This window comes from Eublepharis macularius, chromosome 1 (genome assembly GCF_028583425.1).
Source record: "Eublepharis macularius isolate TG4126 chromosome 1, MPM_Emac_v1.0, whole genome shotgun sequence".
NCBI lineage: Eukaryota > Metazoa > Chordata > Lepidosauria > Squamata > Eublepharidae > Eublepharis > Eublepharis macularius.
The window spans coordinates 57,724,741-57,796,829 of record NC_072790.1 but is presented as its reverse complement, the minus strand read 5'-3'; the positions used below and the strand labels follow the sequence as shown (position 1 = coordinate 57,796,829).

Below are 72,089 nucleotides of genomic sequence, written 5' to 3'. Positions count from 1 at the left end.
GTGATAGATAAGATTAAGGAGTTTGGTGACTTGGCAGGTTTCTTCATTAATAAAAAGAAGTCAAAGATACTATGTAAAAACATGACTAAGCAGAAACAACAATTGTTAATGGAAACAACGGACTGTGAAGTAACTAGTAAGGTGAAATATTTGGGAGTTGAGCTGACTGCAAAAAATATAGATTTGTTCAAGAATAATTATGAAAAATTATGGACTCAGATAGAGAGAGACTTGATCAAATGGAATAGACTGAATTTGTCATGGTTGGGCAGGATTGCAGCAGTTAAGATGAATGTGTTACCAAGAGTAATGTTTTTGTTACAGACAATACCAATCATCAGAGACTCTAAACAATTTGAAAAATGGCAGAGGAAAATATCAGATTTTGTTTGGGCAGGCAAGAAGCCTCGAGTGAAAGTAAAAGTTCTACAAGATGCAAAGGAGAGAGGCGGAATGCAACTGCCCAATCTGAGACTTTACCATGATGCAATCTGCCTAGTTTGGCTAAAAGAGTGGATGACATTAAAGAATAAGAAACTATTAGCCCTAGAGGGATATAAAAAAATTTTTGGATGGCACGCATACCTATGGCATGACAAAGTAAAGGTCAACTCGATGTTCCTGCATCATTTTGTAAGGAGAAGTCTATATACAATCTGGAAGAAGTACAGAACTTACCTACAAGAAGGAACCCCCTTGTGGGTGGTTCCATATGAGGTGATAGATCCGAGAGCTGTGGATAATGAATAACAATGTTTAACGTACAAAGAAATAACTAAGATTGAAGTATCTAAACTTAGAATAAAGACGCAAGAGGAACTATCACCTAACTATGATTGGTTCCAGTATAGACAGATTAGAGACTTATACAACTCGGACTTTGCAAAAGGGGGCATACGAATAGAGAACTCGGAACTAGAGCAGACCCTTCTTAAAGAAGACAAGAAAAGAATATCCAAGGTATACCAAGTACTGTTGAAATGGTATACTGAGGATGAGATAGTTAAAACACAGATGGTGAAATGGGCTATAAATTTCAATAAAGAAATAACAATGGAGGCATGGGAATACTTGTGGAAAACTACAATGAAGACAACGATATGCATTAATATTAAAGAGAACATTTTCAAAATGATCTATCGTTGGTACATGACACCAAAGAAGATTGCGCTAGGGAACTTGAATACTTCTAATAAATGCTGGAAATGTAAGAAACATGAGGGCTCCCTCTATCATATGTGGTGGTCGTGTGAGGTAGCTAGGCAGTTCTGGGGGGAAATAATAAGAGAAATGAGTGAAATTTTACAGTTTCAAATAAATAAGAACCCAGAACTCCTGCTGCTAAATTTGGGAATGGAGGGAATTCCAGCCCACCATAGGACGTTGATTTTTTATATGACTGCAGCAGCTAGACTTTTGTACGCGCAGAAATGGAAAGTACAAGAAGTGCCAACTATTGAAGATTGGATTTACAAATTGCTGTATATGGCTGAAATGGACAAGATGACAAGAAAACTGAGAGATCTGGACTCAGGGCAGTTTAACACAGACTGGGAGAAGCTGAAACAATATCTGGAGAAGAAATGGGAGGTGGGAGGAAAACTGTGGCAGTTTGAGAACTACTGAAGTATAATAAAAGTATAAAAGAGAGGGGTGACTTTACCGGGGGAGGAAGAGAAATGTGAATTTATAAGCAGTTAGATTAATTGATTGAGATATATATAGATATGTATAGGTTAACTGATAGAACATTGATAGAGAATAATTAATGATAAGGTTTAAACATGAGGATTGAGTAAATAACAGTATTTTCTTTCTTTGATAAGATTTATATGCACCAAACTGAATGTACAGAAGAGTTAAATTGATTGATTATGCGAGGAGTTATATAGAATTACCATAAAAAGTTGAAATGAGTAATATATAGAGAACAAATCAAATTGTTTGATTTAAATGTGGGAAATTTTTATGGTTTATGATATATAGGTTTATATAGAAATATTCAAAACTGGAAAATGGGATAAATTGTTTATCTAAAGGCGTATAGTTTGGGTGTATAATAAGTAAAGGAGTTAAAGATGTACTGCTTAATATAATGGAGAATGTATATCTGTTTTAGACAGAGGAATTTAATAGAAGTAAGGGAAAAGGGACAGAGGGTGGGAAAGCTGTTGGAAGTCAACAAAAGGGGGGGAAAGGGAGGGGGTTAGAAACGAAAAATTAGGGGAAAATTGACTGTAATGTAAAAATAAAAATGTTCTAACCCAATAAAAAATTTTTCTAAAAAAAAAATAGATTATATTTTGGCACTATGATTCTTTTAGTTTCTCTTCAGCTTTATTCTAATTTTTGATATTAACAGTTTGTGGTCTGTACCACAATCAGCTCCTGCTCTTGTTTTAGCAGAGAAAATAGAAGCTCTCTGTCTTCTGCTTCTGATTATGTAATCTATTTGATTTCTGTATTGGCCATCTGCTAACATCCACATATACAATAGTCTGTTTGGTTGCCTGAAGCACATGTTTGCAATCAATAAATAGTTGGCTTCTCAAAATTCTATGAGTCATTCTCCTGTTTCATTTTGTATTCCTAGTCCAAATTTGCCAGCAGTATTTGATTCTGCTCTGCTTCCTACATTTGCATTCCAGTCACTTATTATTTCCAGCACAAAAATCTTAGGCCACACTAAATAGTTAATCTTAAAGTGCCACTAAGCTCTTTTTATTGCAATAGACTAACATGGCTACCCTTCTGAACTTTGTATTTATGTACTAAAAAGTTGTTCCTTAAAAGATAGCCAATTTTTCCTGCAGTTATGACAGAGTTATGCGTCCCCATGCTCTCAGGTAGCTCTCAGCAGGCACATGGGAAAGAGTGGAGATTCTTGCAGTGTAATAGCTGAGTCCACGCGTTTAGTGTTTCAAACATTACGGAACATGGGAAATCTCTAAACATGGGAGAGTGTATGAAGCGGCATTCCTGTGGTAGTGATAGTGCACACTGCAATTCTAAACCTCCTTTTTGAGATGCATATCATAAATTATGCATAGCTACTGATGGACAAAAAACTGACAGTTCTCAGTTTTGTGAGATGATCGGTCAACTGTCTCAGGTATTTTCACATTCAGAGGGATGTTAGCACAATTCATGTACATGAACACATGCATATGGGCACTCGTCCCTTCCCATCAGTTTCCTTCCACTTGTCAGTTTCCCCCTGTCCTAAGCCAAAAACCTAACCATTCCAAAGGAGTTAACTGTTGTAGGGGATACTCTATAAATACAGAATCGCAACTAGGACCAATCTTTACTGTAACTCACTCTTCTCAAGCATGACTGCTTGCCAGGGTTGAGGGGAATACTTAACGGTCTCCTAAACTGAATGGCCATCAACCCCACAATTCAGCAGCACCTATTGAATTACTGCCCAGAAGCAAATTTTAAGTTTTTAATTTTATTTATTTAAATAGGTATTGATATTCAAGAATTAGCTTCCTACATTGAGGAAAACAACCAATTACAAAATAAATAAAAATTATGGTTAGGTGCCAGAGGTTCTCCTGTACTGGTTTAGCAGCACTTCTGTTGGTGGAGGGAATTTTTGCTGATCTTTCCTGTCTCTTTGTATTCCTCCCCCCACTGCCCAATGTAAGGGTGATCCTCACCCCTCGAAGAAAATCTCAAAAGGACTCAGTGGCTCCAGCAGGGAGGCAAGAAAGCCTCACACTCAAGCTTTGCAGTACTTTGGAGACAGCCTATGAAAAATAAGTCATAAAACAACACTCCCAAGACTCAAGGCAAGCCCACCTCAGATAAAATGCACTCGAACTACTACATGTTTTAAGTGGCGTGTGCGTGTGAGTGCTTGACTGGACACAAAATGGATATTGGGAGCAGGGTATGTTTAATTTTTTTACAAGTTGCTCTTTTCTCATGATGATCTGGATACTGCAGAATGTAATGGCTACGTACATCATTTTCTCCACACATTTACCTTTTGTAACCATTCTGGCAGAATTATTTGGAGGTGACTTCCAAACTGAGACTGCAGCTGTGTGATACAGTCACATACTAAAGCATTTCCATAATCATGTACTCAGGAACATTCATAAAGGGGGAAGATATTACAAGGGATCCTGCAAATAAATGCCTATGAAATAGTGCTTAGTAACCTCTCTCTGCAACTCATTTTAAATGGATAATGATGAAGACTGTTTAAAAATGGCTAACTTGGGCTTCCAGTATTGATCAAAGACCTCTACTCTTCCCATTCTCCTCTAATGTGTTTCTGTTTAAAAGGTAAACAGAATCATGACAATAACTTGGCAATACAGTGTAAGGCAGTGGCAAAAGGAAAACAAATCAAGGCTTCACTTCCCATTCGGATATAAACTATTGTTTGATACCATCTGCAAACTTATGCCCATCAGAGTGAACTGTAAAAGCATAAGGCAGAATTTTACAGCACAGTGATTAACATTCTTAATGTAAACTATTTTACATAAAAAAGATAATTCCAAGAAAATGTAAAAACTATTAAGAGTCTCCAGTAGTGCCAAGCATGCATCTTAGATTTCAGCCCTGCAAATAGCGCCCACCTTACTTTATATCCACAGCTGTGCATTGGATTTGGGCCAGGTCAGCCCTCGGAGATGTATACGAACTTCCTTCCATTTATTATCAAAGATCTTGGCTGTATCACACCAAAAATTATCACTGACTGAAGGATTTCTGATTTTCATGACTCTGCTCTTCAGTTACACTCCCAAATGCCCCCTGAAATTTTGCTGATGGAGGAAGGGGGACCACCAGTAATAGAAGGGGGAAATCAGCAAAAACCACTCCCTTCTGTTAGATTGGGGAATTCAGGCCCTGGTCCTTGAGACTCTACAAGAAAGGCAATGCTATGCTCAGTCAGACCAATTGTCATTTTAGTTCAGTTTTCTATCCTTAACCATAACCAATCAGAATCCCATAAGAAGTTTCACTTACAAAGCAAGGCTCTTATTCCTACAGAGCATTAAAGGCAGATGGAAGGGCATGCTTGCCCATGCTCCTTCCCTTCATAAGCTGTTTGTAAAGGTAAAGGCCTTATTTGGTGGTGGCGAGTACCGTCAAGTCATAGCTGACTTACGGCAAGTCCCTGCTGGGCTTTTCAAGGCAAGAGACTAAGAGAGGTGTATTTCCATTGCCTGTTTCTGCATAACAACCCTGGTCTTCCCATTAACCAAGGTTGTTATGCAGACCCTGGTTAATGGCGGACCCTGCTGTGTTTCCAAGATCAGATGAGATCAGGCTTGCTTGGGCTATCCAGGTCAAACGACCACTTTACCAGAGGGAAAAAGTAACCAGGCAGTATCCCTCTCTCAGGCTTAGAACATATACTTAAACCCTACCCATTCCCCCATAGCAGATCTAATTCAGACATGTGGTTCTCCTATCACATCTAGTTTGGCATTTCCAAAGTGGAAAATCTGTACCACTTCACACATGGAAGGGCAGGTGGGGGGGGGGGAACGGGTCCTATTATTGTTTTTAAGAAGTATTTTCTGCATATACACTAGCAAACCAGTAATCAGGCAGTAGGTTAACTACGACCTTTCTGCTGATACCTTGATCGCTATGTGAAGGCAACTTTTTATATGGAAAAGCACTCAATCATGTAAGAATCACACATGTAGCCTGAGTTGTGCAACTCAGCACAGTAAGAATTAGGCCTTAGTTTCACTCTGAATGTGTAGAGTTTAATCATACATAACACCACCATCACCTGTCAAATGCCTCCTTTTTCTCAACTAGACAAGGAGAGATCTTAGACCTGCTCACAGGAGATGAGCAATTGGTTCTGTTTTTGCAACTGGTTCTTTCTACATGCTGATGACTCATCAGCTTGACAAGAGTTCCTTAATTTATAGCTGTAAAAGATAGTGTCAACCTTAATTGGAAAGAGAGATTGCTATGTGAAAAGCCTTTATTCAGATTTCTCCCAGGGTTTCTTAATATGATTTACAAAATTCAGTCTTTTGAGGTACTCTTGTAGGCTTTGGATGGATCCTATGTCTCCTGTCCATAGCTGAAGCAAGAGGCAGGAGGGACAATTTTGAACACTTCCTCCTCCTCGCTATAGTCTACTGTTTTGCATGGTCTGCAGAGGTCTTCCAACCTCAAGCATTGCTTTTTTGGTGTATCACAAGTGGCTGCTAGGGACCAGAAAGGTAGGAAAGCTCTACCTCCATTGGTGACTTCTGCAGAAGCTGCATGAACATCCCTGTATTGTTTTGAACTCCACAAACCAGATTGGGTACTCTGGATACCTCTACTCTGCACATTAATTGGCCAATAGCACTAGGAAAAGGCAAATTCAGATTAGGAGGTCAAGTTTCCTAATACAATGCCAGAAGAATGCAATTTCCTCTAGGGCTAACAAAGGGAGGAAAACAACATAAGAGAACGCTGCATTTTATCCTTATTCTGGTTCAGCCAGACAGTATACATCAATAGTTCTAAAAGATATACCGTTAACTCTTGAATAGAGTTTCCACTGAAAATGTTGGGACTGCTCCAATTTAAACTATCTGTGGTCTTGCCAGTTAACACACAGCAATCAAAGTCCCTTTGGAACTATAAATTGTTCACACACAGGTTATTATAATACATTTAAAAAAAAGAAACTTCCAGCTATTGTGCCAGAGTCATCTGACCTCTGTTCATTCACATGTGCACATTCCTTCCCCTCAGGGGTGTGCAATAATAGTATTTTTAAAAAATGTCTAAAAACTGCTTTTACATTCTTATTAACTTAGGAGGGCCGCACTGCTACACTGACAGTGAAAAATCTTTTTTCTGTTAAAAATGTTTTTAGAGTGTTAAAAACTTGCTTTCCCCCTCTTTATTATCTGGTAACTCAGTTTTCTCCCTTCCTCACTCCCTCTCTTCCACTGTCGATTCCTCTGAACTGTTTGTCCTCCCTCAATAGAATCAGAATCTAAAACTAGACGGATACAGAAAAGATAATTCTCTTTACTTTCTGCTCTCCTAGCATTCATCTCTCTCTCTCTCTCTCAGCCTCTCCCCCACCATTTGTTACTTCCAGTTTTTCCACATGCAGGTTTCCTGCAGCCCCATCTGTTAACCTCTCCTTTTTTGTTTTCTCATCTTTCTGCATCCACACATCATAGCTCTTCCCCTTTTCTTCCTCTCTCTCTCTTGCTCTGCTTCGGAGCCCTCCCAATCTCTACTTCTAAACTAGCAGCAGGCTTTCCCTGCTGGCTGCGCACGCTGAGAAAAACCATCTCCAACTCCAGCTCAGTTGCAGACCTTTATTCTCTACACACCAAGGTCTAAGGTCCAGTCTCTCCCTAGTATCTCTCATTAAAAATCCCAAAGATTGGGAAACAATGCCTGTAAATTTTCCCTGGCCCAAGGGTGGTGATAGTGGCAGCGGTATTAAATTGGTAAAAAGGCATGGGTTGGATATCACTTTCTGCCACTGTCACTTCTCTGACCCAATTTCTTCCTCCTCTTCACAGCTATTTTGATCTAAAACAAAACCCACAATAGATTCTAATCACAGAGCTTCCTGATGACAACTAGTTTGGCTCTTTAAAGAACACATAGTTGGGAATTTTCCAAAAAGCCATAAATAGTCAAATAGGAAACGGTAATTGAGCTTCTGTTGTGCATAGGGTTGCCAGCTCCGAGTCAGGAAATTCCTGGAGATCTGGGAGGTGAAACCTGGAGAAACCTGGAGAAAGTGGGGTTTGGGGAGGGAAAGGACCTTGGCATGGCATAATTTCATAGAGTCCACCCCCCAAATTAGCGATTTTCTCCAGGTGAACTGATCTCTGTGGCCTGGAGACCAGTTGTAATTCCGGGAGATCTCCAGCCACTACCTGGAGGCTGGCAACCCTAGTTGTGCACCACATGCTAAACCAGGCCAAGAAGGCTTGCCCCAGTCCCTGTGCTGCTAACAGGTTTCCTAAGCAGGTGAGAGTTTCTTTGGTTTAAGCAGCTGAGACTTGACACAACTGAGGATAGGGTTGCCAGCCTCCAGGTAGTGGCTGGAGATCTCCTGGAATTACAACTGGTCTCGAGGCCAGAGATCAGTTCACCTGGAGAAAATGGCAACTTTTGGGGGTGAACTCTATGGCATTATGTCATGCCAAGGTCCTTTCCCTCCCCAAATCCCACTTTTTCCAGGTTTTACCCCCCAGATCTCCAGGAATTTCCAAACTTGGAGCTGGCAACCCTAACTGAGCAACACCAGCATACTCTAACAAAATACCCAGCATATTGTCAAAATCAGAATCAGAGACCTTGCATAGAAACCAGGCTTTTCATTCTACCAGACACCAGCAAATACCACTTAATAGAATCCCACTTAATATTTAATATGGTGAAATAGGCAGCTGAAGCTTTTCATTGCATAGAAGTAAATATCACCTGGTAAATACCATCTCACCAAGCGTCTATCAAAAGGGACAGGATGTTTTTTTTTCTCCAGGCAGTTGGCAACTGTACCTTCAATCCCTCTCCCTAGAGGAACTAGATTGCAAGCTAGAGTGGAGGGGCTACCTCTTTGATTTCATGTGCAGCACCAATGTTATAGATGTGCTTTAGAAACCTCACCCACACTTGTGTCCTTGTGCAACACATGTGAATTGAATTGCTTTTGATTTGGTTGCAACACTGATGTGCTTAATCATAAAGGAATACTCGAATACCATGCTGAGTGAAACTGCTTAAACAATCGCTCAAGCGGTTTCTGCCGCGACACAAAGGAAGCTACACTGGGAGCCAAAGCTGCTCTTTCAGAAAGAGCCTGGGGTTGGTCATCAGAAATTCTCTGCAGGGCTCTTCTTGACACTTCCAGATGTAGACATTTGTGGTGTGACTAGTCCCTTCCAAATGGATTGCACTCAACACTTTGCTTCCAGGGATGGGAAAGCCACTGTCACAAAGGGGGGGGGGGATAAACCAGAACATGCCACAGGCACAACTGAGCTGAGTTCCTATCAAAGTTTGCTGGCATTAGGGAGAAGACTCAAGGATTAAGGTCTGGTGCAACAGTGCATTTCAATGAAGATGTTGCTGCTTCGGCATTCCCTGTAGGACCTTCACATAATGCTGGGCATTCTGCTCCCAGCATTGTTTTCTGTGAAAACCACACAGGAGGAGATGAGTGAGAATCCTATAATGACAGTGGCCTGAAGAATAAGGGAAGGGTGAGCCTTCCCCTAGTATTCACAGCATAAAACAGTCCCAAGCAGCTCTTAGTTGTCTTGCTGAGGGAAACACACAGTAAGAGGTATTTGCATCAATGGGGCAATAGGATTTCCCAGAGGCTATTTCAGATCAAGCAAATGGCGCTGTGTTGGGGAGGCATACCCTTCATGCCGTAATCTCAGTTGGAGCCTCCCCCACCCGGCACAACTTTAAAGGGGAAAAATGCAGAGACCCCTGTGCATGAAACTCCTGGTGCCACATGTAGATCTTCTACCACACACCGAAGGGATGCAAGCAGAGGTGATTTTTTTTTTGCGTTGAAAATGCTTTTTGTTAGAGACCCCCAATTTGGATCAGGATAGTGGCAAATAAGGAGCTTTCCTCCTTCTATGGGCAAACAGATAGTCCAGGGGCCATTTAAGGTCAGATGAAATGTTGAAGGATAGGGAGAATTATCCCCCCTCCCATCCTGTATCAATCCCCAGTCTGAATCTACTGCTTTGTGGCTATTCACCATTAAAATGAACTGGAGATCTCGTAGTTTCTTCTATCTAGTCTCATCTAGTTTGACTTTCAGGTGATCAGTGTTGGTGCTCAAACCACACTCACGGACAGTAAGGGCTTCATGTGATCCTCTCTATACATGCAGATACATTTATGTGTAAGTGGGGCAACGTGTATTTTCAATGCACTCAGCTTAGTAGACATGAATAGCCACCTCAGACATTTGAGGGAGTGCACTCATGCACACCAGGGCATGTTACCCCATTCACAAAACGACAACCATGCCTGTCAGGATGATTGTGCACAGTGCTTGCTCCCGCGACACACAGCTGGAGGGCCAAAACTGAAAGCCTGGAACTGTTTCTAGCAACTAAAGAGAGCAGTAGGAGGTCACTGTGGTGCAGTGATTGTAACATTATAGTAAGAACATGTAGATCCTGCTGGGAAAGAGTAGCAGGCCGTTTAGTCCAGCATCCTCTTTCACACAGCGACCTACTATAGATCTCAGGAGGTCCCAGCAGGTTTAAATCCCTACTAAGGCTTGGCATTCTTAGAGCTGACTTCCACAAAGCATCACATGTAGGGTTGCCAGGTGCCTGCTTACAGTAGAAGGGATCCTGCTGATGGGCATGCCCTTGCTCTCTGGACCAGCGGGAGCTTTCAGACCCTGGCCCTGGGTTTTTGGGACACCTGATGCACTTAATGGCTCATCTGGGTTTTTGGCTAGACATATCACATATCACATGACATCATTTCCACCTCTGGTCCTGTCTCTGAAGGTCCTGGGGATGCTGGCAGCCTGGATCACATGCCACATGGTGCCATTTACACAGGAAAGTAAGTGCCATCATAAATAATTCTGTTGTTTTCTTACTTGCATGAAACGCAATTTAGGTGCCTCTCTGATCAAATGTTGGACGGAGAAGGGAAGGGGAGCAGAAGAGCCCCAATAACTAGAGTTTAAACATCTTCCCTTATAGCATGAAACTAACTGGCCAGAGGTTACAGAATATGTAGAATGGCATGACTGTACTATTTGTGTGCAAGATGTTGGCAATATAAGCAGCATGCTCCTGGAGGAGAGAGGCAGACAAACATAAAAGTCACCATTTTGTCTCAGGAGTGCTTGTTCTGGAACAGGTCCAACCTACAATTCAGGTCGTTGCTCCTCACTGAGATGCGCATTTTTTTCTGGTGAAACAGTAGTTGGACATTGGACTTGAGACTTGCGTTTCGGATAACCTGCTAAGACGATGTACTTTTGGTGCAAGGAATTTAGGAGGCATAAGAGATTATACTCCCTTTGCCAAATGTAAGGAAGTCTGTTCGAAGTCACACTTGAGCCACAATAAATTCAACAGATGACCTTAGAACCCAAACACTACCTGCATGTGATAACAACAAACCCCCAATGGCTTTGTTTTATTTTGAAAGAGGGCTATTTGGAAGAGAAATGTGGCTCAGATTGCTTAGCCCTTTTCCTGCTCTCTCTCTGTTCCAAAGTAGCGCTCACTTTTCTGAAGAACGACCAGCAACCAGATGTATGTTCTGTCCCTTTCTATGTTAATGTTTAGTTAATTCCTTTGGCAAGCCCCTTTCCCTGAGCCTCAGCAAACAACTGCAATGTTAAGGTACCAATCTGGCCTACCTTCCAGGGCCATTGCGAGGCTAACAAGATAACACAGATGCAAGTGCTTGGAACACTCGAATTACATTTATGCTATTCCATTCAAGCTAGGAGCCTGCAAAGCATCCACAGGAAAGGAGGACAGAACTTTGGGGTTCTCTTTGACCTTTATCCAGCAAAATTTCCTCTTCAGGATTCTATATTCTCAAGGGCTTGAGCAGGCTAATATTTTTTCCTCTAACTCAAGTGCTTTCAACATTTCAGGCCTCCAGGAACAAGCTCATTTCTCATCAAGATGGGGATGTGGAACAGTGGAGGAATTCTCCTTTTATTTGGTTTATTTTTCTGCATAACCAGGGCTTTTTTTCAGCAGGAACGCAGTGTAACAGAGTTCCGGCACCTCTTGAAAATGGTCACATGGCTGGTGGCCCCGCCCCCTGCTCTCCAGACAGCGGGGAGTTTAGATTGCCCTCCACGCCACTGGAGCAGTGCAGAGGGCAATCTAAACTCCCCTCTGTCTGGAGAGCAGGGGGCAGGGCCACCAGCCATGTGACTATTTTCGCCAAGGGCGATTTAAACTTTAAAAAACTTCCCTTGTTCCAGCTGACCCAAAGTGATGTCATTGTGCGGTCCTGGGAGCACACACGCAATTTGCACACATGAATGTGCTACCAGGGGTACTACCTCCCGCCAAGAGTTGCCCCCTGTGCTGGCAACCCACCGAGTTCCACCACCTCTTTTCCCAGAAAAAAAGCCCTGTGCATAACCATGTAGAATTTTAGGTGCTTTACTCCACTTTTCTCCCCAATGGGGAACCAGATAGCCTACCTCATCATTCTCTTTTTATTTTTATCAGCACAACTAGGTGACACAACCTTCCATGGCAAAATGCACATTCATACCCAAGTTCCCCAGATCCTAGTCTGGCACATTAACTGCTACAACACACTGACTCACAAAATCCCTTCTTTGTCTGTAAAGGGCCTGGTTTTAATGTTTTCATGACTGGTACGTGGGCTAGGTACTTCACCATTAGGTTGAGCCACTGGAAAACCAATTCAACAACCTTACTGTGTAATGAATGGCCACAAAATGGCAAATACAAATTACAGTCACACATATCTGGATAAATATTCATATTCATAAACATGCAGAACTGGCATCAACAACATTTCCTTCATTCTAGCATGATTATGGTCAGAGTGTGTGAGAGTATCAATAAGACACTGGTCAAAAGGCAGAAACATGATTTATTCGTGTACAAAACTAGATTCAAAACACATTGTGCCATATAACTTAAGGCCTGTATTCATCCATAGACTACATTAGGTTGAAATGATTAAGACTTCCATAACACACTGCAAATCACTTTAAATTTTCCATACATTAACTTCATCTGCCACTCTTTTCCATACCCACAGCAGCCAAGAGAATTCTTGCCATAATCACCACTGGTTGTAGGAGATGCTTCACACCAACAAGTTGGCCAGAAGTCTTCGCAATAGAACCTTAAGTAGTACCACATCAGAACAGTCTACTAACATGCCACTTTACTTCTTTGTTAAAGCTCAGTTAGCCCCCGCCCCAGTCCTGATGGCAGTAAGACTAACAGTAGGAAAACCAGAAGATTAAAGAAAAACAAATGGGAGACCATGACCAGAAAAAAATTCCATTACAATCCAGCAATCGGCAACCCACATTGACATGTTTGCCATCATTTAATAAAATACTTTTTAAGAAAAATAAATATTCTGCATAATGTATTTACAAAACGGGGCTGTGCTTCTTTCACCATGGGCTTCATGACTATGTTTTAACCAACATGCAATACTTAACAGTTGACAGGACAGGTACAAAGAAGCCCCGGAGAGAGTCCTCTGGAAGATTCACAGGCTGCTGTGCAAATTGTGCACATCTGGAATGTGACGTGGAAAGGAAATGAAGCCCAGGAAGGAAGTCAACAAGTTGCTTTTGGTTACCTCATGAAACTACCTGCACTTCCTGACTCAAAAGTCAATAGAGTCTTAATGAAGTGTCAACAGCCACTCATGACTTTTCGAAATTTGACTAAATTCCCAGTGAATCCAAGTAACCGTCTGTGGATCCTATTTCATGGTGCGTAAGGTTTACTGTCCTTCTATAAAAAGAAGAACTGTTCTGGTCCATATTTTCTCCACCTGACTCAATTACATCCCTTTTTAACTACAAAGCACATTCAGAGAAATATTGCACAAAAAAAACATTATACATATACGGCACAACTATGAAAAAATGAGAAGAAAAAAAATGCAAAAAGGAGAGATATGATTGCATTTAGAATTTGAAGAGATCTATGAAGTGCTGGGGCGACACTGGCATGAAGCAACTGTCCGGATCACTGGCTGTGCAAGGATGTCCTGTATCCTAAAAGAAGTGAAGGGCATGGTTATTTTCTTTTAAAATATCACCTCTTTATACACAGAGAGCTGTTTACCAATCATAAAGAAGCATCTTGTTCAGTATCTTCTGGTTCTAGTTTTAAAAATTAAAACCAAGGCAGGACCAGTATCCCGAAAAGTACCCAGGTGACCACACCTATAGTGCCTCCTGATTTCCCCTTCTTGCTGCACCACCCTCCCCCACTGCATCCCACTCTGTCCCCAAAAGGCTCCCTGACATTCTGGAGCAGCTGGTGTGTGTGTGTGTGTGTGTGTGTGGACGAGAGCCGAGAGATCAAATTCATTCAAGGTTCAAAGGATCTCCACTGAGAGTCTGCATCTCAGGAGAGATCATCTCTGTCCTTTAATTTACAACGTCCCATCTTCTGAATATTTTAAAATTTAATTAATGCTGGCTAAATCACCACCCCACAGCAATTAAGGTCTTTATAAAGCAAAATGGCACCCTATTCAAAGACGACAAACAGAAGTGGAGAGGAAGAACCTGTTCCCTATAAAGATCATCACAGAATTATAGGGTTAGAAGGTACCTCCAGGGTCATCTAGTCCAACCCCCTGCATAGTGCAGGAAATTCACAACTACCCCCCCCACACACACACAGTGACCCCTGCTCCATACCTGGAAGGTGGCAAAATTTATTTATTTAAAATCACTACTGTTATTGTTGTATTCATTTAAAACTTTCCCCAACTTGTCCCAAGGCAGTTAATAATATAAGTCATTCACTGTTTGTTTAAAAAGGGAATTAAACAAGCCTGCCATAGAATCAACAGAAAGCTAGCTGAAACAGGAAACGCAAGAAAAGCCCTGCCGCATTAGACCACCAGTTCATCTAGACCAGCAGCGTATTTATCACAGCGCCCAACCAGATTTTCCAGGAAGTGCTATTTTTTTTTAAAAAATGCAGAGAACAGTGCCTCCTCCTTGCTCTTGCTCTCTTGCAAAATGGAGCTGTTGACAAATTGATCTTCCATTAATTTGTCTCTTCAATGGCCATTATTATACAGTGAGTTCCATAAGCCACTAATACAGTTCACGATGCATCGCTTCCTTACATCTGTCCTGAATCAGCAGCCCATAGTCTTGATTGAGCTTTGCAGGAAAGTTTTTCAGCCTTTTTCAAAATTCAGTAAGATGACCTCCTAACCTTCCACAGTAAAGCACTGTAGAGCCTTGGGGATGCATTGGTAAAGGCCCTGTGCTTCTAACTACCACTGCCCTGAATTATTGCAGAGCTGGAATAGTACCTGCTGATCCAAGCTGCAATTGGTAAAGGGCTGAGCATAGGGAAAGGCAAGGCTTTTTTTCTGGGAAAAGAGGTGGTGGAACTCAGTGGGTTGCCCTTGGAGAAAATGGTCACATGGCTGGTGGCCCCGCCCCCTGATCTCCAGACAGAGGGGAGTTGAGATTGCCCTCCACGCCGCTGAGCGGCGCAGAGGGCAATCTCAACTCCCCTCTGTCTGGAGATCAGGGGGTGGGGCCACCAGCCATGTGACCATTTTCAAGAGGTTCCAGAACTCTGTTCCACCGCGTTCCTGCTGAAAAAAAGCCCTGGGGAAAGGAGATCTTTAAGGTATGCAGACTGAGGCCTTTCATGGCTTTAGAAGTTAAAGCCAACATACTAAACCAGGCACAGAAGATACAAATTTGCTGCTGAAAATGAAACGTAATTGGGAAACATCCCCCGCTAACAACAGAAGGCTTAAAACATGTCAAATATGAGCTGTGTTATGCATATGTATTACAGCCTTCAATCGTCAGCTTCTTCACTTAGGACTGCAAAGTACAATTTGACAGTCTAGCAAAGAATCTGAATGTGGAATGCTTTATTTCCCAGTCCATTAAGTCTCTACTTGTGTTACATACTGTTGAGATCAGACTGAATTCCCCTGGCCTATTTCCTCCTGCAATCATCATACAATATTTTGTTTTCTATACATTCGATAATCTTTCCGGCATTTTAAATGCCGTTCACCTCTCCTTCACTAGTTTTCACGCCACTCTTCAAGCACTATGGTTGCCTTACTAATATTTCAGTCATCCAGGGAGTCCATTATAGTTCCAAACACTCAATAATTTAAGGTAAAGACACATTTGGATAAATACATGCAAATTTTATTCTGGTGTATCAGCTGTGGCCTGCTGGGTGTCAGGGTGAGAGTCCTTTCCCCTCCACCTTGCTGAGGCCCACCACACATAGAAGCATGATTCTAGTCCTGTGACCTTTCAGCCGCCATTTTGTTGGCATTAATCTCCACCTCTTGGCCTTTTACCAGGCCTCCACTTCTACCAAACTGAGCAATTCCGCCAAGAGTTTGTCTAAAGATTGCTGGAAAATCTTGTTGTGACCCTCAATCTGGGTATTCACAGGACTATGGAGGTAAGACTGGTCAGAAGAAAAGGCAGACCACTTAACATGATTTTTATCCATGGAAATACAATGGCTAGCTTACCTGACATGGGCAAACTCTTAAAAGGTAAAGCCTGGCACAGAGAAAAAGCACAGAGAAGAACAACCCCATCAGGCACAACCAGTCCTGTGACATTTTCAATGAGTTTCAATCCAATCAAGGTGCTATTAGGCACAATACTATGTACCATGCTAGATGGACTTAGTATTTCCTAAGAAACGAGCTGGTGATCTCAGCCTATAACCTTATGAACACTGCTTTCAAAGCGGACACTTCTCTTGTCTCTCTTTCAAGTTCTCCTTATATGGAAATCTTGCCATTGTAGAAGCCCTTGCTGGTTGCACTTCTTCTTTGTCCCAAAGTCTTCCTTCTTCCTTAGTGTGAAAATGTTTCCAACAGCTGGGAATGCCTCTGCCTCCTCCCCTAAGCTATCCAGAACCCTGCCTCTGACTTTCCCTTGTGTCTTCCCACCTCTCTAAGCTCAGGACATCCAAACTGTGGCGCTTTTCTTCTTCCTACCATTATGCCAACTCCTACCCTCTTCTGGTTTTTGAGCTGTGCCTAAGGTGTACTCTGCCCAGTTCTGCTCTACACTCCTTTGGGTGACTGCACCTACCTCCCCTCAGACATTACAAAACAAAAAAGGATAGGTAAAATCCTTTTCCTTACTGCCTCTTTTTTTCTTCTCTCTCTCCCTGCTACTCTGAGTTGCATGCTTCATAACTATTTTGTGGACATTAGAACAGCTACACATATTTGTGGGTTTCTTAGTTAGCGGGCACTGAAACACGAGTATTGCTTTGACTGCATATCATTTCTTCTCCTCACACAAACTCACTCTGAAAATTGGACACAATTTCACCTTCTGTTTTCATTTCACAGGTCTACTGTGGCGCTTTTTGCCTGTGTTTTATAGATACCTAAGGAGAATATGCATGCCATTTCCCCTTATGCTGAGGGCTAACACCTAAACCTACAGCTCTTTTAGAATGGCAGTGAGAGGCAAAGGAATAGAACTTTGTTCTCTTACTTTTGGCTTTCCCAGAGTAAAAAATAGCCTTCATTCATACAGACATATATTTTATTTGCTTCATTTATACCCTGTCTTTCTCCCCAATGGGAACCCAGAGTAGCTTATAATGTTCTCCTCCAGTTCTCCAGTTTAGGCTGACAGTGTGTGATTGGCCCAAAGTCATCCAGAAAGCTTCCATGGCAGAGTAAGGATTTGAACGTGGGATTCCCAGATGGTTGTCTGACACCAGGGCTTTTTTTCTGGGAAAAGAGGTTGTGGAACTCAGTGGGTTGCCCTCAGAGAAAATGGTCACATGGCTGGTGGCCCCGCCCCCTGATCTCCAGACAGAGGGGAGTTTAGATTGCCTTCCGCTCCGCCGAGCGGCGCTGAGGGCAATCTAAACTCCCCTCTGTCTGGAGATCAGGGGGCGGGGCCACCAGCCATGTGACCATTTTCAAGAGGTTCCGGAACTCCGTTCCACCGCATCCCAGCTGAAAAAAAGCCCTGTCTGACACACTAACCACTATACCATGGTGGCTCTATGTCTTGCACGTATAGTAACAAGATGCTGGGTGTTGTTTAGTTTTCTTCACCTAACAGAGAGTTAACTGGAAACTGCATCTTCTGACATCAAGCAACAAATATGCTCTGTGTTCCAAGTACTTAAATTCCAAGTACTTAAAAATCAGCATCTTGTGGTCAAAGACCACTATTTTATTCAGTAAAATCAAGAACTGTGAGAGCAGTATGCTCAAGGTTGTAGACATTGCATTTACAAAGGAACATCTTATTTGATACAGAGGAAAGCGAGGAAGAAAAGCACGTGAAGTACCTTCAGTAACAAAGCAAGGTGGTAGTCCTTTTGAGGTCAGGAGGGAAGAAACAGGAAGGAGGGCAGTAAAGCAAAAGAGAGGAAGATTTTATTGGACTGAATGACAGAGTACAAAGTATAGTACATGGTTTATAACAGATTTCTGAAGACTGCTTAAAAATTTCACTGGTTGAAGAAACAATTTCCTTTAGAATGATTTAACAGGCATCTCATTTGTGAAACAGATTCACTGTGGTACTGAATGCCTGATAAGTAGTGAAGGTCCTGATTAAGAAAGAATAGCACAATTGGGCTGGATCCAGTGCAAAGTTTCCACTTGTATTAGAGCTCTTGCACAAGTGCAAATGCAAGAAAACGATTGTGGTAGCCTCTTGGGCTAAGTCATACTTATTGTTATCCCCATTTGCATTTCTGTTTGCACATATTATTGTGCAACCAATTTCTGGGCACTATAATATATAGAGGGAAGTGCTGATTTTCTATTTGTGCATTGCTGAATCCAAGCCATGATTTACATTGCCTTGCTGAACTAAGCAAAATATCTACTGACATCTGTCAGCCATTTTTAGTTTCTCTTAGACACTACAGCCACTTCTTCAACATATTCTTTGAAAACAAGTTCTACCAAGTCAACAGAACGTGCTTCCCGTGATATGTCATTATAAATAATTTTAAAATGCAACTAGTAGAATATTATGGGAAACAGGCCAGTGATCACTGGCCATGAAATCAGCTATTTTTCTCCTATATTTTCTTCAGCATTCTGCCATCATTGTCACATGTCATGCTTAATAATTTCTGAGCTTCTGTTTCAATAACTAGAATCACTATTCGTACCCAAGAGAAACATTTGCATATCCTCATTACAACTCTGATGGAAGCAAAAACAGCGTTATGCCTTCTGTATGAAGCTACCCTTCAAATGGCTTTGTATGTTCCTAGCTGTGCCAACCAGAGGATGCAAGAATGCTTCTATTAAAAAAACCCAACAAATTACACTCACTGTGAGATCCAAAGGGAAACTCATATAGAGGGGATACTCAGTCCCCAGGTGCATGCAGGGTTGGCACATCTCCCCCGAACGTGTACACAGCCAGTTGCCCACTCTCTCTTCCTTTTAAGCCACAAATGATTAAGAAGAGGTATGCCTGAGCAAGCAAGCTAGTAAGCCTTTTTTTAACGGGCTAGAAATTTTTTAAACTGTATGCAAAACTGATTTTTGAATTTTATAGAAACTCCACATACACATACAGAAAAGGTGGAAGCATGAGGCACCCATGTATCTGCTGGCTGGCACATTCTCTAGCAACCACAAATGTTTTTTCTGTAAGCACCCACTGGAAATTAACATTTATGCTCCCCAAATCATTTTTTTTAACCATTTACTACTAAAATCTTTTATAGGGATGAACTTTTAAATCTGACTGGAATGCTATTAATATTTTGAAACAGTGACCATTACAGTTTATATGAAAAAGGTACTAGCATCTATAAGAGTAGTGCCCCCTCCTTTAGCAATAATTTCCACAACTGGCTACTTTTGAACCTGAAGTTCTATACATTTTCTTACCTTCCAGAAGAGAATACTGCAGTGACGACAGAAATGCAAAGTATCTCCATATTGCTCCTTTATGGGGTAATATTTCTTAAGTGCAAAGTACATCAGTTTCCAATCAATAAGACCTTTTTCTGACAGAATAAGATGCCTACAGAACTGAACACAAAGGTAATACTTGAAGGGTAACATGTTGTTTCAACCCAGATTCCCATCAGACAAATATCACCGTAGAACCAAAGCATGAAAATCATACCTCTCTGCTTATTTGTAAAATATTTTAGGAGATTCTGGATATAATATCTTTAGATTGTTATGCTCCACTAATTTGAGCTGATCCAAGCTGGCTGTAACACTAAATAGAGATAGGCACAAACAGAAAAAAAAACCCAAACATGATGTTTGTTGTTTGTTGCCATCCATGAACAGGGACTCACGAACACTTACAACCATGACCTGTTCACAAACATGTTCATGGTTGGCTGTTCGTGGGGGCCAGCAGGCTCTCCTCCAGCCATCATCCAAGTCAAGATCCCTACTGCACCACTCCCAGAAACCTGACCTGAGCAGACACCAGTAAAGGTACTAATAATAAATAATAGCTTGGCCCCAGGGCCTGGCAGCAGCCCTGGAACTTGAAGGGTTAAATCCCTACCGCACCACTCCCAGAAACCCTACCTGATCAGACAGCAGGAAAGATACCAATAGTAAATAATAGCTTGGCCCCAAAGCCTGGCAGCAGCCTTAGAACCTGAAGGGGTAGATCCATATCCCACCACACACAAAGAAAATTCAAGCTCCAATGCACTCTCCCTGTCTCTCTATCAAAATGCCAATGGCAGCCGTCTCTCCCTCACCACTGTCTGCAAAGATTAGCCAGAGCTGGGAGCCCCCCCTCCCCCACGGTCTTTGCTCTCTTGAAACAAATCTGGAGCCCCACACTTGGAAGGAAGACCTGCCTATCAAGCTAAATTGGGCTCAGATTGGGGTTTCCAGGGCAACAGCAGGAGTTCAGACAATCCCTGCCTACGTTGCCAAGGGAATTGATTGCAGGTGCCAGGCTGTCTGGTTTGACGGACAGCAACGAGGATTGCAACGACCACCTGTTCGTTTAGAACGGGGCCTCATGAACAGCTTGTTCTCGAACAGCAGATTGGGTTGTTCATGGCTTTTTTGTTGTTGTTTGTATTGCTGTTCATGCCCTTCTCTAAACACGAATAGTGCAACCCTATAAAAGAATTACTCCAGTCTAAGTCTACTAACATTTACATTTGCATAGGACTGAATCCAGGTAGACTTTCTTACATGTAGACATATTTCAGATTGTACAATACTATATCCTTAAGTACACTTAGCTGACATCTAGTTCTGTTAAAACAGTTCCTATTTCCCACAGGTCTAAGACATACATGTGAGAGCAAAAGGCATTCCTCCATTTTAGTTCTACGCCTTTGCGGGTGAGTATGACCTTTACAGATTTTAAACCACTCAGGTGGGAAGTTGCTGGGTCTTCCATCACAGTTTCAGAATTTCCATCTGGAGAAGCACATGAGTAATACGAGTTCCTCTTACCTGCTTTTCAGTAAAGTGGTACTGGCAGAGCTTTTTCCATAACTGCCGGTCTTCACTGAGCATATACAACGTAGGAGTCACCTGGCCTAAGGTAATAATGTCCCAGCCATCTGAGAATCTATATAAGATGTTATTCAGCATGTGTAAAGGAAGATCACTGAGTGTAAGTCCATTGTTGACTTGCTAGAAAAAAAATTAACAGTGGTTGATTTTAGATTAATAAGAAAACCAGGTCATGAGCTCAGTTCCTACTTTTATCCCCTTCCCCAGCAAAAAAAGTCCACACATCCCTTCCGCAACCAAACACAAAAAAAGGCTAAACAGTTGTACTCGTTTGGGGATTAATTAACTTTAAAATAAATAGGTTAATTTCCCCATTTGCTATTCAAAATATATGGAGATTGTTAAAATTAATGACACTATCACTCATGGGGATGCTTTTGTTGCTGTTGTCATTGCTTGACTATGTGCTTTGAAATTTAAAAAAAACTGGACACTTACTGAAAACTTGGTTTATCGGTGAAATATTTTAAATCTGGTGTTTTCCACATCTTCTATATATATAGACAAGTGTCTTGACTGACTTATTAACGCCCAGTCCAAACCCCTGGACCTAGAAACATGACATTTGGGGAGAACGTTCCTTTTGTGATGTAGAGGCTCACTAAGAAGGGATTTTAAGAAATCCGCCCCCTAAGGGGGTAAAAAGGGATAAAATTTGTTTTCCAATAGGGATACAGCTTCCCTGTGTGGCTAGAAGGCTGCTCATCCCTCTTCTCGTGCCAACTGCCTACTCAGCCACTCTGCCCTGAGGTCATTTGCATATGCGGCCTTGATTGGTCATCATCCCAACATTCTAAACAGTATGCAGGACACATGCAGTACTCAGGACACATTCAATGACTCCCAGTTATTGAACCTGTCCTGAGGTAAAAATACACCTCCCCTCTAGGGTTGCCAATCTCCCTGTGGGGCCTGGCTTTCCTGTGTGGCTGGCAGGCTGATGGGTCAGCTGTGGAACTATGTTCTGAGACAAAAATTAGGTCAAGGAAACCGTAGATAGTTGAAGAAAGAAAGTACAAGACTCCTGAAAAGGGATTTTATATAAAAGTCAGTATGGCAACTGAGTTTTTAAATGTTCATGGGGAGATGGTGCAAGACCTTTCTAGGGGCCATTTCAGTGCGAACCTCTCACATGAACCTGCCGAACCTGCCACACCACCCCTCCCTCAGTCCAACTCCACCTCACACCTCTTGCAGCCATCACCTCTTACTTCCCCCAAGAAGCCTCCTGGCAGACATTATATAAGATACACCAATGCTAAAAGGAGGGAAAAGGAGGAAGCAACTTAGAGATGCGGCAAAGAAATATGCACATCTTACTCCTGCTGTGCACTGAACAGCAGTGGCCAAGTACCAGCAAGTCCTGAGTCCCAGAGAAAGGTGACCATCCCTGCAGTCCTGGGCACAGTAATGATGACCTTAGCAGACCTAACAGCAACAATATATACCCTGATATCGTCACTATCACGGAGTAGTCCATGGACGGGCTGTACAAGCATGCCATTCTGACCCCCAAGAACAACAAGGCTCCCATCATTAATGAAACACAACTTAACTCCCTCGAAGGGGCAGAAATGGAGTACAGATCTGTGGACTCAGGGTTGCAAATGGATGATGTGGTCCACTACCCTCTGGAGTTCAACATGCTCAACCCTCCTGGCTTCCCAGCCCACAAGCTTCTCCTCAAAGTGGGGGCTCCAAAGTGGGGGGAAACCAACAATGAGGTCTATAAAGAGGTCCTTCAGTAGAAAAAAAAAGGTTGTATGTATTTTTCACTTTATTTATTGCACTACACTCTTTTCCTTTTAAAATTCTCTTCAATAAATGTTACATTCTGAAATTCACTTCATCAGTTTTAGGCATCAACATGCTGTGCTTTATTCAAACACTTTTGTGAAGCGTGGGAACTATGCTATTATACTACAAAACCAACTCAACCCCCTCCCCCAACCAAAAAATGTTACATACCCATAAATATTATAACTGTATAAATACTGTAGCGAAGCATGGGCATCAAGCTAATCAAACATAAAGGAAAGCCTTACTGCTAAAAATACTCGACAAATATTTATAGATTTCTAAACCCCACTAATCTGACATGATCACAGCTATCTTAATACTAAGGCTTATTAAGGAGTAATATTAAGAAGTTATGAAACAACAATGGAGATCCAAACACTTGCAAACATCACATGGAAAGAAGGGGCTGTCTAAGGCCCCCATTCCTTTTACAAAGCAGCATAGGAAACCCATGTTTGTGTATCCACAAACATTCCTGGGAGACAGCACCACTGAATGGAAAATAGGCTTCTGAGTTGAGGCTTAGGACTGCTCTCTTAAATTACAATATTTTCAAAGGCTTAAAGAGATCACCAGCTCCTCTCGAAAAACAAACTAATACAGAACAGCACTTTAAGGAGAAAACACCAAAATTTAAAAGTTTTAGGTATGCGGCTATCTTAGTTTCTTCACCAAGACAGCTAAATATTTTATAAAGCCTTCTAATCGCTCTGCAAGAAAAAAAGCAAGATCCTAAAGACATCCTTTGAGAAATGGATTTCTCAGCATTTGTTTGAAAAGGGCATTTATACAATCCTTTCACATTTATGACATAAAAGCTTAATATACCTTGGTCATCTGAAGATTACTGAGCTGCTGTTGCCACAGAAGGATAGTTTCCAGTCTACAAATCCAAATATTGATATTCCCTACCAACACGGACTTCCCAACGCCCCTTATTAAGCTGCACAGTGTAGAACTCAGATCCTGAAGAAGGTCTTTGATGAGACGTGGGTTGTATTGGTCTTCCAACACTTGAAAGGAGATAAAAAAACCAACCACACACGCATGGATATTTTTGATTTCTACTAGACTTCATCAGCTTTTTGTTTCCTCAGCTAATTAAAGCCATAAAATGCATCAGACCAACAAATAAGGGCTTATGTAGGAACAATCATTTGGTGCACTAACATAATGTTACAGAATGGCACTGCAAGCAGATATAGACAAATATGTAGTATTAAAGTAGAATTAAATTAGAATAGATAAGCTGGGGACATACAAGATTCACAGGAGGGAAATTCTATCCCCCAATATCTCACTTCTCTTCCCAGCCTTCTCTGTCTTCTTTCCTCCACCTCATTTCCCACTCCCCCTTAAGGCTTTCAGATGTCTGGTTTACCCCTAGACAGTCCTTTTTTTGCCAGACTGTCCAGAGAAAACAAAGTTTAAAAACCTGATGCCTGTATGCAGGTACGCCTGGGGAGGCAAGCAGGCTGCCTTGCTGCATGCCCAGGGAGCAGCCAACCCCACTTGTCTGCCTGGCTTGTTGCACACCCGGGGAGCAGCTGGCCCACATGCCCAACTGCCTGACCTGCCACACACCTGGGGATCGAACAGCTGCGCACCTGAATGTCCACCCTGCCACATGCCCAAGGAACAGCTGGCCCATGCACCCAAACACCCTGCCTGCTGTGCAGCATGTGCCTGGCCTGTTCCCCTGAACACCCAGCCTGCCATGTATCCAGGCAGCAGCTGGCCAGTCTGCCCTGGCTCTTACACTCCAGTAATGACATCAGAGAAGTGACATCATCATACTGGGGATTGGAGCGCATGCACATTTTGCACCTGGACAAAAAAAAGGGGTCCAGGGACCTCGTCCAGTTGTGGGGGAGAAACATCTAGCAACTCTACTCCCCCTGCTCTGCTGCTGCTTTCCAGTAACTTACAGTTATACTGGATCGTTTGACCCAGGGTCCACTGCCTTCACTGCTAGGCAACAACACGCCATACATGATCTCACAAGATACTGATAATCTCCATTTTTGGATAGGTTTAAAAAAACCCTCCCCTTTTTTTATTTGTGTTTCTCTCTGCAAACCTGGGGATTCCCCTGGGAATGTAAAAATAACTCCCTGTATTTGTATATAACCGGTTATGTTCAGGTATAGGATCTTTTATAACGTCAAAACCGATCCCTGATTCACCTTTCCATAATCAAGCAAGGGAGGCAGGAAGACAGGGCAATTAAACTGCCATTTACTTCCCTTCACACCTCTCTTCAGACATTGGAGAAAGTGGCAAGCTTGGAATACATTTATTGTGTGTTGTTTAAGCCTTTTGCCTTGGCCATAAAGAGCCGAGACATGCGAGGCAGATCCTATGAGAGACGTGTGACAGGACGGCCACCTAGCCATGACGGCCAAGAGAAGAGGCTGGTTTCAGAGGAGGGGACTCCCTCCCACCCCTGGGGAGAGAGGGTACAAAAAGAGCAAGCAGCCATTTAGCTATTGCCACTCCAGTGAATCCTAGGACAGAGGACAGGGAGCCGTGGATGGCAGGCCTCCTCCTCCTTCCTCAGCACTGGGCTGTCCATCTCAAGCAACTCTTACTGTAAAAGTCAGACCAACACTACTGTTGTTCTTTTCTTCTGAATAGCTATGGAAACCTTGGTGAACACTCTATTCTCCCTTGCCTGTGTCGTCTCTCTGTTTTGGTTCTTTGCCATAGTTAAATAAAGATCTTTCTTGGGTAAAATAAAGTTGTGTCAGTTCTTACTCACATGTCTGCTGCCTGGTCACCTAACCAGAACTTTGTGTATGCTCAGAGACTAACTAGCTCTCCCTGGCAGTTGGTAAGGGAAAAGGTTGGTTCCCAGCTGGGGCAATGACATAATACTGGAGAACAAAAATCAGAGGGAGGAAACCCTGTCCCTAGACCCATAACACCCCCATTGTGTAGATGATGCCATTGTTCATAATTTGATATAAAGATGTCAAAGATTCCACAAATGAACTCATCTCTACTCAACGCTTCTTTCAACTGGCAAGAGCACACAATCAGAGAAAGTCCCTGCCTTTCTCTTAAGCCTAGAAAAGAGTAGGTCATTTCCTTTCCTGTGAAATGACTTTCAAAGTTCTCTGAAAAGTAACAAGAAGTCTTCCTGCATTCCAATTGTTTCCACAGGTAGCAATGCATCAGGAAGAGGAGGCCCCCTCCCCACCCACTCTCTTCTAGGCTTGACAGATGCTGACGTGCAGAGCCATTTGGAAAGGGGGAAGACTTTTTTCTGAATGAGCCTCTTTCACCTAGCTCAGACAGATAAAGAAAGCAGGAATCTCAAGCTTACACAGTCACAGTGGAACTCAAGCTTAGTATACAATACTGTATCTATCACTGCTCCCCGTTAAATTTTCACAGATTTCCATATGCACATGTATGCAGGGAAAATAGGGACCTATAAATATAGGTGACATTTTAGCCATTTTTTACTTATCAAGTATATAGTTTAAAAGATTTTTTTTCCATTGCCAAGTCACAACGAATACTGATTTTGGCTAGCAATGAAGAATAGCTCTAATTTCAGAACCCCTGCCTCACTAGAAAAATCTGCTCAAGAAGAAGTTTTAATGATGTACACCAAGAAAAGTTGTTGTTGTTTTCCTTAAGCCAACTTGTGTGTTTGAAAGATAATGAATAACAAAAGTGCTTTTAGTTTCTAGATCAGTAATTCTAATGTGCATGCACAAAGGGGACCTACAGAACATTCAGAGGGCAGTAAAGGGGAGGGTAGAAAGGAGATTTTCCTTCTTTTAAGCTTCCCACTTCACTCTCGTCCAAATTTCCGCAGCTCCAAGGAACCAGCTCCAGGAATAGCTACTGCCCTTTGTTCAAGCTGGGAAATACAGAGCAAAAAGTTACTATACGCAGTACACAGACCGGCAGAGTTACAGCCTTACCCTTTCGGACAATTTTATCCAAGATGTTGAAATAGTTCTTCTGAGCTGCGCCACTCAATGAAGTCAACTGGGATTTTGCAATTAACTGTAAAAGCTAAGTGAAAACAGTCTGTATTAAAAGATGCATAAAGAGATGTGAGCCATGATTAACTATGCTCTTTATTTATTAATATTTTTTAGAACAAAATACAAAGTGGGAGGGGGGAGCTGAGAAGCGTGAACCTGAGTGGCTGAATAGCTAAGGGGAAAAAGAGAGATATGAACAGAGTCTTTAGATATGCACTGGAATCATACTTATGGTAAATTATTTAACTAAACTATTAGTCTATTGAATGAAAATGAAATATACGATGGAGAGATGTGTAAATTAAATCTGAATCTTGGGGATGATTTATGCAAGCTTATGCATCTCTTTTGATCTACGGCAGAAAGGCAAGTCACTCGTCCACCCCCGTGTCAGTGCTTGCTGTTAACATCATGTGTTACTCTACATGATGCACACACGTGCCCCTCAAACCTAACCCCAACAAGGCTCAAGTCCAGAATGTTTACAGAGCTTCCTTCAATGGCTCAGGCATAATCCAGATATAACTGAGCACTTTTACGCAGTAATAATAAATAATAACAACATTCAATTTATATATCACCCTTCAGGACAACTTAATGCCCACTCAGAGTGGTTTACAAAGTGTGTAATTACTATCCTCACAACAATCACTCGGTGAGGTGGGTGGGGCTGAGAGAGTTCTGAGAGAGCTGTGACTGACCCAAGATCATCCAGCTGGCTTCAAGTGGAGGAGTGGGGAGTCGAACCTGGTTCTCCAGATTAGAGTCCTGCCACTCTTAACCTCTACACCAGGGGTCCCCAACCCCCGGGCTGCAGACTGGTATCGGTCCGTGGCCTGTCAGCAACTGGGCCGCACAGGAGGAGAGTGGTGGGTGAGCGCAGAGCGCCTGGCCGGCCCTGCACTTTTCATTAGAAATATCACCTCGCCTGGCCAGCTGACCACATGATGACCACAGCCACACCAACCACAGCACGAGGCAGCAACTGCGCGTGTGCCGGCTGGGAGCGGTAGGAGAGACCCAGAGGCATGATGGGAGTCAGCCGGCCAGGCAAGGTGATATTTCTAATGAAAAGTGCAGGGCCAGCAAGGCGAGGCGCCGCCACCCATCCCCCCCCCCTCCATGGAAACATTGTCTTCCACGAAACTGTTCCCTGGTGCCAAAAAGGTTGAGGACCGCTGCTCTACACCAAATTGGTTCCATGTACTGATTTCAGCAGGAGGTTGAGACACAGGACCAGCATCAGACCCTGGGCTCATGTAGCCCAGCATCCTATTTCCAACACTGGCTGGGCAGAAAACAGCCCTCACCTGCTGAGTGCTCCCCACCCCCAATTTGGCTGTCACAGCTAATAGAGAATGATGGCTATCCTCCGTAAATCTGTCTTAGCAGCCTTTTAATACCATATGGGCATCCCCACCTGACAGGTGCTCCAAAAAGCCAATTCCCTTTTGTGCAAAGCTGTTTTTCTGTCTTAAACTTACTTCCAATCAGTTTTATAAGGGTAAATCTGAATTGTAGTATTACAGAAGGGGAAAAGATTCTATCCGATTTCTTTACACTGTGCATAATTTTATGGACCTCTATTGTGTCATCTCTGAGTCACCTTTTTTCTAAACTATGCCCCCCCCTTGACTAACAGGTCGGGTAGCCTAGCCCCATGATCAATCTGGTTGCCCTTTTTGCATTTCCCCCCAGCTTTTCAGTATCGTTTCAGAGATGCTACAACTCAAAATGAACACAGTATTCCAAATGTAGCCATACCAGGGACTTAATATACAGACAGTTTTATTCTCAGTCTTTTTCCAGATGATCCCTTTTTACATCTCGGCTTTACACGGCTGCAATTGTACTGGACAACAGTTTTAGAACTTTATTTCAAAAACTAAGCTTGTGACAAGAATAGATTTTGATCACGGACTGACTTATTAGCTCAGTTTTCATGGTAACATGAAACAAAATAGAAACAAAACTCAAAACCATCCTAAATACTTAACTGGTAAAAAAGGAATAGGCACTACAATGCAGAACTCCACTATTACGTAATAATATTTGTTTGCAGAATGGAGATAAGGAAAATATTGGCCAAGATCTAAAGATCTACTTTAGGAATGTTCAAATTGTTGCACCCAGAAAGATTTTCGACTCTTTACACAGCAGGCCCCTGAACTAGTCTTGGATGCCCTCTCAGTTTCACAAGCAATTTGCCCTACCGTGCAGAGCATTCTCTTGGAGAACAAAATCTAAATATCTTACTGGACATACAAAGAACAGCGCAGTGCTTTGATTCTTGTAAACCCAAAGTAAACCCACCTTTGAGACACCTTTGGGGGTGCTCAGCAAAGAAACCTCATGCTCCCCATAAAATAACTTCCCTTATGTTTAAATGCTGCTGCTTTACATAGAATCATGTACTAATTTTTATTAAATGGTTTCTCCCAATTGAGATGAACTACCTCAAACAGGTTGCTAATGCATTGCAAGCTTATTTTTATATCAAAATGAATCTATCTGGTGTGGTGGGTTAGTATCAGAGTATGTCCAGGAAACCTAGATTCAAATCTCCCCATCTCTTGGGAAGCTTGCTAGGTAACAACAACAACAACAACAACAACATTCGATTTATATACCGCCCTTCAGGATGACTTAACACCCACTCAGAGTGATTTACAAAGTATGCTATTATTATCCCCACAACAACAAACACCCTGTGAAGTAGGCAGGGCTGAGAGAGATCTTAGAAGCTCTGATTGACCCAAGGTCACCCAGCTGGCTTCAAGGGGAGAAGTGGGGAATCAAACCTGGTTCTCCATATTAGAGTCCCACGCTCTTAACCACTTCAGCAAACTAGCTCCAGGTAAACAGGATCCAGTCACTCTCTCAGCCTAAGCTGCTTCACAGGGTTGTTATAAGAATAAAATGGAGGCGGGATAACAATGTATGCTGCCCTTAGTTCCAATGAGGTAGAGAGAGATTAACAAAATACACTTAATATAGGCAAAATGGACTTACTTTAACCACATAATTGAATCTTCTGATGTCCTGAATTGCACTTGAAAAATCTAAGCGATTAAAAGCTTCTCCCAATGTGCAATAGCCATGCCTCTTGAGAAGAAAAATGAAAAGCCCTGTTAGATGTGCACCTGAAGGCTTTCTAGAGGGACTGCAGTACATAGGGACTACTGAGCTCTAAAGAACACCACCCACCCAGTGATCCTACCATACAGCTTTCAGTGTACTAGCGCTTCTATGCAAGCTGCCCTTTTAAGGACAGCTCAAGCTTGTAACTCATTTTTACCTTCCATGCTTCCAAAACTGTAATGCTTACAATGCCTGTTCTCAGGGTTGTCACTTATACATTTTGATGGGCATTCTCCCACTGCTGTCCTCCAAACAGCAGAAAGGAAATGGGGGGGGGGGCATCATATGTACCGCAACATCTCTTCCTGTGAAATCCCAGAACTGACATCCATCACGCTCACAACATGACACTCTAGGAATTCCTCACATTCCTAAGAGATTTGGGGAATTTCTAGAGCACTGTGCTGCTGCCATGACGTTGCTTCCGGGTTTTTGCAGGATATTAATAACTTCCTGATAACTGCTCCACCGCTTGTGAAGGGTTCGGCCCCACTAAGGCTTCTGCTAGTTGCACAAGCCAGAATGGCAATCTTACCTACTCTCCATCTGTCTAGGCAGGGAAGGCATGTATGGCATGACTTTCTACATATATTTAGGAAGAAAGCCTGAAAAAAAATTCTCAAGAGCCTGAAGTGGAGAAATTTAAATTATTTTTTCAAACAGAGTTCAAAACTGATACATAACAAAACCAGCAAAAAGCCCCTCTCTCGCCAGTAGAAAGCTTATTTAAATGGGATAATTACCCAGACCACACAAATCAGGCTCACTACACATCACACTTACCTCTTTGGTACTCTCTTTATGAACATAGATCCATTTTTCACGATAGAAGCCTGAAAACAAAAAGTTGCGTTTTAAATTTTCTTTGGCTATACAGTGACCTTATTGTATAGTGGAAAACAGGAAGGCTCCCAACAATAAAAAATCTAAAAGTAGGCAACACAGTAACATCACCATGTAGCAAGTGTAATTTTAACATTAGAAAACTTTTGTATGTATTATCTCTCTTTTGGACCCACGTACTGTAACATGCTTCAAAAAAACCCCACAGAGTAAAAATACACCGAGGAGGGAAAGGGTGTTTGATACTGTTCTTTAAAAAAGCAAACGACTTCCCTAATCTACTTTGTAGAATCACACATTTGAAACAGGGCTGTCACCCCCCCTGGTGCTGGCAGGAATCCCCCGTTGCCAATGGGTAAGGCTTGCAGCCACTCAGCTGGCCTACAGGGGAGAAATGGGCAGGAAACTCCAGGGAATCCAATGCTGACATCACTTCCTGTGCATCCAGAACTGGCATCAGTGGTTGGAAACAGAAGTTGGAAATAGTTCCTTCCTCTGTTCCAATACTGGAGCAGTACGCACAAAACCCTTTTAAGAGAGCTAAAATTCTGTCCATCAGTCATTTGGGAAGGGGAAGCAAGGACTGGATTTAGTTCTATCTTCCTTTATGTTTTTACTGCTAAAAAACAACAGGCAAAATTTTAACCACTTAAGGGTTCTACACATGTTTCTTCGAATATGGGGTGTATGGTTATACCTTACATATGATTTCATAGTTTCGGTTAAAATAAAATACATGTGACCTGGTACAATCGCTCCTGATGCAGTTGAATATTTATAGATGATTTAAAAAATGTAATTTTTCAACTATGCACCCTCAGAAATATAGGGTTTGAGAAAAAATAAACAAGGTATTTATCATAGCCAGTGAGTACAATTTTACAAGAAAGCCTTCTGTTTTAATCAGTACATGGGAAAATAATGGCACTATTTATCCTCCATGGAGCTAGTCTATGACATTATATGTTTGAGTACATCAGAATCCAAAAACTATCCTAAGCAGAAAAACAGCGTAACACGCATGAATCCCCTCTGTAAACCTATACAGACTTTGGGTCAAGATGCCAATTTCACAAAAGGCAGTAGGAAGGCAAAGAAAATGGAAAAGTCTAACACTTTGGCACAGCGCTAAATGTCAACTGCAGCACACAGGGTAACTTAAACCAGACAAAATTCTATCCTATTACCTAGTGGTTGACAGTCACGATGAGGAATCCTTGTCTTGACGTGCCATCTCTCAAGGGTTGTTGTGTTTGAATGCAGCTGGCTTTTTGATGGTTTCTTCCCAATATTTTCCTCCAGGTCTATTAGCTTTTACAGAGTTTGGTAAGTCAACTCAAGACCTAACTTGAGCTCCTCACCTCAGGCCACAACAGAATTTAATTAAGCAGCTAGAGGCTGTTCAATTTTCTTGTGCTTCTTCTGAATACTCAGTGTTGGAACAGAAATTCTGTTCAGCTAAAAACGTGTGTCGCATCTGTAAACTACAGGCTGGCCCAATAAAAGCTCATCTTATCAACAATTTTGTGTCTCTGTTTCTGCAGAGCTAGCCTGGCTACTAATGTACTGATCTACATATTGATCAGACACAAACGCAAGATGCCCAGGGAAATAATCCCAAAAGCCATTATGTGAACGCAGAGAATTATGCCAGAAATGAACCCATCTCAATGAATCAAGTTTCCAAATTAATATCTATATGCCTTGGGTATCTGAAAAAAAAACGTTGGCTTATGTCTTATACAATAGTACTTCTCCTGCAACTGAAACCAAGTATGTGATTTTACTACAACAAGCTTTTCATATAAAACAATCTGGCACACGAGAACATAGGGATAACAAGATATTTTTAAAGACCAGTCATTCTTGAGCAAGAGACAACTGCTCTGATCCGCTCCTACGTAAAACTTCAGCATGCAAGGCACACATTTATAGTCTCATAAAAGAAGTCGAACCTATTCCCGTGCTTCTTATACACTAAAGCATTTTATGAGAATGGAGAATTAGTGGGATAAGTCGAAACAAAATAAACCTGTTACATTTTCTATTAGTTTCACTGATATATTATGTTTTGGAGCCAGTGGTAAATTTCCACTAATGGAAAGGGGCTGATTTTCATCTCACTGCTGATCTTCCTCTCATCAAGCTCCTGGGGGTCTCCAGGCTCCTGGGAGCAGCAGTTGGGGAGACACTTGGGGCTGCAGAAGAGGGGGGGCAAGGAAATCTCTGATGGGAATGCTTGTTAGGGGAAATTAACCCATTATTTTAAAACTGTCCACTCTGAAATGCTTCCAAAATTGAAAGGTGATTCAGTCTTACACTGAGATTTTGCAGTATTCCTAAAATGGTCCTTTTTCCTTTTCTTGCTGGCAAATTCACAATCTTCGGCACTATATATATCTTCGTCATTGTTCAAGATGCTGAAAGAAAAATAAATTGCAAAGAATCAATCCTTTAGGATGCATTTAAACCATACTGAAACCCTTGTACTGAAATGTAATTTAATTTTATTCCATTTTATAGAAATGTAATGTAATCCTGTCAATCAACCATAAAAGTGGGCATATTGCTTGCATGTGCTATGCTGTGCTACATGGTGATGCCATGGAACTATCTTCTGTTACGTAAAAGCTTCCTCAACTCTGGCCCTTTCTGTACACAAGGCTTGTCTTTCCTGCCTTCTACATTATGTGGCACGGATTCGATGTAGTAATGGGCTTTCCGGGCTTTGTGCATTGTAACTTTGCAATGTTGCAACAACAGGTGCCTGTGCATTCTCCTCTCCTTACAAGTTCTACTGTTGGCTGATTGGACAGAATTTTGGCACCCAGCAATGAAGCTCTGCTATTTAATGCATTCAGTTACGTGATCATGGCTGGCGGGGGGGGGGGGCATATCTACTGAGCAGCCCTCCACTGCTGCAGCATCCACCATTTTATTAGCCCTCACAGAATAGAACCTGGAAAATCTTTGAATTATAAAAGTAATAAATAAATAAAATAAATGAAATCTTCAACCGAACATGCACGAGTATGGGGGTCTATGCAATTCTAAATGTATTTTTATTGCATGGGCTGGTGGCAGCGTCGCAGCACTGCAACCCTTTAAAAATGCTTCAGCATTGTGACACTTGAAAAACTAAAAAGAAAACACTGGGGTGGTGGTGGTGGTAAGACTTCTTATGGTGCTCAGAAGGTATTAACAGGCTACCTGTGACTGTGGTGTGCTTAGACAGTACTAAAAAGTAAACCCACGATAGAAGGAATATTAATGCAGTAATGTTTCAGCATTAGTACCCTTTTTTAAATTTAAAAAAATGGTGGAAAAGGAGTACGGAGAGCTGAGGAGGGTGGGAGTGGTTACTGGCAGGCAGCCAACCAATCAGCTTCTGAGGAAAGGAAAGGATGGCGGGAGAGGAGAAACAAAACAGGAATAAAAGTTCTGCACATACATAAGATGCAACAGCAGCAACTTCACAATGGCTTCAAAAAAAGTTGTAGTATGTCCGCAGGGAAAAGACTCGGGCGGGGGGGGTGGGGAGATGGAGAAAATTTGATCCTGCATCTCATGCCTCCCTTACAGGTGCAGAACTCTGGAGATCATGAGAAGCAGAATGGAATCTGAACTGCTGCAATCTGATCGTGCTGAAGAGGCCTCTTCTGAGAGATTCATAACTCAGCTTTACTTAGAAGTACCACGTTTATTTGTTTACTCCATTTATACCCTGCTGCCTGCTCCAACGGAGACACACCATTTCCCTCTCCTACTTTTATCCTCACCACAACCCTGTGAGGTAGGTGAGGCTGACAGTATGTGAGTGGCACAAGGCCACCTAGCCAGCTTTCAGGGCAGAGTGAGTATTCGAACCTGAGTCTACAGATTCTATTCCAACTCCACTACACCACACTGGCGCTCTCTCATATTCACATTTCCTAAATCTTGGTGACAAAATCTGTACATTATGCAAATTGTTTGGCAACTGTACAAATCAAACACATTAACTGCTGCATTATCTACCATTTGCTTTGCATCTCTTCCTGTTAACCACCACAAAAAAGTTCTGGAAAGATCATGGAAAACACCTCGTTACCCAATCCTCTGCTCGGGCCAGAATTTGCTCAGGCTTTCTCAAGTTTCTCAGAAAACTGACAGAGCACAGCATTGTGTCCCCTGATCTCCAAATGTGTTGCTCAGGCAGAGTGCAGCAGTACTCTGCCTCCATTCTATGCACCCATGTAAGTAGAAGTTCCCAAGGAAGAGTCTGGTTGTTTCCCCCCACTTGTGTATCAGACCCTTGGCACAGATACTAAACACACACACACACACACTTCAGATTACAGTGTGAGCAAAAAAGGGAAAGCTATTAGAATCAGTTGATCTGAGCTGAGGCAAATAGGATCACAGCCAGAGTAGACAGGTTCCCCTCAGCAACTGGCAGGGGGACAATGGGGTGTGTGGGGGTGGACATCTGACAGCTGCCCCATGCACTTGCCAGCAATGTTATGACATCACTTCTGGAAGTGATGTCATCACATCACTAGCCTGCCAGAACAGTTCTAGGCAAAAACCATGGCTTTACCAGTGACATGATGATGTCACTTCCAAGAAACAAGGAAAGTGACGTCAGTGTGTCTGCTGGCAACATCATTTCATTGCTGATGAGTCCTTCACTTCCCTCTTTACTTTCCCCCTGACAGCTAGCTGAGCGGAGGAGGGGGAGTGGCAGCTGGAGGTGGGGAATCCTCCACTCTGACTATAACCTGAATACCTAATCCTAATTTACTCTGAAATAAATCCTATATATAAAAAGGGAGCTAACTTCCAAACTCGGGCTCGCAGCTCTAGCTTGGGAAATTCCTGTAGATTTGCCTGGGGGCGATGGAGTTTGGGGAAATGATGAAGCTCAACAGGTATGTGATACTACTGAGTCTGCCCTGTGAATGTGCCATTCCCTCCTGGGAATCTGATCTCTATAATCTGAAGATCAACTGCAACTCCAGAGGAACTTCAGGGCCAATCTGGAGTTTGGAATAGGGTTGCCAACACACTGTGTACAGTACAGCAGCCTTTATCATTTCCCCCAACAATACTCAGTAACGTTGTCCGAGTTTCTCCACATAAACATTTACAAAACAGATTACAAAAACAAAATTAATATTTGTCTATCACTATCATAGATTCCATGTCAACAGCAGTCAATAATGCAACTCAAGCCCAGTACATGGGCTTGAGTTGCAGCTGGGGGGGGGCACACCTGGCACTCCCCTTTTTTGATTTCTTCATGTGTGCACTTTGCATGTGGAAGCTACTGGGGTGGCTCAATGATGTCGCTTTTGGGAAGTGATGTCATCACACCACCCTGGGAACATGCCCAGGAGGCCTATTCCCCCGCCTTCCCCCCCAACTGGCCAGGTCACCCACCCCACAGAGGGGGGACCTGCGATCCCTAAACAGTAAGTCTAGCCACGGGGCTTAGCATGTTGAATTTCTGAGGTTCAATCCTGGAATCTCCCATTCAAGGAGCTAATTAACATATCGGGAAAAGTTTCAGGTCTAAAACCTTGGCATGCCAGTGTTAGAATAACCAGTGCTAAAGTAGATAAATCGGTGGATCTGTGAAGCAACTTCAATTTATACTAGGTTTGCACGCTTCAAGTTGGGAAATTCCTGGAGATTTGAGGGGTGAAACCTGGAGAAGGCAGGGTTTGGGGAGGGAAAGGACCTCAGCATGGTATAATTCCGTAGAATCCATCCTCCAAAGCAGCCATTTCCTCCACGGGAACTGATCTCTGTGGCCTGGAGACGAGTTGCAATTCTGGGATATCTCCAGCCACCACCTGGAGGCTGGCAACCCTATATCATTGTATCAAAATGTAGGCCCTGCCAGAGAAAACTAAGTGGGGCCTACTTAGAAGCTTGATTAAAGGTGGGAGGAAGGGAGTAGTATGCCCAGGGGTGGCTTATTTGTAAGTCTTGCCTTGCTTTCAGACTTGACGTTTCCTGCCAATCGATAAAAGACCTTTACAGTTTGTAAAGCCCTCCTAAAGCAGGTGACAGTAATGATAAGCTTTTAATCAGCGTGTTTTTTGCGCTGCTATTATTATTGCTGGCCTAGCGTTTCAATTTTACTGCTTAGTGTTTTCATTGTTATTTTATTGGCTGTTGGGTTAGTGGCCGTGAACATTTTTAAACAGACAAACATTACAAACAGGCATAAGCAAAACTTTTAGAATGTCTGTTTAGAATGTTTGTATATTCACAGGGTATTTTTGGATATCGTTTTTATTACTATGTATCCTTCTGTCAAGCATTCTTTATTTTTTTAAAAAATTAGTTTGATGCAAAAAGTTACCCTAAGATTTACAAGAGCTGCTAAATTAATCTTTTGAGTCTTTCACCAAAAAAAACCCTTAAAGAAACAAAAGAAATAAGACAAAGGTTCCACTTTTCCAAAATTCTGATAACTTGGAGATTACCTTTTTTTCAAAGCAGTTAGTGTAACAGAGATAAAGCCAAACTGCTGAAGCTCTACAGCACAAAGCACACAACAATAAGAAAGTCAAATTACTTTATCTTCCCATCGTCATTCTCTGACAGGAAAATTGTACGCAGGCATTTTCCCCACTCGCCAGCATTCACTTTTAATAAAAAAGCTGAGTTTGTCAAATGAAAGTATTTATCACTGTCAGTTCAAGTTTTAAAAAGCACCTAAAATACAGTCCGGATGTTGTAAATCACTAGGACAACAGCATAAAGAGCATGGGGGGCGGGGGGGGGGGGGCGGGGAGAACCACACACACTTGTATGGGCTAAACAGTACCATTCCTTCAAAACTGAATTATGTTTGTACACCTACTACTAAATTCCTCTTTTTAAAAAATGATCTACTTTTCTCTGCTTCCTTTTAATACTTCATTATCTTTAATATCTTCATTATCACAGCAGTCATCTGAATTTGGTCTAGCTCATTTGTGACCCATATCATAAAATTAATGTTTATTATTATTATAGTATTAACAGTACTAAAATCAGTAAAAATTAATATAAAAAGATTAAAATCCCAATATCACCTCCCTGCTGTATAACAACAGTATTAACACAATCTCACGCTGAATGCAAAGATTCCAAAATTGTAGGTAAGAAAAACAGGGAAGCATAGGAAGAAAAATTCTATGTCAGCAGGAAAGAACGCAACGGCAACGGAATGATCAAAGTTCCAAAGTCCAAAGTTATCTTACAACACTACTTCCAGCATATCTTCTCCAGCTAAACAGCAAGTACTGGAAAGGTGTAAGAAGTACACCCTTATCTCACATTTCCAAAAAAAAAGTTACAGCAGTCTAACGCTATGGTGCTCAACGGCTTGCGGCCTTCAACAATTCTATACATAAAGCCATATTTAGTTTGTAAGTGATTGGCCATACAGCAATCTGAGTCGAACACATAAGGAATAAGAATCCTTAATACCTGTAACCTGTGGAATACCGAATCCCATACAGTGAGCAAAACTAGATATTGGAATAAGTTCCAAGGACACCAAATGATGCTAGAGAGCTGCATTTAATAAAATAGAATTTATTCCAAACCAAAGTGCCTACAGCCCAACATTTCTTAACTTGGGCTGACCATGGAAGAATCATTTCCCCCCAAGTTAAGAATGTCAAAGGCCCCTATTCCCACAAGAAGTCTTTGGGGACAGGTCCAGAGCAAAACATTGACTACTGGGGAGTGAATCCTTGCTTCCCAGGATAACAGGAGCCACCACCAGTCTCTCTAACTAGCCCTCAGCTAGTCTGCACAGCCTGATCTTGACTGAGCAATCAGGGGTGCTGCTATTACTTGACCATGTACCTCTGCAGCTGGCACATACTCACAGCCAAAGCAACTTACCCAGGGTTCCTTGAACTAATGAAAAGTCAGTGCAAAAATTCGCTCCTGGATTGACCTTAGGGTTGCCAGCCCCCCGCTGGGGGCAGAGGATCCCCCACTCCCATCCTGTACCACCCACCCCCTAGGGTTGCCAAGTCCCTGTCCTCCTGGCGAGAGGTGGAGGCCCTGGCACCTACCTGCTTTGCTGACAGAATTGTGCATGCGCACTCCCAGGCATGTGTGATGACATCACTTCTCGGAAGTGACACCATCACGCAGGCTGCGGGCACCTGGGAGCACACGCGCGCGCGCGCGCGTGTGTGTGTATCAGTCCGGATTGGGCTTGATTTGACCTGGAACAGGCTACTGCCCATGCCTTCCCTGCCAGCCAGGTAAGCGGGGGCACGGAGTGGAGGGTGGGAGTGAAAGATCCCCCACCCCCAGTGGGGGAATGGCAACCCTATGACCCCTGCTTACCTGGCCATCGGGGGAACATACCTCCTGGGGCCCGAATCAACCCAGAACGGGCCCGATTCGGCCCGCTGCAGAGCGCAGGAGCACTCCACGGCCCATTGTGCTGTCTTGGCAGCACTACTGGGCTCCACATCAGCCCATTTCAGGCTGAATCAGACTGTTGCAGAGCGCAGGAACACTCCAGGGCACATTACGCTGCCCCGCAGTGCTCCCATGCTCCACAGCGGCCCGATTCGGCCTGATGTGGAGTGCAGGAGTGTTCCCTGGAGCATCACGTGGACTGTGCAATGATGTCATTTCACAGAAGTGATGTCATCGTGTAATAATAATAACAACAACAACATTCCGTTTATATACTGCCTTTTGGGATAACTTAATGCCCACTCAGAATGGTTTACTATGTATGTTATTATTATCCCCACAACAAAGCACCCTTTGAGGTGGTGGGGCTGAGAGAGCTCCTGGAAGCTGTGGCTGACCCAAGGTCACCCAGATGGCTTCAAATGGAGGAGTGGGGAATCAAACTTGATCTCCAGATTAGAGTCATGTGCTCTTAGCCACTACACTAGACTGGTGTAGCCCAGGAGCATGAGGACAACACAAAGCTAAATGTTAGGTCTCCTGCCAGAGGGCAAGAGAACCTGGCAAACCTACTTGACCTTGAAGCTGTGATCTCATCTTGTACTTGTGTGCTTCAGTTCCACTTTTTATCTTATCTCTGAAAACTGTAGAATCATAATGACTGTACTTGTCCAGAGATAGGCCTTTTGTAGCCTAACCCGGCCTAGAAAGCTGAGCCAAATGTCTGAAAAAGCCAAGAAACAGACTAATATAGAACAATTACTTGACAAAGAACTGGTCCAATTTCCACTGGGGAACGCCCCCCCCCCCCGAAATTAATAGCTAGAAGGAGGAAGAAACAGAAAAATACAACTCTCCCCCGCCCCCACACACACACTAATACTATGGACAGTTATATATCCTCTATGGAGGCCCAGGTTTTCTGCTGCTAGAGATCTATAGTTTTCTTGTTCCACTCCTAACTGTAGGAGAGGTGCCATGACTTGGGCCTAATCCTAAGGCCCACAGCTACTAAACAGTACAGTGGAACCCTGCACTGACAAAGAGCAGTAGCGATGGGATTTTTACAGGTTTTTCAAGGTAAGTAGGCCACCACAAGAGTTATCGCAATACAGGCTTTTGCTTGTGCCACAACAACTTGAAGTCAAAATGTAAACAGACTGTATGGCTATTTAATATTTGTTTTAGGACTTTAGCTTCCCACTAAAAGCAACTTGCCTAACCCAAAACAGGTTATGGAGGCAATCAAGATGTATGGCACCATATATTCAGAACAGATATCATGCCAGACTAACTGTCTGGTTGGTTTTACAAGATCACCATTTTAAGGAAAGGGTGATGGGTCAGTGCCTCTTTGCCCCACCCCTCCTTTGGCCAATGGTTATCCACTGTGCTGTGCAATGAGGGTCACTGCATGGGTCTCCAACCAGAGAGATACGGGTTCGGAGCTCTCCTCTGAGTGGGCTTGGTCTAGCCCCCATCCCACCCTAAGCTACCGAGACAGGATTGATGCAAAGCTCTAATGAGGAGGGAGCAGCTATTACCACTCTGAGCTCTTGAGCATGGTTAAGAACTGGCTGCTGAGTTCCATGGGTCTCATTAGCAAGCAAGTTCTACAGAATCGGTTTTGTGACTCACTGTATTCAATATACTTAAATGACTTTAAAGAGGAAAGAAGGAATCTGTAAATAAAATATCCCCAGATATTAGCTGTAAGCATGTTTAATATGTAAAAGTATAGGAAGGTAAACGAAAAGAAGTGGATAACCATAGGGAATGGGAAAATATTAAACAGTGTGAGGTAGAAATGCATCAGGAATCAATCGCGTTTACTATTAACTCAGGACTCATCAGCTGGAATTCTGTGAATTAATTTTTATTGTGCTTCAAAGGAAGCTAGGATGTGAAATATGAAGCTGCTTCTTTCCTACCTCCTTCTGGGTGAGGAATGTTTCCCCATGGAATGACATTCTTGTACCTTTCTAAATTCTGTCTAACTTACCTTTCAAGTAAATGAACTACCCAACAATCCTATCTAAAACATACAGGTATACAAAATTATATAGGAAAGTAAGAGACGTAAAAGATGTATATAAAACAAAACAAGGTATTATAATATTTTCCTAGAGCTTGGTAAAAATACAAATCAAGCCTTTATATCTCAGTATCTTACAATGTTTCAAATTCCAATGACAATAGTCCTATAGCTTAATAGGGGGCATCAAAGGTTGCAGCAACTGCAGCCTGTTGAGGATGCACAGTTCAATGGGAGCACGTGTGTGTTGTAAGCATAACCCTCCAAGACCACTCTCTAGTTAAATGATCTCAGATGAAAAGAGTGAGCAATGTCCCCAAGACCCAGGAGAGCAGCTGCCAATCAGAGCAGGCAATACTGGCCTAGATAGTTCAACAGTCTAAAGGTGACTTCATTTGTTCCGATGAGAAGACACTGTGGTTGTGGACTAGTCAGACCAGAGGGTCCAAATAAATCTTGGAAATATACTACAGAAAACCTAAGCATAAAATATTCATTGCCACTCATCGACTCTGACCAGACCAGTAATCCAGAGATGTGGATGGAGCTATAGTTAAAATGAACAAGACATGACAGAGAAAGCAAGCATTGCTCAGTTTAACAAACCATAATGCCTTTCTGTACTGCCTGACATAATCATCTCATAATACAACTTGAGCAGGAGCAACATCTAGGCAGCCACAGTCTAGCTACCACTACATCCCAGGAATTAGTACTACTCACCCTGCCTACTATTCTCCATTTCTTCCTTTAAGATGTTCCTTATATTCTTCCTAAACTATGCTTCCCACCCTTTTGATCCATCTTAGCCATCCAGTTACCTGGGCAGGAAGTCAGCTCCGATAATATTTTACTGCACCTAATACACTTCCTGCACTAAGCAATATACTGAAGGCTCAGTATCTGCCTTTCTAGGACCCTGCACAGACAACCAAGGGGCAAAACAGGAGAGCATCCCGTAACTGCAATGCTTCTACTTCAGCAAGGGTTTCAGGGCAGTGGGAATTTCCAATACGTTCAGTATGCTACTTGTAACATGTAAACAGTTTGTTGCTGACAGCAGAAATGTCCGGGACTTTATTCCTATACTTTCTGGGCATGCAAGTACCATTAACAAGCCAAGATGTAAGAAAAGTATGCACGGTGCTCAGTATGAGATGGAAAGCGCATTTAAATTCATCTTTGTGAATATTCAATTGTCATCTCTGCCACTTCAGCTGCTAAAGCTGGCATCGGAAAGAATTTTTGTTGCTGTCTGCCATGCCCATTTGGTGAAATTCATGTAATGAGTCTCGCCAACCTGCAATTTCAAGCTTTTAACAGCATTAACCTAGATTTTAACAACACGGGTATAAAAGCTCACCTTATATTTAAAACACTGGAGTCCCCATGGCAACACTCTATCAGACAATTAGGCTGTTTTAGATTACTCCTCCTGAATGCTAAGCTATTGGTTGTCTAATATAAGAGTAGCTTTCAGCAGCACTCACAAAACAGATGCCCTTTCCCTACAAAATATGAACTGACTGCATTATTACACTAACATTTAAAAATCACACGCAGACACTAGTCAGATATTATTCTACAATGTTTAGAGGATATTTGGGCAATCAAGCAATGTAACATGCAAGTCACTAATTCTGCCAAGAAAAGATGGGTCTTCTACGGTTGGTGGATACCTGGAAAATTTACAATAATGTATTGAAGCCTAAAAATGTTTTAGTCCAGAAAAATTAGCCCTGATCCGTAAGTCCAGAAATCAACATTTTCCGTTTCCCAAACTAAGGGTGCGTAACAATTCACCATTACACTGCCCTCGCACATTTGTTTTCTGCATCTGTGACAGCATTTTTCTACTTCTTGGGGTCTGTTGTGCATAGCACATCAAAGGCATTGGAAATTGCCTTCCCACTGGTCAGCAATTCCTGCTGAAGCAGAACCACCCACCTCAGATAACCAAACGGATTCAACAGATCCGTTAAGTCCTAAAGGGAATAACATAAGAGTACCTGAAAGATCTCCTCCTGTACAAAACCTGCCTGTTCATTCAGATCACCTTTAGCGGTCCTTCTCTAAGTACCCCTTAAAGTGAGACAGATCTCGACAGACTTTGGATAGGGCCTGTACTGGCCACCATTTATGGAATGCTCCTCCTCAAAGAACATTTGATATGTCTCGCCTTTTTTATGGCAAATAAACAATGATCTGCATGATTATCCTTAACAAGGCTCTTCTCTGCCACTGTCGATTTGGGATGACAGCGGGGGGTTGTTTTTAATTTTGTTCATACTGCCTTTTTAAAATCCCCCATTACGGTGGACCTGTATGATATAAAAACTAAGTAAGCAACCGATAGCACACAGCAAATGGACAGAGATCGCTTTAAGCATCCTCTGCGTATTACAGATTTAGGTCATGAGAAGGCCCACCCACCTTTTCTACTCCTCCCAAAGGAAACTTACACAGCATGACCGATGTTGTTATTGAGCTGATTGTTCTCATCCTCAAATTCTGAACTGCAGGGCTCACATCTCTTCCAGCCATCTTCTGTTTTAATCCACCTCCACCCTGGAGACCGCCAGTCCTGGCCCAAAAAAGGCATGATTTTCTGAAAGGCAACAAATAACCAATAAATGGCTATAAAATACCATGACTTTGATTTCACTGTTAAGAAGGGCGCTCTTCAGATCACTGCTATGAGAACCTGTGCAGCAAGAGACTGAGGGAGGGAATAACAGGCCCAACCATGAAAGAGGAAAGTTAGCCAGGATGGAGAAAGCGTCCTTCTCTGGGCTCATTAGCTCTCCGAACAGTTTAACTGCAAGAAAGAAGAGACCATGAAAACAACACAAGAATGTCGTTTGCACTTATTAGTGGCATTGGCTCGGAAATAATATGACATAGTCCAGATGACTGGTGCATACTCAAAATCATTTTTTTCTGGACTAGCTACCTGTTAGCACATCATATTTAGCTATTTAGAAAATACGTATGCTGCCTGTCCACAGCCTTGCTCCAGGGAGACACCCTCCACATCACACTCATAATCGGAATGATTAAGGATTTGAAATGAAAAAATATTTTTCATTAGCAGCTTACAGGTGAAGCAGGAATTCTAGTTACATTCAAGTGCAGAACACAAGAAGGGATCCCTCTGAAGAAAGTCGATCCTAAGGCTACTACCTTCAATAGGTGGCAAACCATTACATTCGTCACCACGACATTCTCCCTCCATCTCACTGGCTTTTAAATATAGAAAGTCCCCCATTCCCTAACCCTGGCTCCCAGGCAAGAGATCTGCCACGTCTGAAATAGGCAAACACACCAGTCCAACTTCCGTGATGGCTCCTGGGAGAATTTGTTATACTTAGTAACACAACAGTAATGGCATCCTTGACACTCTTTAAGTAATGCCATGTAGATGGGTTTGCTTGACTACACCATATTTTTCTCTTGTATATCAAACAAACAAACAAGGACATAAAGCCTATTTTATAGACCTACCACAACAAACACAGCGGGATTCAAGCCCAAGGTAAATAAGATACAGCTCAGGGCCTCAGATTATGAGAGGCCTCTAAATACAAAAAAATACTAGATTACCATTTGGGGTAATGCTATGTCTTTGACATAACACAGAGTCTTTGCAGGTCTTAATATCGCCCTGCTAGAGAAGGGGGCTTCAACAAGTGCAGAGAAAGAAACCAGATTAATAGTGCAGTGGGAAAAGTAGTTTTATTCCAATATACCACCCCTACGTGTGTCACTGGTGCTTCTGGGAGGGGAGGGGTGCCTGTAAAAATATTAATGAAACATACACCATTAAAAATTAAAAGAAAATTGATTCTGAGCATGTAGGTTTATACACAAGTTGGACAGGTATGTATATAACTGACCTTACGGTGCTGTCAGGTGCTATCCACAGCAGCAGTTTCTCTGAGAGTGAAGTGCACACTACTCTGACTCAGTCCTTTATCACAAATGAGAAACAGCAATTCATTTAACCCATGAAGTACCAAAGTTTTCAGCTGGAGAATCAGGTCAGCCTCTTCTTTCAATAACACTTCGGCCCTGTTGCTTTTAGGTTTCAAAGAAGCCCTGAACAAGAAGTCTGTTGAGCTGTGGCTGTGTTCTAAAAAGTGTTGAACAAGAGGAGCACCTGTATTTTTGAGAAGTATGTGGTTTTTATGCTTTATAATCTATTCTTGAGATGAATGTTTAATTGGCTGGTCAGGCTACAAGCCAGTCTCTCGAAGTCCATTTTTCTTCTTGTTCAGCAATAATTCTTCCCCATTATAAACAGCAGCCTTGGAATATGCGGATTGCAGAAACGGATATATATTTTTAAACCGTAGTCAATTATGCATTGATCGTCTTGGAACATATTCAATGATATTCCGATGTGTGACAAAAAACTATACGTTCATTTAAAAGACCATTGAATTTAAAAGATCCGTTGGTACAAAATAACACATACCAACCTGTAAATTTGGGGGGGGGGGGGTTTGCTGTGATATCTACCCCACCATCAGGATATTTTCCTTGTGGTAACTGCTCATTCTGCAAATTCACTAGAAGCATGAAAAGTTTCACTAATCCATTGGACAAGAAATTATTATACACTCTGAACAATTTCACCACATGCAATTGCCACAGGGTAGTTTATACACTGTATATTATTAAGTGTCCATATAAGAAACTGCATTTTGGCTAAACACTAAGGAAACTGAAAATAAGAACGGCAGAGCATAAAAGCAACATCCATTTCAAAAATACAAGTGCCCCCTCAATGAGTGCTTTTTAGATTCACAGCTCAACAGACTTCTTGTTCTGGGCTGTTTTTAAATCTGAAAGTCACATAGACAAAGTGTTATTGAAAGAAGAAGCTGAGCTGATTCTCCAGCTGAAAATCTTGGCACCTCAGGGGTTAAGTGAGAGTCTTGAATTGCTTTCTCTCATTTGAGATAAAAGACTGAGTCAGACCAGTGCACTTTGCTCTCAGAGGAACTGCTGTTGTGGACAGCAGCTGATACAGATCGGTTGTATACATAATTGTCCAAATCGTATATATACTTTTTGAGTGTTGTATATAATATCGTCTTAAGGTCTACATGTTTATCTTAGTATAGTACTGCACCTGTAATATAATTGTACATTCTATAGATCTGTGATTCTGGCAGTATTTTTACACTTTGTACATGCTCAATATCTACTGTGTTATGGTCCCTTTGTCCCACAAGAAGGCTGTGGGGGAGGGGGTCAAGAGCAAAACACTCTCAATACTGAGGGGGGCGGGTGAATCCTCACCTCTCAGGGCAACGGGAGCTATCACCAGTCCCTGTTAACTAACCCTCAGCTGAGAGACCTGCTGAGGAACAAGTCTGCAGCCCTCCTAAGTGTTGAAGTAGAAGTCAGCCCTGCAAGGTAAGATGCCTGCAGGCTGAGTCCCACAAAAACAATTACTTGGTAGCTGCAGCCAAAGAAGCCAAGGCACTGGATTTGGATTAAAGCCTCAAAACTCAAATAACACCACAGAAGTATGATTAATAAGGTTAATTAAGAAGAGTGCAAGCAATTACAAGCATAGAAACTGTGAGAGACAGGAAAGAAAATAACAGTGCTACAGAAATACTCTACAATACTACACAGACTATGCTACCCTGTCAGGCTAGAAGCACAAAAGTCCAACTAGAACTGCAATCCAGAGACAACAGTCCTGGGCTGACACCTAACCTGGCAGTCCACTCCACAGCACAGACTGGCATGCAGCAGCAGATATGCCACCAGTAATGCTTGAAATCCCAACCTAGAATGAGGACCCTAGCTTTATGCCAGGCTGCCAGCAGCATGGCCTGATTCTGCTTGACCAATCAATGGGTGTTGCTAAGCTGGAGCATATTCACAATGAGAGCAACTTTCTCTCTCTCACCCAGGGTTCCTTGCATTAATGATATGAAATGAGAATGTGAAACTTCAAGGTCTCTGGCCTTGAAGCTCTAATCCCGTGAGCTCAGCTGCACCTGCGTGTCTCACTTCCATCTCATATTTTCTTTGAAAATTGCACTCATATAACTATGCTTTTCCAGAGACAAACCTCCTGCAGCCTAACCAGGCCTAAAATCCTTAACCAAAGATCTGAAAAGCCAATAAACAGACTAGGATAGGCCAGTTTCTTGACATAATATCTTTTCATGTTTTTTTTAAATTTTGTTTTTAATAGTATATATTCTATTGATATTTTACTGACCTCCCCGCCGAAGAAGTGTCAGCAAAATATGTTGAGTATATTGAAATAAAACCTACTTTCCCCATTGCACCATTGTTTTTGTTACTTGCTTAATATGGCCCTGACCATAAAACATCAAGCAGTCACAGTGGCGGGGGGGAGGGGTCACAAATGCTATTAAGGAAAAAGAATTTTCCCCACATATGATACAAGACAAGATCATAGATGCAGATGGTAACTTCATTAATACTTCAATGTGTTGGAATAAAAAGAACACATTGCAAGAAATATGAATCATTTGTGTACATTTCACTGAATCACTAAGCATATTGCAAGAATAATGAATACAAATGTGAATAGCCATTGATTTTCTCCAATACATTCCTTGATAAGTACAAATACTACACAGTATTTGCGAGTGACACATGCAAGCCTGTTCTGTGTCATTCGTAGATTTCCATATTTGGAAATAATTGTTTTATTTATTTATTTTTATTTATTTTTTTGGATTTCGATTCCGCCCTCCCCACAAAGGGCTTTATTTGGTCTTGTTTGAGCACACAAGATCTACTTCCCTTTCCCACCAGGCACCAAACAAAGTTGCAAAGGCAATTCTGCCTGGTTCTACTCCCTGCACAGTAATACACATCTCATCTCTCTGAAGAAGGGACCTCTGCCTCTCAAAAGCTTACACACTGAATGTCTTGTTGGTCTCAAATCTACTGGACTCAAATCTTGTCGTATCATCACACTTTTGATGGATAACTATTCAGTTTCAAGACCGCTGTCATTGTCCCATTCAGGGCTTGTATCTTTGCAGTTTATCCAGTACATCTAGTTGCCTTTGCAAAGGAATGACTCATGTCTCCAAAGACTACTAGTCTAATATGATGAGGAGAGTAGTGGTCCAACCTTTGTTGCACTTTTTATCATATGAAATGCATTGAAACAACACTTCTATAATTTTTTAAAACTAACTTGTGATCCATCCTCATCCAACTTAGGATATATTCTCCCCAAAGGAGAATGCTTCACGGGAAATACTCTTAAAACTTGTGCTTTGGTCAGTGCTCCACACACCACCCCCAACTATGGCAGTATCGTCCCTTTTCTCCCTTATTAAGAAAGTCATCATCATCTGTCCCTAAAAGCTTGGAAGTTGGGAATGTCTTTGTGTGAGCTGTACCAGATCTGGACTGAGCTGCAGTTCCTCCACTGCTAGAGAAGTGAGCCTCTTGCACAGGCCAAAGGACTCTTGGCTCTTAGCCCAGGATCATAGCATGTGGCATTCAGTGGATTCAGGACCAGCCCAGGAGTTAGAGCTGTACTGTATAAGCTTGTTTTCTAAGTTACATTTTTTTGTAAACCATTTTGAGTCCCCAGTGGAGAATAAAGCAGACTATAAATACTTGACATTCTGGTATTCAGCACCATTAAGGTTCTATAGAACCATAGAGCGTTTCTTAGGGAAGAGATACAGACCCTTGTCTCCAAGGGCATTCCAACCTACAGTGGAACTGGGAAACTTTGGAACTGGCAAACTGCCCAGTTCAGAACCTAGAGCAGAGATACTGTGGCCCAAGATAAACTAACCATCAATACCCTTACTGACACAACTGGGGGAAGAAAAAGCTGTTTTAGTATTAAGGGATGCATGCATGCTCTTTCCTAGAACAGGGAGACTGTGACACTACAAAACAAGGGGAGGCTATCTATAAACTCAAGGTCCCTCCAGACACTTGTGCTTTAACAAAAACCCTGCCTTAAAGAAGACTTTGCCTAGGCAAACATTAAAGTGGGGAGGGAACAGAAAACAGAATCTCTACCCTGCCTCCCCCCACCCGAACTTCTTATCAAGTAGTGAACAGTCCAAGACAGCCTGGGGCCAACGGTAGCCTGCCTCCGCTCCCGGTTCCTCCTTCCTTACCTGGAGACTTCTAGCTCTTGGACCCGACCCCCCCCCCCCTTTATTTTGCAAAGTCTCACCAGTGATTGTTCTCAGTCCAGGAGCCGCAGCGGTGGCGTTTCCAATTTTGTTATTGACGGAAGCAACAAGGAGCTCATCTTTCCCCGCCCCTTTGCTTTCCGCTGATTGGTTGGCCTCCGCCGCGCTTGTTGCCACCCGATATCGCGTCTTGCGATTGGCTACTCCGGGCATTGTGACGTTCCAGGGCTCCCGCCTCACGTGACGAGCTGAAACCACAGCACGTGTCAATGTTTTGGTCAGAAGGAAAGAGGGGCGGGGCCTGGGCCGAGCGCGGGCGTGGCTTGAGAGTTTAGCGTGGTAACGGAGGCGGGGGCTGCGTCTGAAGCAGAGCCGCGGGTCGGAGCGGTGCAACTCGTGGAGGAGCAAGTGGGGCTCGATTGTAAAATACAAGTTTCTGTTTCCAATCCTCTGCAGCAGTAGTAGGCCAGTCTGGTTTCATCAGAGAGGCCGCTGAGTGCAGTTGGATTTGCAAATACTGTACTTGATTTATTGTCAGTTTTGCATTTTAAAAAATTGATTTTGTACTTCTCGTTTAAGTGGATTTTGTGAAAGGCGGGTTATAAAAGCCTCGGAGGAAGGGTAAGAATGGACAAAAATAAATACTAAAGGAGCCTAGCTTGAGAGCGAGCACCTCCCGTTGGTCTGTCTTGTCTTGTTGAATGCAAGACATGCAAAAAAAGGGGGAAGAGGTAAAAGCCAGAACAGGCTAGAAAGGGGGATGTACTAAAACGAATGACAGGATTGCCCATTGGAAATAATGGGAGAGGCTTGAATGCCCATAGGAAATAATGGGAAACTGGAATGCCCATTGACTTGCATGGGCTGCATTGAAACACATTAGAGCAAAAAAAGAGGTGCAAAGAAAACGTGGAATGGATTTTGAAGGAAAGTGTCTGGGCTCAGATAACCTGTTCTGGGACTGGATTGACAGGCCCCATGCTGGAATGACGGCCCCTGGGTATGCCAGAAAGGCTCTGGAACTGGAATGACAGGCCCCTGACTGGAATAACGGCCCCTGGGTGTGCCAGAAGGGCTCTGGGACTGGAATGACGGCCCCTGGGTGTGCCAGAAGGGCTCGGGGACTGGAATGACAGGCCCCTGACTGGAATGACGGGCCCTGGGTGTGCCAGAAGGGCTCTGGGACTGGAATGACGGCCCCTGGGTGTGCCAGAAGGGCTCGGGGACTGGAATGACAGGCCCCTGACTGGAATGACGGCCCCTGGGTGTGCCAGAAGGGCTCTGGGACTGGAATGACAGGCCCCTGACTGGAATAACGGCCCCTGGGTGTGCCAGAAGGGCTCTGGGACTGGAATGACGGCCCGTGGGTGTGCCAGAAGGGCTCGGGGACTGGAATGACAGGCCCCTGACTGGAATGACGGGCCCTGGGTGTGCCAGAAGGGCTCTGGGACTGGAATGACAGGCCCCATGCTGGAATGACGACCCCTGGGTGTGCCAGAAGGGCTCTGGGACTGGAACGACAGGCTCTGTGCTGGAATGACGGCCCCTGGGTGTGCCAGAAGGGCTCTGGGACTGGAATGACAGGCCCCTGACTGGAATGACGACCCCTGGGTGGGCCAGAAGGGCTCTGGGACTGGAATGACAGGCCCCTGACTGGAATGACGACCCCTGGGTGTGCCAGAAGGGCTCTGGGACTGGAATGACGGCCCCTGGGTGTGCCAGAAGGGCTCGGGGACTGGAATGACAGGCCCCTGACTGGAATGACGGGCCCTGGGTGTGCCAGAAGGGCTCTGGGACTGGAATGACAGGCCCCATGCTGGAATGACGACCCCTGGGTGTGCCAGAAGGGCTCTGGGACTGGAACGACAGGCTCTGTGCTGGAATGACGGCCCCTGGGTGTGCCAGAAGGGCTCTGGGACTGGAATGACAGGCCCCTGACTGGAATGACGACCCCTGGGTGGGCCGGAAGGGCTCTGGGACTGGAATGACAGGCCCCTGACTGGAATGACGACCCCTGGGTGTGACAGATGGGCTCTGGGACTGGAATGACAGGCCCCTGACTGGAATGACGACCCCTGGGTGTGACAGATGGGCTCTGGGACTGGAATGACAGGCTCTATGCTGGAATGACGGACCCTGGGTGTGACAGAAGGGCTCTGGGACTGGAATGACAGGCCCCATGCTGGAATGACGGCCTCTGGGGGTGCCGGAAGGGCTCTGGGACTGGAATGACAGGCCCCATGCTGGAATGACGACCCCTGGGTGTGACAGATGGGCTCTGGGACTGGAATGACAGGCTCTATGCTGGAATGACGGGCCCTGGGTGTGACAGAAGGGCTCGGGGACTGGAATGACAGGCCGCATGCTGGAATGACGGCCTCTGGGTGTGACAGAAGGGCTTGGGGACTGGAATGACAGGCCCCATGCTGGAATGACGGGCCCTGGGTGTGACAGAAGGGCTTGGGGACTGGAATGACAGGCCCCATCCTGGAATGACGGCCTCTGGGGGTGCCAGAAGGGCTCTGGGACTGGAATGACAGGCCCCTGAGTGGAATGATGGTCCCTGGGTGTGACAGAAGGGCTTGGGGACTGGATTGACAGGCCCCATGGTGGAATGACAGCCTCTGGGTGTGCCAGAAGGGCTCTCTGACTGGAATGACAGGCCCTGGGTGTGCCAGAAGGGCTCGGGGACTGGAATGACAGGCCCCTGACTGGAATAAAGGCCCCTGGGTGTGCCAGAAGGGCGCTGGGACTGGAATGACAGGCCCCTGACTGGAATGACGGCGCCTGGGTGTGCCAGAAGGGCTCTGGGACTGGAATGACAGGCCCCTGACTGGAATGACGGGCCCTCGGTGTGCCAGAAGGGCTCTGGGACTGGAATGACAGGCCCCAGACTGGAATGACGACACCTGGGTGTGCCAGAAGGGCTTGGGGACTGGATTGACAGGCCCCATGCTGGAATGACGGCCCCTGGGTGTGCCAGAAGGGCTCTGGGACTGGAATGACAGGCCCCTGACTGGAATGAAGGGCCCTGGGTGTGAGAGAAGGGCTCGGGGACTGGAATGACAGGCCCATGACAGGAATGACGGCCCCTGGGTGTGCCAGAAGGGCTCTGGGACTGGAATGACAGGCCCCATGCTGGAATGACGGGCCCTCGGTGTGCCAGAAGGGCTCGGGGACTGGAATGACAGGCCCCTGACTGGAATGACGACCCCTGGGTGTGCCAGAAGGGCTCGGGGACTGGATTGACAGGCCCCATGCTGGAATGACGGCCCCTGGGTGTGCCAGAAGGGCTCGGGGACTGGAATGACAGGCCCCTGCCTGGAATGACGGCCCCTGGGTGTGCCAGAAGGGCTCGGGGACTGGAATGACAGGCTCCTGCCTGGAATGACCGGCCCTGGGTGTGCCAGAAGGGCTCTGGGACTGGAATGACAGGCCCCATGCTGGAATGACGACCCCTGGGTGTGCCAGAAGGGCTCTGGGACTGGAATGACAGGCTCTGTGCTGGAATGACGGCCCCTGGGTGTGACAGAAGGGCTCAGGGACTGGAATGACAGGCCCCTGCCTGGAATGACGGCCCCTGGGTGTGCCAGAAGGGCTCGGGGACTGTAATGACAGGCCCCTGACTGGAATGACGGCCCCTGGGTGGGCCAGAAGGGCTCTGGGACTGGAATGACAGGCCCCTGACTGGAATGACGACCCCTGGGTGTGACAGATGGGCTCTGAGACTGGAATGACAGGCTCTATGCTGGAATGACGGACCCTGGGTGTGACAGAAGGGCTCTGGGACTGGAATGACAGGCCCCATGCTGGAATGAGGGCCTCTTGGGGTCCCGGAAGGGCTCTGGGACTGGAATGACAGGCCCCTGACTGGAATGACGACCCCTGGGTGTGCCAGAAAGGCTCTGGGACTGGAATGACAGACCCCTGACTGGAATAAAGGCCCCTGGGTGTGCCAGAAGGGCTCGGGGACTGGAATGACAGGCCCCTGACTGGAATGACAGCCCCTGGGTGTGCCAGAAGGGCTCGGGGACTGGAATGACAGGCCCCTGACTGGAATGACAGGCCCTGGGTGTGCCAGAAGGGCTCGGGGACTGGAATGACAGGCCCCTGACTGGAATAAAGGCCCCTGGGTGCGCCAGAAGGGCGCTGAGACTGGAATGACAGGCCCCTGGCTGGAATGACGGCCCCTGGGTGTGCTAGAAGGGCTCGGGGACTGGAATGACAGGCCCCTGACTGGAATGACGGCCCCTGGGTGTGCCAGAAGGACTCGGGGACTGGATTGACAGGCCCCTGCCTGGAATGACGGCCCCTGGGTGTGCCAGAAGGGCTCGGGGACTGGAATGACAGGCCCCTGACTGGAATGACGGCCCCTGGGTGTGCCAGAAGGGCTCGGGGACTGGAATGACAGGCCCTTGACTGGAATGACGACACCTGGGTGTGCCGGAAGGGCTTGGGGACTGGATTGACAGGCCCCATGCTGGAATGACGGCCCCTGGGTGTGCCAGAAGGGCTCTGGGACTGGAATGACAGGCCCCTGACTGGAATGAAGGGCCCTGGGTGTGCCTGAAGGGCTCTGGGACTGGAATGACAGGCCCCTGACTGGAATGGAGGGCCCTGGGTGTGAGAGAAGGGCTCTGGGACTGGAATGACAGGCCCATGACAGGAATGACGGCCCCTGGGTGTGCTAGAAGGGCTCTGGGACTGGAATGACTGGCCCCTGACTGGAATGATGGGCCCTCGGTGTGCCAGAAGGGCTCGAGGACTGGAATGACAGGCCCCTGACTGGAATGACGGCGCCTGGGTGTGCCAGAAGGGCTCGGGGACTGGATTGACAGGCCCCATGCTGGAATGACGGCCCCTGGGTGTGCCAGAAGGGCTCGGGGACTGGAATGACAGGCCCCTGCCTGGAATGACGGCCCCTGGGTGTGCCAGAAGGGCTCGGGGACTGGAATGACAGGCCCCTGCCTGGAATGACGGGCCCTGGGTGTGCCAGAATGGCTCTGGGACTGGAATGACAGGCCCCTGCCTGGAATGACGGCCCCTGGGTGTGCCAGAAGGGCTCGGGGACTGGAATGACAGGCCCCTGACTGGAATGACGGCCCCTGGGTGGGCCAGAAGGGCTCGGGGACTGGATTGACAGGCCCCTGGCTGGAATGACGGCCCCTGGGTGTGCCAGAAGAGCTCTGGTACTGGAATGACAGGTCCCTGACTGGAATGACGGCCCCTGGGTGTGCCAGAAGGACTCGGGAACTGGATTGACAGGCCCCTGCCTGGAATGACGGGCCCTGGGTGTGCCAGAAGGGCTCGGGGACTGGAATGACAGGCCCCTGACTGGAATGACGGCCCCTGGGTGTGCCAGAAGGGCTCGGGGACTGGAATGACAGGCCCCTGACTGGAATGACAACACCTGGGTGTGCCAGAAGGGCTTGGGGACTGGATTGACAGGCCCCATGCTGGAATGACGCCCCCTGGGTGTGCCAGAAGGGTTCTGGGACTGGAATGACAGGCCCCTGACTGGAATGACGACACCTGGGTGTGCCAGAAGGGCTTGGGGACTGGATTGACAGGCCCCATGCTGGAATGACGGCCCCTGGGTGTGCCAGAAGGGCTCTGGGACTGGAATGACAGGCCCCTGACTGGAATGAAGGGCCCTGGGTGTGCCTGAAGGGCTCTGGGACTGGAATGACAGGCCCCTGACTGGAATGAAGGGCCCTGGGTGTGAGAGAAGGGCTCAGGGACTGGAATGACAGGCCCATGACAGGAATGACGGCCCCTGGGTGTGCCAGAAGGGCTCTGGGACTGGAATGACAGGCCCCTGACTGGAATGATGGGCCCTCGGTGTGCCAGAAGGGCTGGAGGACTGGAATGACAGGCCCCTGACTGGAATGACGGCGCCTGGGTGTGCCAGAAGGGCTCGGGGACTGGATTGACAGGCCCCATGCTGGAATGACGGCCCCTGGGTGTGCCAGAAGGGCTCGGGTACTGGAATGACAGGCCCCTGCCTGGAATGACGGCCCCTGGGTGTGCCAGAAGGGCTCGGGGACTGGAATGACAGGCCCCTGCCTGGAATGACGGGCCCTGGGTGTGCCAGAAGGGCTCTGGGACTGGAATGACAGGCCCCTGACTGGAATGACGGCCCCTGGGTGTGACAGAAGGGCTCTGGTACTGGAATGACAGGCTCTATGCTGGAATGACGGACCCTGGGTGTGCCAGAAGGGCTCTGGGACTGGAATAACAGGCCCCTGACTGGAATGACGGCCCGTGGGTGCAATAAATTATGTCTTGGCTCCTTGCTAATGCTATTTCTTTAAACTTGAAAATATTTGCCGTATGGTACTCTATCGTATCAGGACAAGCTTTACTGTATAAACTCAACATTACCTCCACTGACCTATCAAAATCTGCACAAAAAAGTTAACTCATTCAGCCCCTACTCCTCATAAAGGAACTAATTCCAGTAAGAAACAACTGAGCAACAAAATGGAAAGCATTCCAGAGTCAAGAAATTGTTTTTTTCCCCATTTCCTTGCAAGCCGTATAAGTGGGTAAGGGGGGAAACAATCCAAACTTAAAAAAAAACCAGTTTAATATGTCACTAGCAGTTTGTTCTACCCAGCAGTATTGAGGTTCGGGTGGGGGGGACATTTTCTCTTGCTCCCAATAAAGACAGGCCCTTGATTTTGCACTTTTGTTCAACAGGCCCAAATGAGTTCACTTTCCACAGGGTCTCTCAGAGGCTGTACATATATCATGTTTTTTGATTTAGCATTTGGTATGAAAATTGCTTTCTTATTAATTTGAGTTCAATAGTTTTTGTTATCAACATTATATTGCCTTTTCAATGGGTGGTGGGTAGGGGGTGAAGTTTTGTTATTTTATACTAGAAACAGAGCCCGTTGTGCAAATAAATACAATGGGCTCTAGAAAGCTGGGGCTGCGGAGGGCTGGTGGGAAGTTGTGGTTAGAAAGGGCTGGCAGGTGGGGGGCAAGGTGGGTTTGGGGAGAGGTGAGAAGCAGGAGGGGTCTGGGGAGGGATGGCAGGTACGGAGGCAATGGAGGTTTGGGGAGGTCTGAGAGTCAGTTGGGGTGTGAAGAGGAAAGGCAGGTAGGGAGGCAATGGGTGTTTGGGAAGGGGTCAGAGGCAGGTGGGGTGTGGAAAGGAAATGCATGGAGGGAGGCAATGGGTGTTTGGGAAGGGGTCAGAGGCAGGTGGGGGTGGGGAGAGTAATGGCAGTTAGGGAGGCAATGGGGTTTTGGGGAGGGCTGAGAGCCAGGTGGGGTGTGGAGGGGAAAGGCAGGTAGGTAGGCAGTGGGGTTTTGGGAAGGGCTGAGAGCCAGGTGAGGTGTGGAGGGGAAAGGCAGGTAGGGAGGCAATGGTGTTTTCGGGAGGGGTCAGAGGCAGGTGGGGTGTGGAAAGGAAAGGCAGGGAGGGAGGCAATGGGGGTTTGGATCGGAGAGCGGAGTGCCGTGGCTCCAGAGGCCTTGCAGGGCGGTGGCACTCCGCTCACGCCGCCTTTCCCCGGGCCCAAAGAGAGTAGAGAACTGCTGCCCTGCAAGGCCCCAGGAACCGTGTGCACTGCTCTCCTCGAACCCGGGTCGAGACGCCGCAAGAGGAGCACCGCTGCCATGCAAGGCCCCGGGTCTTTGCAGAGTGGCGTGCCCGGCTCCGGCAGGGCTGACATGGCAGCGGGTGCTTTGCCCTCGTCCTGTCCCTGCCGAAAGCAGTGCGGCGCGGTTCTGGCAGGGGTCAGAGGGCAGCAGGCTTCTCTCCTGCCACGGCTCCTCTGAGGCTTTCTGACATGCCGCCCTTGCTGCCCTTCCTGCGCCACCGCGGGAAGGGCTGAGAGGGGCACCGCTGTGGTGCAAGGGCTGAGCGGAGTGCTGCTGCCATACAAAGCCCTGGATCTTTGCAGAGTGGCACACCTGGCTCCGGCAGAGCTGACGCGGCAGCGAGCACTTCGCCCTCGCCCTGTCACCCCGTCCCTTCCAAAAGCGGTGCGGCTTGGCTCCAGCATGGTTCAGAGGGTGGCGGGCTTCTCTCCCGCCGTTGCTCCCCCGGGGCTTGCCGACAGGCCGCCCTTCCCGTGCCGCTGCCACCGCCCTCCGAACGGGCTGCGAAACCTGCGGCATCGAGCGGCACCCTCCAGAAGCGGCCTGCCTGGTGCACTTACTGGTGCATCGGAAACCCGCTAAGGGAATTATAAAGTAGGACTAGCAACAAAGCCCGTTGTGGGGGGAAAAAACCAACAGGCTCTAGAAAGGGCAGGGCAGGCGGGGCAGGCATTTCCTCTTCCGCCCTGTGCTGCGCCCCCTTCGCAGTCACGCGGTGCCCGCTCGGAGTTCAACACGGGGAGAATCTGCGTGTGGATTTGGAGCGACGCGCGTTCTCGGCCTGGGGCAGCGCAGGCAGCAAGAGCTTCGAAGTGGGCGGGACAGGGTAAAAGCCGGAACGAGATGGAACAGGCCGGAAGGGGCACAAAAGAAATGCCAGTGCCACAAAAAAGGGGGGGATGTGTTAGAGACACTCCAGAGCAATATTTTAGAAATGAAAACTCTGGACTGGCACCCTTTAATTAACCCATTCCATGCCAAAAAGCTCCTGGAACAGCACAAAACAGCCCGGAACGGGCACTAAAGAAATGCCAGTGCCACAAAAAACAGTGGGATGTGTGTTAGAGACACTCCAGAACAATATTTTAGAAATAAAAACTCTGGACTGCCCTGCTTTTATTAACCCGTTCCATGCCAAAAAGGTCCCGGAACAGCACAAGACAGCCCGGAACGGGCACTACAGAAAGGCCAGTGCCACAAAAAAGAGGGGGATGTGTTAGAGACACTCCAGAACAATATTTTAGAAATGAAAACTCTGGACTGGCACCCTTTAATTAACCCGTTCCATGCCAAAAAGCTCCCGGAACAGCACAAAACAGCCCGGTACGGGCACTAAAGAAACGCCAGTGCCACAAAAAAGAGGGGGATGTGTTAGAGACACTCCAGAACATCATCTTCAAGGCCTGTCCATCATCTTCAAGGCCTCCTGGAGGACTGGGGATGTGCCACAAGATTGGAGAAGAGCGAATGTTATCCCAATCTTTAAGAAAGGGAGGAAGGATGACCCAGGAAACTACAGGCCAGTCAGTCTGACTTCTGTTGCTGGGAAGATACTAGAACAGATTTTAAAGGGATCAATCTGTAAGCATCTGAAGGACCGCTCAGTGATCCGGGGAAGTCAGCGTGGTTTTGTTCCTAACAGATCCTGCCAGACCAACCTGGTTTCCTTCTTTGATCGAGTGACCAGCTTGCTGGATCGGGGGAACTCTGTTGACGTGATTTATCTGGATTTCAGTAAAGCTTTTGATAAGGTCCCCCATGACATTCTGATGGGCAAACTGGAAGACTGTGGAGTAGACTATAGGACAGTTCGGTGGATAGGGAACTGGTTGGAGGACCGCACTCAAAGAGTGGTGGTCAACGGCTTTTCATCAGATTGGAGGGAGGTGTCCAGTGGGGTGCCGCAGGGCTCGGTTTTGGGCCCGGTACTTTTCAATATTTTTATCAATGATCTGGATGAAGGAGTGGAAGGGCTGCTCATTAAATTTGCTGATGACACCAAAGTGGGAGGGGTAGAAAACACCCAAGAAGATAGAATTAAAATTCAACAAGAACTGAATACTCTGGAGAAGTGGGCAGCTGTGAATAGGATGCAATTCAACAAAGACAAGTGCACAGTATTACATCTGGGCCACAAAAATGAGAAGCACAAATACTGGATGGGGGATACACTTCTGGGCAGTAGTATATGTGAAAGGGATCTTGGGGTAAGAGTGGACTGTAAACTGAATATGAGCAGTCAGTGTGATGCGGTGGCAAAAAAGGCTAATTCAATCCTGGGTTGTATCAAAGGGGCCATAGCATCAAAATCGCAGGAAGTCATAGCCCCTCTCTATACTGCCTTGGTCAGGCCGCACCTGGAGTACTGTGTGCAGTTCTGGAGGCCTCACTTCAAAAAGGATGTGGACAAAATCGAGGGGGAGCAGAGGAGAGCGACGAGGATGATCAGGGGTCTGGAGACTGAGCCCTACGAGGAAAGGCTGAGGGCCTTGGGAATGTTTAGTTTGGAGAAAAGGAGTTTGAGGGGGGACATGATTGCTCTCTTTAAATATTTGAAAGGCTGTCATTTGGAGGAGGGCAGGGAGCTGTTCCAGTTGGCAGCAGAGGGTAGGATGCGAAGCAATGGGCTAAAACTACAAAGGTACCGACTGGATATTAGGAAAAAAATTTTCACCGTCAGAGTAGTTCAAAAGTGGGATCAGCTGCCTAGGAAGGTGGTGAGCTCCCCCTCACTGGCAGTTTTCAAGAAGAGGCTGGATGAATACTTGTCAGAGATGCTTTAGGCTGATCCTGCACTGGGCAGGGGGTTGGACTAGATGGTCTGTATGGCCCCTTCCAACTCTATGATTCTATGATTCTATGAGAAATGAAAACTCTGGACTGCCCCGCTTTTATTAACCCGTTCCATGCCAAAAAGCTCCCGGAACAGCACAAAACAGCCCGGAACGGGCACTAAAGAAACGCCAGTGCCACAAAAAACAGTGGGATGTGTTAGAGACACTCCAGAACAATATTTTAGAAATGAAAACTCTGGACTGCCCCGCTTTTATTAACCCGTTCCATGCCAAAAAGCTCCCGGAACAGCACAAAACAGCCCGGAACGGGCACTAAAGAAACGCCAGTGCCACAAAAAACAGTGGGATGTGTTAGAGACACTCCAGAACAATATTTTAGAAATGAAAACTCTGGACTGCCCCGCTTTTATTAACCCGTTCCATGCCAAAAAGCTCCCGGAACAGCACAAAACAGCCCGGAACAGGCACTAAAGAAATGCCAGTGCCACAAAAAACAGTGGGATGTGTTAGAGACACTCCAGAACAATATTTTAGAAATGAAAACTCTGGACTGGCACCCTTCAATTAACCCTTTGTATGCCAATATGCTCACGGAACAGCACAAAACAGACTGCAGTTTTCTGCAGACTCGGGACTGAAAGCACACCCAGACCATGTTTTTCGCTTCCCTCCACCCCAACAATTATCTGTTGGTAGCCTGGGACTTAGCCTCAGGCGAAGAGGAGTTACCTGGCTGGATGCTCCAAGTAACAATAAAAAAATATGTCCTATTTTTTCAGTTATTTATTTGTTTATTTATTTGAAAAAAAAATTAAGAGATGTCCGATTAATATATATAATAAACCAAAAAAAGGAATCCACTTTAAGGATTGCTTCCCATAGACCAATTCAGTTAGAGGGTCAAAATGAAGGTGAGTGCAAAAATGATGCGAAGGATGTGTGTGTTTGTACAGTGAACAGTGGATTAATGTGAACAAAATCAGTGATGCAAAAATTCGTGACAGCTTGGTTGGAAAGCTGCATGAAGTATTGGTATCTGAAGAGGGTTTTGACTAAAGTGTCAGCAGGTGCTTGGAGAGACGGTTCAAGCATACAGGAGGGAACAGCAGAGCTGATTTGAAGAGAAGGAGACTGGGTAAGGTTGCAACCTCCAGATAGAGCCTGGAGTTCTCCTGGAATTACAGCTGATCTCCAGATAAGAGAGATCAACTCCCCTGGAATAGCTGCTTTGGAGGGAGGACTCTATGACATTATATGCCACCGAGGTTCCTTTCCTTCCTAAACCACACCATCCTCTGATATTACCCCTAAATCTTCTGGCACAAGCAGGAGTCAGCAACTGTAAGACTGGGGAGGCTGAGGATGGTGAAGCAGCAAATATCATACTCTAGAATGTAACAGATAAAGGGCTTCTAAGCAAGATCAGGTTTGCCATTATGGCCTCTAGGAGAAAATTTCCTATGGGATGGTGGTCTGGGGTACCACTTGTCTGCACACAACACACACACACGTCAGTGCCCAGGCAGCCAGGAGGGCCAATAAGGCTGGCTAGGCAAGAATCAGCCAGTGGTCTAGTGGTGCAGAAAAGCCTGGTGCTGCAGATGCTGCCTATCCTCCTCACTTGGCTTGCCTTTGCCTCAGTTGCCCCATCAGTGATCCCTCTTGATCAGAGACACCAGCCACAGATGACCAATGATGAGGCAAGTGAGGCAAAGACGAGCCGAGGGAGACAGGCAGCAATAGCCCTTGGCTTCACTGTGGTGCTGCCTCCTGCTGCTGGCTTGTACTTGCATATTAGCCCATTATCTGTTGGATCTCCTCCAGATGAGGCAGTGTTGATGGAAGAGGGATGGGACCAATGGTGAAGAACCATTTTCCATGGCTTCTTTGGCAACCCTGTCCACCCCCGTTGCCACGTGATAAAGATGATCCATTTCAGTCTGATTGTTGCCCTCATCATGGCAGACTAAGATCATTTGTTGCCCTGATGAATGCCCTACACTGATCCTCTTATTTGGAAACTGCATCCTTGTTTGTTTTCCTGTACTTCTTAGTGCCTTTTGATATCATTGACAATGCCATCCTGTGACAGCACAGCATTCATATTTGCTAACGCTGTGACCTGGAACCAGGTATTTGGGACACAGGGAAGTTTATATCCCAAACATCTGTCTGCCATGCAGCCACAAAGAGGTAGGTAGATAACATGCACAAATGATGTCTTCTTCACCCACTGGTTTGTAAAGTGTGGGTTGGTGAACCCAAAAAATGGAGCCAGGGCATCCATTGTAGATGTCAGCACTCAAAAGGCAAGGATTGGTGGGGGGGGTTTACCTCCCCCTGTCACATATGTGGAAGAGAACAGCTTCTCACATATGTGAAGGACAAAGGCTTTACATTCAGTACACAAATGGCAGCTTTCTCCCTCCCTCCTCGACGGTATCTGAAGACAGCCCTGATCAGGTGAGCAAAGCTGCTGTGGTGGAACATAGAGGAAGAGGTTGTCCTACCGATATGCCAGGCCAAGGCCATCTCACAGTCAAGACTTTGAACTGAGTTTGATAACTGATGGCGGAGGCGGGGCGGGGGGCGTCGGGGGGAGCGGCGCAGCCACGACCCCTGGGGGCCCGGCTGTCCACGTCCTCGTCCTGGGCATGGGCATGGGCATGGGCATGGGCAATTTTATTTTTGGCAACCTCTTCTACATGCAAAACTTTTTTGGTACAAAGTTGTAATGTTATAAAATGGTAAAAATTTCATAAAATTGTAATTTTACTAACAATCCAACTCAAATAAGTTTATAGACAATTCAAACAGTATTGCTTTTATAATCATATTAGGCATAAATATTAAACATAACTTTTAAACATTAAGTAAAAAGTATTAAACACTCGGTAGAGATGGGTTGAAGGTTTTATCTTAAATCCTGAGCAGCTTGAAACCTTCAAGTGAGAACTGAAAACATGTTTCTCTGTTTTAGAGAAACTGCTTTTCAGTACAAAATAAACGGGATGTATGTTTTTGTTGCACTCTCCCAACCAGGAGACAGACTCCTCCTAAGAGTTTAATGGCTTCTTTCATTAACAAACGCTAGTCGTTTTCATTACGTGAGGTATCAAAATATAAATGTTTATTTAAATAAAACATAGAAAAATAGAACAGATGAACACAACAAGAATTAAGTTTCCTAACATTTCTTAATGAAATCTAACTCAGTCAGATTAACGATGAAATGCATTCAAGTTACCGTAGCACATATTACAAGGGTAAGTTTCCTGCCTAGATCTTCATGAGATTTCTTTTGGCCAAAACCCTGATCTGCTCTTTGGATTACCATTTTTATATATTATCTTATGCAGAAATCTAAGATCTTTTCATATGATAACAAAGATAAATATCAAACCAATCATAATTTAATTCTTTTTTACTATTTCCAATCATGTGACATTTTACCTAGCCAAAAGTACCACTATGCCCAGCTGTAAGATAAGAGATATGGATAGTAAAAGTGACAAGAAAAGTTACATGACCAGATCATCCTTGGTCTCTGCTAACAATTACAGAACATGTATCTGATACTGTTCACTATTTTTAATTGGCTGTCAAAGATAAAGAAGCACCAGTTATACACCATACTAGAAAAAGAACTACAGTGATGTTCATACAGTGTTATTTAGAATGCATATGTTTCACTAAGTATGTGTTCTAAACCATAATCAGCAGTCTACTGGTTTGAATCCCACTACTGACATGAGTTCAGTAGGTGGCCTTGGGTCAGCCACTCCTCTCAGCCCCAGCTCCATTGTGGGGATAAGAATAACACTAACTTGTTCACTGCTCTGGGTGAGGCACTAATATGTGTAGAAGAGCGGTATATAAGCACGGTTATTATTATTATTTATATTTCCATGACACCATCCCTTGACCTGTGAAATTAAGTATTTTGATAAATATGAAAGTGATACCAAATATAAATGCATTGCATAATGTGTGAGTGTACATATACAAACTTTAAAAATTGTATTGGATAATACCGCAAAGCATGATTACTGAGAAAGCTGCTTTCACTGCTTTCAGTGTGGAGAGCTGCTTGTAGATCAAAACAACCTGACGAGCTGTCTTCATGCAGAGTGCGCTTGATTCTCTTGGCTTTCAATTCTGCTTTCGTTCAACATGGGTAAATCAATGTGTCAGCAGTAAACATTTGTATCACTCCTCTCTGAATGACCTTTTAAATTTTACTGCCTATCGTGTCAAAGCAATTAAAATTAACAATACAGTTACTAAGCTGCTAAGATCAATTAATGGCTCTTAGGTTTTATCTATTGATCTAGTGACATCTTCAAAACCCACTGGTAACAGACTATACATTCTTCTCTTCTATCCACAATATATACACAAGGATTAATTACATATTCTTATCTTCTAAATTACATATTTAAATGACATTCTTATCTCCTAAATTAATTAGTCAAACTCTTACATCAAGGATTGGTGACAAGTTGTGGACAGACTACGCTTGGACAGAATGTACACTGAGAATAAATGACATCAAACAAATTGGAAACTAAATAAATCACTTTTATTTAACAAATAAATTTCTTCTGAAGTCTCTTTAGAAATTAAACAATAGAAACAAACTATGTGGCATTCCTCAAATCCACGTGTAGGATGCTATGGAAGTGGTACTTAGAGGGAAATTAATCTCCGTTGCCTCCTGTCATGAAGAGCAAAAAGAAAACATTAGAAATGAAATGATATCTAGAATAAGAAAACTAGAAGATGAACACAAAAAAGGCCACCCAATCTATAAACTTGCTTGCATGAAAATTAGAGGAAAAAAACCCCTCACATTCTATACAAGCTATTAAAGGCACCCAGGAAAAACTCAAACTAATTCTGTAAAATTAGCCGATGTATTTGCTGAATACTACCAAACCATTTGTACATCAGACAATCCTGACACTAATCATATTTTAAATTATTTAGCATCACAGGAAATTTGGAAAAAAACCTCACAAGAACATAAACAATATCTGGACCAACCAGTCACAACAGAAGATGTTACAGTCACTATCAAATCCTTGAAAAAAATAACAAAGCTTCAGACAGGGATGGATTCCCTGCCAAATTTTTACAAAAAAAGACATTCACCTACTTTCAACTCCACTAACTGCCACGTGCAACTCTGTTATGTTAGGAGGTAGCATCCCTCTATCTTGGTCAGAGGCTGAAATAGTAGTTACTCCAAAAAAGGACAACCATATTACAAATACTAAATCTTCTCAACCAATACCCTTCCTGAATCAAGACCAAAAGATCTTTACAAGCATATTTGCCAAAACATTGTCTAAATTTAAATAACCAACTACATTCACCTTGACCAGACAATACACGTAACACTTTAACTATAATTAATTTCTGTGAAGCATACAAAGCCCCTGCATTACTTCTGGCCTTTGATATAGAGAAGGCATTTGATTAAGTGGAAATACCATATCTAAAACTTTTACTTCAAAAAATGGGTTTTGGCGACCAATTCTAAAATGCCATTAATGCTCTTTATCTTTCTCCAAAAGCTACAGTTAGGACTAACAATGTACATTCAATAGATATACATATAGCAAGGGGAACTAGACAAGGCTGTCCCCTTTCCCCATTTCTGTTTGCCATAACTATAGACAGGGCCAATGCTACCATTAGACCAACTAGGCAGCCGCCTTGGGCACAGACCTCAAGAGGGGCATAGTTTTAAACAGATTACTTTCTTGAAAAAAATGCAACTGAGAAAACCTATTGAGCACCCCCTAAATGGTCCTGTCCACAGACATCAAGCAGCTCAAAAGCTCACCGTAACTTTTTTATTTATTTATTTATTTGATGTATACCCTGCCCTCCCCACAGATGGGCTAAGGGTGGCTAACAACATTAAAAAATACATTAAAATCACAGAAACATAAAATCAATAATTTTTTATAAAAAATGATTAAAATGGTCCAGGAGCAGGCTATTTAAACAAATATTGGGAGTCCGTATACAGGCATGGCAGATGGCTGAGGGCAGCTCCGGAAGAAATGGTGGTCTTAGATGGAAGAAGAAGGACACTCGCTGGCACTCAGCCAAAGGCCCAGCAGAACATCTCCGTTTTACAAGCCCTGCAAAACTGTAACAGGTCCCACAGGGCCCAGATCTCCAGCGGGAGAGCATTCCACCAGGCCAGGGCCAGGGCAGAAAAAGCCCTCGCCCTGGTTGAGGCCAGATGGATGTCCTTTGGGCCAGGGACCAACAGGAGTTGCTTGTCTGCAGAGCGCAACACCCTGCAGGGGACGTAATGGAAGAGGCGGTCCGGCAGGTATGGAGGTCCCAGTCCATGAAGGGCTTTAAATACCAAGGTTAACACCTTGAACCAGATCTGGAACTCCACTGGAAGCCAGTGCAGCTGGCACAGCACATGATGAATGTGTGCTTGGGTGGGCGTTCCGGTAAGGATGCGTGCCGCTGCATTCTGGATCAGCTGTAACTTCCGGGTCAGTCCAGGATAGAGTGAGTTGCAGTAGTCTAGCCTGGAGGTGACCGTTGCATGGATTACTGTGGCCAGGTCCTGTGGTGAAAGATAGGGTGCCAGTTGCCTGCCCTGTCGAAGATGAAAAAAGGCAGACCTGGCAACAGTCATGACCTGGGCCTCCATTGAAAGTGTAGCATCCAAGGTCACACCCAGACTCCTCACCAACAGGGAAGGTTTCAATTGTACCCCATCAACAGCTGGGAGCCGGTTCCCAGCTCGATTGCCCCATGATCCAGACACAGAACCTCTGTCTTCAGGGGATTCAATTTCAGGCGACTCTGATGTAACCATACCGTCACAGCCTTAAGACCCTTGACCAAGGAATCCAAAGCAAGATCGGACTGGCCATCTGTAATGATTCCAAGTAAATGTGTGCATGTATCTTTAAATGCTTGGTGAGATAGGTGAAGAGTGGGGGGTGAAGGAGATGGATGAGTGAGTGATATGAGTCAGGCTATGGCATTCCATCCTTGATAGTCTGTTTCACTCCCTTCTGCAAGAAGACGAGGTCTTTTGATTTCAAAATGTTTATTGTGAAAGACAGCATTCAAGCCCAGATGTGCATATTCCAGGATTAGAGATCCTGGCCGAGCAAAGCATTGCTAGGAATGAATCATAGAGCAAAGGTTGTTACATTTCACACTCCCGGAGCCCAGCCTCCCCCCCCCCCAAGTTCATACAGCAAAACTTCTCAGAGGTGCGCTGAGCTGGCCAAGGTCGAAACAGCAGATAAGACAGGATCCTTTCCCGTGGAATCGGCTCCTTGCTGGTGTTGCCTGGAGGGAAAGAAGTCTAAACACTACACGATTAAATATGGCGTTACTTAGGTTAAAACAGTTTCTGACAATATGATTGGCTGAGGACTGAGAGGGTGGGTGGAGTGAATGCAGTTTGAGACGGAGAGTAGAGAGAAAATTTTTAGTCAGAAGGAAGCAGACTAGCTGTGTGCTGCCTGAATATGTTGAAGTGTTTATGAGAGAAATATAACCTGTGTGGAACCTGAACTGAGCATGTTTGTGAAAGGACACTCAGTCAGGGAAAGAGAGGCCAGCTGTGTGAATGAGAGTAAATGAAGTAACTTTAAGAACCGAGAACTACGTTTATGAAACCAATACGCTTCTCGAATAAATAAAAGCTTATTTTTGTTTTGCTATATCCCAGTGTAGCTGTCATTGCTATATCCCATTCCTATCTTCAGGGCCACATAGAACCACGAAGGAGCCTGACGCTTAGGAATGTTACCAAAGGGAAAATTTAAATAAAATATCTTGGAATAAAATATTCCGGGTGGCAGCAGACTACCCAGAGGGTTAAGGGATAGATTAAAAGAAAAATCTACCCTAAAGAAAGTAAAGGTCATAACACCATCCATCAGCAGATAGAGCTGAGTGTCATCCGCATACCAGTGACAACCTAGCCCAAAGCTGTGGGCTAACGGGGCAAGGGGGCACATATAGATGTTAAATAGCATCGGGGAAAGAATCGCCCCCTGAGGGATGCCACATACCAAAGAATGGTAAGCAGACATCTGTTCCCTGAGTGCCACCCTCTGTCCTAGATTGTGAAGGAAGGAGTTCAGCCATTGCAGGGCTGTTCCACGAATCCCCACATCGGCAAGCAATGGGTCAGAAGATTATGATTGACCATGTAAAATGCTGCTGTAAGATCTAAAAGTATCAGCAGTGCCGACCCACTCCGGTCCAGGTGTCGCCGCAGATCATCTGTGAGGGCAACCAGAGCCATCTCTGTACCATGGCCAGGCCTGAAGCTGGACTGGAATGTATCCAGGATAGAGGCATCACCCAGGTATACCTGCAGCTGTTCTGCTACCGCCCTCTCAATTACTCAAAGTTATCTCAGAAGTCTCAGTCAACTTGAGAGGAACAATCCTTAGTGAAACTACTCCTTTTTAGCTCTCCAGAGAGCCAGCTAAAAAGAAGAAAGCAAACAAATTAAGTATCTGCAGACAAAAGTATCTCCTTTTCAAGTACAACACAATTCTCTCTCTCATTGTCTCACAGCAAACATGAGAAGGGGGTGGGAGTAGAAGACACTCTGTTGTGCCAGCCAGGAAAAAGGTGGGGAAATAGCTTCCAATGCTACAAAAAGAAACTTTTCAGCAACTTGAGGAAGCCAAGCAAGAAGTGAGAAGGAAAACAAAAGGGAAAAGGTGGGAAACTGCCTCCAGAGCTAAGAAAAAAACCCACTTCTTAGAGCAAACTGTATCCCAGCAACACCAAGAGAAGAGGCAGAGTGGAAAACACTAAAATCTTCACAGCTATTCTGCTGTGTCTGGAAAGAAATGGGCAGAAAGTCAGCTTCATGGCTGCAATAAAAGGGAGGAAAGTAGGGAAATTCTGCTGTAGCAACGCGCAGAGCATACTTGCTGCAGAGGAACAAGTGCAGGGAAAAATACCTCTGCACTAGAACCTACAACTATATAGCCAAGCTTTTAAGGTTTCCTCAAAATCTGAAAATCCTTTAAAAAGTTATGATGACCTCGTCCAATCCTTAAGGCCACTTTTGGTAGGTGCTCGAGAGGGAAAACTGGTCAAGACCAAGTTGTGGCATTTGGAGATCAGTTGTAATTTGTGGGGATCTCCAGGAGGGTTGACAACCACAGAGTCATCAACCCAGGCGGCCTTAGCATGGACCTGCCTGCTGCCAGAACTGCCACTGTCTCCCAGTGGAGACAGCGAAGCAGGAGCAGCGAAGGCTGAGGGTAAGGGCAGAGTCATGGGCCAAGCACAGGAGCGCATGCCTGGCAGCCCACGGCCTTCCCCCTGCTGAGGAAATGTCAGGAGAGCCAGTACAGGATCTGATCTACTCCTCCTGAGTAGCAGAGATGAGCCAGCTTGGAGAAAGAAGCTTAATGAACCCAGCCTCACCTGTAGGAGAAACTCCCTTTATAAGGCTGCAGCTAGCATGGGATTAGCTAGTCAGAATTGTGGCATTCTAGACTTGGCTGTTGGTGAGCTCTTAGGCTCTGGCTGCCTGAGCCTTGGTGGGTCACAGTCTTTGATTTTGGAATCTGTTACTTGACCATGGAGTTTGACCTGAGAATCTTTGTTGTTGGCCCTGTTGTCGTCAGAACTTGCCTCCAACCTAGTGAGCACGATATTTTTAATCCTTCTGTTTCTGTTGCTCTCCATTATACTCTTAGATTATGTTGCTGCTGTTTCTTTGGGTTTGTCATGAAAATATGGTTTAGAGCAAATTATACTAAGTGATACATGTGTATTCTAATGAACTTTGTTTTAGAATTTCATTAGGCTGTCTTGTTTTGGGGCATAAATTGAGCTAAATGTGTAAGTTTGGTTTTCTATAGTGCCTTTAATAAATATGAATCTGCCTTTCGGATCTCTTAGTGTATTTTTACGTTGGAAGGGTAAATACTTTTACTTTACCCTTTCAACATAAATTTTAAATTTCCGGCATGGGAGAGATGGAGCTCTTTCAATGTGCTATCATTCTCTTCAACACCGACACCACACCCTCCGCTTTTCTCCATTTCTCAGCTTCTTCTGGTGGTAGCTAGGATATTTCACCCCATGAAGTAGGTTCAGGTATTTCTGCTGTTCTTAGTGCAGAGGTAGTCAAGTCAAGTTTATTATTACAGTCTGCAACCAGTACATATAAAACCATTTGCAAATCAGTTTAAAAGCCGTTGAGACTGGATACTGGGGAAGAACGATGAATAAATATAAGAGTAAAAAAATAAGATTATCATAAATTAGTTGTTTAAGCTGCCTTATGTGATTTACGTTGCTTGTAGACCTGGACACAGAATCTTGCTACTTGACATGGTGTCTGGTGATTCTGATCAGACAAAAGATAATCAAGTTTGATTTTATTTGAACTTCCAGGGAATCTTTCTACTAATAGACTAATGGTTTCCGCTCTAATTTTACTATGACTTGGGCAGTTGAAGAAGATGTGCTTCATTGAGTCAGTTTCTCTTAGGGGATAGGAGCAAAGCCTAAGAGAGTAATGGACAGCTTTAAACTTTCCTTCCAGAATGGCAGAGGGTAGAGTTGAACTTCTAGCTAAAGCAAATGCCCTTCTGGAGTTACTGGATTCAAGAAAGTAAAAATAGGCTGCAGGAGCAGCAATATATTTAGTAGTATCTGAAGAAATAAAACCTGGTGCTCTAAGAAAATGTTTGTCTTTCAATGTCTGTCACTCTCTGCTTAATGAGTGATTTTTCTCGGTCTAACCCCATGACTAGCAAACTTTGAGGGGAAAGACCCAATTTTCCCAGGGATTTCAGAGTCGCCTTTTGCCAATTAGATTGAAATTTGTCTTGGAATAACAGAGGGAGCAGACGTTGCGGGTTTAGACACCCTGACAGCCATTTGAAAATTGAAAGGATGGTGATTCTGGCCTCTACCCTTAACATTCCTGTTTCCAGTCTAACACATGAGTTAGGCATGCATTTGGGCACTTGTAATAGAGCTCTAAGGAATTTGGAGTGCACTCTCTCAAGTTGAGAGAAAGAGGAGGATGGCAGCCCCATGATCCGTATACTAATTGGGCCAATGGTTTGGCTTTAAACAATCTGAGCGCAGCCGGTACATACTGCCCCCCTTGTGATCGATAGAATTTCAGTATACCGTGTGCTGTTTTTTCTCCCACATCAGCAATGAAGCTGCTATGTGTTGTTTTGGTACCTGAGGCTTGCAAAACTACACCCAAATATTTGAAGCTGGTAAGTTGTTCTAACTGATGCCCCTGAAGCTCCCATCGTCTGATCTTTGGATTTTTACCGAAAGCCAGGATCTTAGTTTTTTGGTAATTAGTTAGAAGGTGTTCAGTATCACAGAATTGGGAGAATTTTTTTAGGGCTCGTTTCAGCCCTATGGGGGTCCTAGAAAGTAATACAGCATCATCTGCATAGAGCAGTACGTGAATGTGCCTATTTGCTAATTTGGGAGGATGCAATCCAGGGGCATTCAAAAGGTTTACCAAATTGTTGATGTAGAAGATGAACAGAAAGGGGGCTAGAAGGTACACCTGCCTGTAAGTTTGAATGGGGTCAGTCAAATGCCCAATTCGGCTGCACCTTACTCAAGGCAGTTTGCTTGTGCATAGCCCCCAAAAGGGACAGCAGTCGCCTATCAATAGAGGAGGCCTGCAGTTTCCTCCAAAGTCTATTTCTAGAGACTGTGTCAAAAGCTGCTTTTAAATCAACAAATGCCCGGTAAAGTGATGCTTGGTTTTCTGTAGCGTATTTCTCTACAAGGTGTTGCATTACTAGGCAGTGATCTATTGTTGACCTGCCAGCTCTAAACCCAGCTTGCTCATCAGCAATTATATCCTCTTGTTCTAGCCAGTCTAAAAATTTCTCCAGCAGATGTTTTGTAGACAACTTGCTTACAATGCTTAGTAAGCTGATTGGTCTATAATTGGATGGATCCTCCTTCTTTCCCTTCTTATGGAAGGGGACTACTATAGCCA

General features: G+C 44.6%; 1 protein-coding gene across 4 annotated transcripts; it reads right to left on the bottom strand.

The window, feature by feature from the left end:
• Positions 1-12,588: 12,588 nt before the first annotated feature.
• FBXO25 (F-box protein 25) lies at positions 12,589-49,783 on the bottom strand. 4 transcript variants are annotated; one of them, XM_054980178.1, is made up of 11 exons: positions 49,700-49,783; positions 43,950-44,095; positions 33,348-33,448; positions 30,969-31,018; positions 30,057-30,149; positions 26,979-27,072; positions 23,869-24,053; positions 21,178-21,360; positions 19,621-19,764; positions 18,051-18,077; positions 12,589-13,759 (listed from the first exon to the last, which is right to left on the bottom strand). In XM_054980178.1, the coding sequence occupies exons 2-11, from the start codon at positions 44,087-44,089 to the stop codon at positions 13,670-13,672; spliced, it is 1,107 nt and encodes a 368-aa protein (XP_054836153.1). In that variant the 5' UTR covers positions 44,090-44,095; positions 49,700-49,783; the 3' UTR covers positions 12,589-13,669. The 4 variants fall into 4 exon arrangements, with proteins under 4 accessions (XP_054836153.1, XP_054836162.1, XP_054836170.1 ...); XM_054980187.1 differs by lacking the exon at positions 49,700-49,783 and adding an exon at positions 45,384-45,426; XM_054980195.1 differs by lacking the exon at positions 18,051-18,077.
• Positions 49,784-72,089: the final 22,306 nt, after the last annotated feature.

What these genes read in the sequence shown, in the direction of transcription:
- FBXO25 (XM_054980178.1), bottom strand. Translation starts at nt 44,089, where the DNA reads ATGCCTTTTTTGGGCCAGGACTGGCGGTCTCCAGGGTGGAGGTGGATT. An exon ending in ATAAAGAGAGTACCAAAGAG is followed by an intron (nt 30,150 to 30,968) that starts GTAAGTGTGATG and finishes TTTCTTCTCAAG; the next exon opens with AGGCATGGCTATTGCACATT. An exon ending in GGATAAAATTGTCCGAAAGG is followed by an intron (nt 24,054 to 26,978) that starts GTAAGGCTGTAA and finishes TCTCCTTTCAAG; the next exon opens with TGTTGGAAGACCAATACAAC.